Source organism: Mustela putorius, unplaced genomic scaffold (assembly GCF_011764305.1).
Source record: "Mustela putorius furo isolate JIRA1106 unplaced genomic scaffold, ASM1176430v1.1 tig00003903_pilon_pilon_pilon, whole genome shotgun sequence".
Lineage (NCBI taxonomy): Eukaryota > Metazoa > Chordata > Mammalia > Carnivora > Mustelidae > Mustela > Mustela putorius.
The window spans coordinates 3,162,775-3,233,711 of record NW_025422051.1 but is presented as its reverse complement, the minus strand read 5'-3'; the positions used below and the strand labels follow the sequence as shown (position 1 = coordinate 3,233,711).

The window sequence follows — 70,937 nt, the reverse complement described above, 5'->3', positions numbered from 1 at the left end:
AAAAGAGCCCCCATCACTGTGTCTTCTGACCCCCCACTACAGCCTGTCATTGTATCTGCCAATGTCTTTTGATTGACTGATTTTTAAAGATGTATTGATTTATTAGTGAGGGGGGGGAGAGAGCATAAGCACAGTGCAGAGGGGCAGAGGGAGAGGGACAGAGAATCTTAAGCAGACTTCAGGCTGAGTGTGGAGCCCAATGCTCCATCTCATGACCCTGAGATCATGACCTGAGCCAAAACCGAGTTGAAGCTTAACCACCTGTGCTACCCAGGTACCCCAAAGAGTCTTTTTATTTATTAGCCACTAGCAGAGTATGAACTCCTTGAGGATGCATCACGTTTTTTTTTTCTCTTCAGTTGAATCATTATGTCAGCTAAATCTCCTCCCTTTAACCACAAGTTCTGTGTCTCTGACCAGTTGAAGCCTCAGTCAAGTCTGCTGACCCCACATTAGCCCCTCTCATGGTATCTGTTGGTCCTCCATTAGCCAACAGTAGGTTCTTTGACACCCATGAGGCCCCAGCAGTGTATCTGCAGATCCTACTCCGCTACCTTCCCTCTGTCTGCTGATCCCCAATTAGCCACAAGAGCTGAGACTTCCATGAGCTTCCAGGATGGTATCTGCTGATTCCCCATTAGCCTCAACTTGCTGATCACCTTTTAGCCATCAGTACAGTGTCTTTGACCCTCTTAAGTTACAATCAAGAGCCACTAGTACAGTGTCAGAATGCATCGGTGCCCCAGCTGAGTGCGTGTTGACCATACATTCGAGTTCATCACTGCGTATGCTAACATTAGAGTAGCCTCAGCCCTGTGACTGTTCATTAATCTTTGCCTCATGCTTCTCAGTCTTGGCATCTGCTGCTGACCCTGAATTAGTGTCATCACTATCCACTTATATTGGTCACAAAAAGTGTTTTTGATCATAAAAAAATCAGCTCTTAGCATTAGTCACTCTGCTGATTAGCCATGGAGCACCACTAAAGTGATAACGTCTCTATCTCAGCATCAGTTCATTTATTAGACCCATCCCTGTGGATGCTGGTCCCTCATTCCCTAGTGCTGTGTATTGGCCTCGTGAGCCTCATCAGAATGGCTGGGACTCATTAGAGCCTACCCTACATTAGAGCCCTTCCTGGTTCAGACGATCCTGTATTAGCCACTAGGACAGGGTCTTTGATGCCCAGTAGTCCCCCGTAGCTATGCCTGCTGGTGCTATATCAGCTCCCACAACTGTCTGTTGAATTCCCACTAGTCCTAAGTATAGTGTCTTTGATCTCTGTGATTATTCCCCACAGTTTATGATGACCCTGTATTAGAACCAGCCATTGTTCCCTGATCTCTGTATGCTGGTTTGTTGGCTATTGTTTCAATCCTTGCAATTGTTCCTTGGACTCTGGTGGTTCCCCAATCCCTCGGACTGCTGCTTTATTTTTCTGTTCCTTGTACTTCAGAACTTACTCCTTGGTCTTTTTCTTTTTTCTTTCTTCCTTTTTTTTTTCTTGCTGTGGTCTGATCCTTAGGGTCTATCCCCTGTTGCTCTGGCTGTTTTGCAGTCCCTCTGATTATTTTCCAAATATACAAGGACTATTTTTGTGGTCTCTCCAGATGTTTGATGATCCTGCTGTTCCTCCGGTCCAGGCACTGTCCCCCTCCAGCTGTTGCCTTTTTTCTCTGGCTATTCCTTCAGCCTGAGACTGTTCCCGTATCTCTGGCTGTCTCCTAGGTATTTCTGGCTATTGCATAACATTTAGGAATGACTTCCTGTGGCCATTCTAGAGTTTCTATGTCTATCCTCTAACTCCAAGGACAGTTCTCTGTCCCTCTGGCTGTTTGATAGTTTCTTTGACTGGTTCACATCACTGCAGTGACTGTTCCCCGTGTCCTGGAATATTTTCTCAGCCACAGACTGTTCCTGCTGCTTCTGGTTGTTCTCCAATGCCTGGGATAATTTACCAAACCCTCCCAGTTGTTACCTCAATCTTAGGTATATTCACACCTGATTATTTTCTGGTTTATCCAACTGTTTCTCAAAACCAAGGACCATTGTAGCCACTGGATGTGGCTGGGAGTATCTGACAACGAAGAGTGTCAGGCTGCAGAGGAATCACCTTCCTTCCACGTAGTTCCCTTTAGTTACGGCCGCCGTGGAGAACTTACCTTACAGGGAGGCTTCCTAGTTCAGAGTCCTTGTGTGGCTCCTGGCAGGCTATCTGTAGTCCTGGTGTCACCACATTTCCTCCAATACCCTTCCAGAAAATCCACTAAAGTAAGTAAAGGGAGTTACCCTCCACCTCAGCATTCCATGCATCTGGGTGTGAATCTCTGCTTGGGAGAGACGGATGGCAGAGAGGAAGCACGTGAGGGTGTCAGCCCTGTGAGGTGTGCAGCACGGGGTGGGGGGAGGGGAGTCCAGCTCAATGGGTGGCCCTTCCCTCCACTAAGTCTCAGTAATTCCCCTAAAAAATGGACCTCACAATCCACACCCAGAATCCTGAAGTCCGTGCTAGGGTGGGAGGATGATGGATGGGTGTATTTTTTCAGGTCAAAACACAAAACACATAATAATAACTTCCTGTGTAACATTAATAGCAGTGATTTCATTTCTAGACAGGTAATGTAGTATAATGAAGAACACAAATGCTGGTGCCAAATCTGTATTCAAATCCTGTCCCTTAATGGCTTCTTAGATATAACATCAAAAGCAGACACTGTAAAACAAACAGATAAATTCAATTTCATCAAAATTAACTTTTGTTCTGCAAACAGTACTGTCAAGAAGGTAAAAAGTAAACCCACAGAATGGGAGGAAATATTTACAAATCACATATCCTTTATTTTTATCCTTTATCTGGAACATGTAAATAACTTTTATGACTCAATAATAAAAACATAAATAACACAACTTGAAAATGGGCAAAGGATCTGAGTAGCAATTTCTCCAATTGAGCTATAGAAATGGTCTAAGCACAAGAAAAACTGCTCAACATCATTAGGCATCAGGACGTGGGGATCAAAACCACAATGAAAAAAAAATACCACAATGAGATAACACTTCACACCTACTAGTATGGCTAGAAGAAAAAGTGTAGACAGCAACAAGTATTGGTGAGGATGTGGAAAAATTGAACCCATTTTACATTGCTGGTAGATCATAAAGTGGGGCAGCCATTTTGGAAAACAGTTTGCAAGTGTCTCAGAAACGTTAAACAGAGTTACCATACGATTCAGGAATTGCAATGCTGGGTATCCATCCAAGAGAAATGAAAACCTGTCCATAGAAAAGCCTATACGCAAATGTTCACAGCAGCATTATTCATCATCACCCCAAAGTGGAAACAACACAAATGTCCTTTGACGGATGAATGGCTAATCAAAATACAGTATAGCTTTACTGTGGAATGTTCTTCAGTAATCAAAAGGAATGATGTACTGATACTGCTACAACACAGATGAAGTTTGAAAATATTACTTGAAAGAAGCTAGTCACAAAAGATCACATATGGTATGACTCCATTTATATGGAATGTCCAGAATAGGCAAAACTGTGGAGTTAGAAAGTAACTTAGTGGTTGTCTATGGCTGGGGTGGGAGGAAGGGGGAGCAGTGGGGAGTAGACTGCTAATGGGTACAGGGTCTCCTTTTTGGGATGATGAAACTATTCTAAAATTCTACTGTGATGGTTGCACAACTTTGTGAATATGCTAAAATGAACTTAATTGTCACATTAAATGGATAAAATTTATTGTATGTGATTTACACCTCAGCAATGTTTTAAAAAGAAAAAGATTATAAAAATAAAAGATTTTAACTGGGTCAGTATTTTAAAATTTGAGTCCTTGTGATTTTTTTTAATGAAAAAAGTTTTCATTAGTGTCTGCTTACGGTTTTGCCTAAGAAATCTTACCTTTTCCTTGTCCTACCTGTGTGGCCTTGGAGAAATCATATTATCTCTCTATGCCTCGGTTTTTACATCTGGAAAATGGGGATTAAAAATAATGCCTAACTCACAGGAACAGGGTGAATATTAAATGAAGTCATATATGCATGAAGTGCTTAAAACAATGCCAGACACCTAGTCAGCTCTCTTTATTACTTATTATTATGAGTGGTAACAGTAAATATAATTTATAACTTTGTAGTGATGAATCCTAGTAAATTACTTATAATATTACAAATAATATTTTATTAGGAATGATACTTTATAATATTAGAAATAATGTATAATACGAGGAGTAATAATTTCATGCACGCTGGTACCTTTAATTTAACTCATGATTTTGATGGTCTTTCCCCTAACATTACAAATATTAAAGTGCTCATTTGTAACGCCTTTTTTCAGAGAATGATGCTCATACACTAATTTCTGGTGTGTAAATACCCACACTGGCAAATACCAACATTTTCAAAGACTTCTGAGGACAGCCATCGCCCCCAGTGATAATGTTCCTGTTACGATTTCCAAGTAAGGTCACATTCTAAGGTACTGGGAATTGGGGCGTCACTCTACCTTTTTGGAGGACATAATTCAACCCACAACCGTTAGTTCCCCTTTAGGCAATCCCTATTGTAGACAAATCCCCATGTTTAGAAATCTCAGCTGTTGGCAGAGATTGCACACGACAAATCCCCAAGCCATTGGTAAATACCTTGGAAAGTCCCCCCTTTGTGGCATAACCCCTCTTTCATAAATACCCAACTGGCGAATACTTTATTAGGTTCCTGTTGCTATGTAACAAATTACCCCAAACTGAGCAGCAGAACAACATCCGTTTATTAACTCACAGTTCTGTAGGTCCAAAGTTCAGGAGCGCTTGGCTGAATTCTCTGTTTAGTGGTCTCACGAAACCGAAGCTGACCACACTGAGCTCCTACCTGGAGGCTCACAGGAAGAACCCATTTCCAACCTTATTCACGTTATCAGCAGAATATTCAGAGTCTTGGCGCTGTGGTGCTGAGGCTTCCATTTCCTTGCTCAGCCGGGGCTCGTTCCCTGCCCTTAGAGGCCAGTTGCGTGCCTCCCCACTTGGGCCTCTTTGTCTTCGAAGCCAATAGGATGTGCCAAACGTTTCTCATGCTTTCTGTTTCTCTGATGTCTCTTCTGCCACCAGCGGGAGAAAACTGCATTTTTGAAGGGCTCCTGTGCTTAATGAGATTAGGCTCACCTGGGTAATCTCCCTATTTTTTTTATAAGGTTTTATTTATTTATTTGTAAGAGAGAGAGAGAGAGTGAGAGCGAGCACAGGCAGACAGAAGGGCAGGCAGAGGCAGAGGGAGAAGCAGGCTCCTTGCAGAGCAAGGAGCCCGATGTGGGACTTGATCCCAGGACGCTGGGATCATGACCTGAGCCGAAGGCAGCTGCTTAACCAACTGAGCCACCCAGGCGTCCCTCCCTATTTTTTTTTAAAGATTTTATTTATTTATTTGACAGGCAGAGATCACAAGTACGTGGAGAGGCAGGCAGAGAGAGAGGAGGAAGAAGGTTCTCTGCTGAGCAGAGAGCCCGATGCGGGGCTTGATCCCAGGACCCTGGGATCGTGACCTGAGCTGAAGGCAGAGGCTTTAACCCACTGAGCCACCCAGGTGCCCCTAATCTCCCTATTTTATGGTCAACCGATTAACCTCAATTTCATTGGCAAGATCCCTTTTGCTACTTAATGTAATACAATCACGGAGTTACAGGGCTTCATATTCACAGGTTTCCTCACTCACATTCAAGGGGAGGAGTTTACGTAAGGGTGATAAGGATATTGAGGGTCAGTCTTGGAATTCTGCCTACTGTAGCCACTTTTGTGCTATCTATTTATTCATGAACGTCCCACTGGCTTATCTCCATTTATGGTTCTTTATGGTATATCTCCCCTTCCATAAATACGTACCCATTGGCAAATCTTTCATCCATTAACCTCTTGGGGGAAAAAAAACCTGCTGCATTCAAAAATATCTGTTAAGATATCTCTGTTCACGACCCCTCTTGACAAATCCCCCCACTGAGAAATAAAAACCATTGACATATCACCCGTAGGTGTCTGACATTGAGAAACCTTATTCATGAACACCCGTTGGCATATTTCTTTTCTTTTTAAGATTTTATTTATTTATTTGAGAGACAGAGATCACTAGTAGGCAGAGAGGCAGGCGGAGAGAGAGGGGGAAGCAGGTTCCCCACCAAGCAGAGAGCCCGATGTGGGACTTGATTGATCCCAGGACCCTGAGATCATGACCCGAGCCAAAGGCAGAGGCTTTAACCCACTGAGCCACCCAGGCGCCCCTCTTTTTTCTTTCTTTCTTTCTTTCTTTATTTTTTTTTTTAAGAGAGAAAAAGAGAGAAGTGGAGGAGGGGCAGCGGGAGAGGGAGAGAGAATCTAAAGCAGGCTCCATACCCAGTGCAGAGCCCAGCAAGGGGGCTCTGTCTCCCAAATCTGAGATTATGACCCGAGCTGAAATCAAGAGTTGGATGCCTAACCAACTGAGCCACCCAGGAGCCCTTTCTTTTTTTTTTTTTTTTTTGTTTTTTTTAAAGTTTTGTTTTTATTTTTATTTTATTTTTATTTTTTTAAAGACTTTTTATTTATTCATTTGGCAGGCAGAGATCACAAGTAGGCAGAAAGGCAGGCAGAGAGAGAGAGAGGAGGAAGCAGGCTCCCTGCCGAGCAGAGAGCCCGATGCAGGGCTCGATCCCAGGACCCTGGGATATGACCTGAGCTGAAGGCAGAGGCTTTAACCCACTGAGCCACCCAGGCGCCCCTAAAGTTTTGTTTTTATTTAAGTAATTTCTATACCCAACATGGGGCTTGAACTCATGACCGTGAGATCAAGAGTCCCATGCTCTTCCCACTGAGCCAGCCAGCCATCCCCACTGGAATATTCCTTATTATAATAACTGTTTATTTTTTATTTGTTTATTTACTTGAAACACATAGGTTGTATTTATTAAAATTGAAATTATAAAAAAACTAAAGAATAATATAAACACCAATGATATTTTGCACATAACAAACTAATAAATCTATATATAACCCCTGTTTTAAAAATCTCTATTGGAGCACCTGGTAGCTCAGTTGGTTAAGGATCCGACTCTTGATTTCAGCTCAGGTCATGTTCTCAGGGTCATAAATTCGAGCCCCGTGTTGGGCTCTGTCTGGGTGTGGAGCCTGCTTAAGATTCTCTCTCTCCCTCTGCCTCTGCCCCTCTCCTCCCCTTGCACACACTGTCTCTCTCAAAAAAAATCTCTTTTTTGATAACCATCACAATACATACTCCATTGTTGCTTGCCTTTGAAAAAAATCTGTATTCTTAAATATCCACCTGATTGTATAACTCGTTTATGACTTTAATGACAAATTGCCTTATCTTTCTTTTTTTTAAATTTTTTATTTATTTGACAGAGATACAGCAAAAGAGGGAATACAAACAGGGGGAATGGGAGAGGGAGAAGCAGGCTTCCCGCTGAACAGGGAGCCTGATGTGGGGCTCGATCCCAGGACTCTGGGATCATGACCTGAGCTGAAGGCAGACGCTTTACACCTGAGCCACCCAGGCGCCCCTTGCTTTATTTTTCAAACATCTGCCTATTGGCATATGCTCTATTGCTCAGCTGGTTTTACAACTATCCAATCACAATACTCCTGTTGACATATACTACATTAGCCTATACAACACCTATTGCACAGGGACATCTGGGTGGCTCAGCCGGTTAAGTGTCTGCTTTTGGCTCGGGTCATGATCCCAGGGTCCTGGGATCGAGCCCTGCATCGGGATCCCTGTTCACTAGGGAGTCTGCTTCTCCTTCTGCCCCTCCCCCTGCTTGTGCATTCACATGCTCTCTCTCTGTCAAATAAATAAATAAAAATCTTTAAAAACAAACAAAAAACACAATACCTATTGTATATCTCCCCATTCACGCACGCCTATCAATGTATCCCTGATTGGTAGGTCCACATTTATCAGGATCTATATTCATAAATACTGCACCCAACCCGTAAAACTCCACTGATGATCACTGGTGAAAAATCTCTTTGTTCCTAAATCCTCATTAAGCAGATCTCTCATTGACAACCCAGTTTACAGATCTGATTTGTAAATGCCTGCCTATCACTTCTCGGCCCTTTGGCTAAGATCAAGTGTAGTAAATGCCTGCCCACTGGAATTTTTTACATTGAAAATCTCAGTTGAATATATTCACAAATTTTCACATACTGGAGAATATTTCTTAGTGACAACCTACATTAATATATCTCCTCTTTCTTAAATACTTCCCCATATATCCCACACTGATGAGCACTTAATAGATACAAATTCCACGTTCACTGATACAAGTTCATTGGCATATTGTCTCAAACCCAGATTACAGTATTCCCTATTCATAACAATCACACTAACTCAAGTATATCTCATACTGGTGACCTCCACTGACAAAACGTCACATTTATAAATTTTCTTCCATGACTTATTTCAGCCAGGATGGAGTCACAGAGACCAGATTTCCCTTAGGCCTGGAACAAACAAACAAACAAAACAGACAAAATGCATGGAAAAAACAACGACAACAACAATCCACAGTTTTCAAGGCACTGGGTATCAGGCAATGAACAACAGTGATCCCCGAGGAAAGGGAAACAAATAAAGTGAGCGTCTGATTGTTCTAGCATACTTCCTTGAGAGACATCCCAGGGCATCGCACAGAGAGGGGGAACTGAGGAAAAGCCTGGTGAATTCTCCCTGACTTGAGAAGGAACTGAGAGTCTAAGGAGGAGAAGGCAGCTAGGATTCATAGGACAAACCACCAGAAGGGAGAAAACTGCAGAGAGAAGCACCAAGTGATCCCTCTAGGGTCCTCTTTGAGTGTTCAATAAAGTATTGATCAGCACACGTGGGTGAGGGAACTGAGGTCAGTGAGAGAGCCATCTAAAAGGATAAGAGGAAATGGTGCCATTCATGGCTTGTAATAGTGCCGTAATCACCAACCAGACTGGAAAAATAAGGCACTGCATAAACAATTCCAGAAGCTCTTGCCCCAGTAGTGGGGAATAATTGGCCGTAGGTTGACCTCTGCTCCAGATACACCTAAAAATTATATGAGGAAGACCTTATATAAGGATAAAACTTTCCATGGAACTTACTTGTGTCCCAGAACAAAACTCAAAATAGTTTATAAAAAATGTACAAGTATCCAGTCAGCCAAGTAAAATCCACAATGGCATTCAGTCAACAATCAATAAGTACACAAAGAGGTAGGAAACCAGCACATGTAGTGAGACTAATCAAGCAATCGATCAACTCACCCAGAGCGGACATACATGTTAGAATTAACAAATAAGGATATTAAATAATTATTATAAATTTATTGCACAGTGGCTTCTCTCCCCAGCTCTTTGGTGGTGGCCACCTAAACAAGATGACGAAGGGGACTTCATCATTTGGAAAGCATTGTAGTAAGACACACACATTGTTCTGCGCTGTGGCTTGAGGGCCTACCACATTCGGAAGCTGACCTGTGGCAAATGTGGTTATCCTGCCAAGAGGAAGGGAAAGTGTAACTGCAGTGCCAAAGCTAAAAGGTGAAATACCACTGGGACCAGTTGGTCAAATGATGGACCTAAAAATTGTATGCTGCAGACTCTGGCGTGGATTCCATGAGGGAACAATGTGCAGCATCGAGTTCATCTTAAGGATTTCAACCATTAATCACACAGTAAGAGTTTGGACTTATTTAATGAATGAATGAACAAATGTATTGCATATCCTCAGAAAGTTAGTAGAGACATGGAAAAAATGTAGAGAGAGACCCAGTACAGGATTTCCACTTCTGGGAAAACGGAGTAGATGCCTTTTTCCCTGTCTCTCCCCTGGAGTACAAAAAGCCCCTGGAAGTAATATTCATAAAAGCAAACGTAAGATGACTCTGAAAGGTAGGAGGAAGAATGCAGACTAACGAGGGATCAGAACCCAAAAAAGAGCACACTGGTGAGTTCTATGGATTTTTTTCTTCATGCATTTGAGACTGCAACCTAGCAACCTAGAAATGCCAATGGACCCAAACAAGACAAATGACCGTAACCGAAGCCTTCTTTCTTTTGTCAAAGAACCAGGAAATGGGCAGCCCCAAGAGATAGTAAACTTTTAGAAAATTGTTACATTATTGAATCAAAACAGTGTAGAAAAAGATGTGACCTAATTCCCACCTCCACCAACAGATGCCAAGCGAGGAGCTTATGTTTTCACCCTCTAGATGCTGTGAATTCATGCCAAACCCCTGCCAAGGTGGTCTCAGAAAAGACTGATTACAGAGCTAGCACTTTTGTCTTGACCGGGTTGTAACAAGCCTTCCCCTATGTGGTGTCAGTGGAGACCATGTGGGGAGCCTCAACTTGCTCTCTCACTTGGCAGTGTCAAGTCACCTCTCTCTTTCCCCCCAGGGTCATATCACTGGAGGCCATATAGAGAGCAGAAAGGAGGCACGGCTACCCCTTCCACTCAGGGAAATATAAGTGGAGCCCTACCTGTGAGCGGAACTCCAAGCCCTACCCAACAGTAGCAAGGAGCCTCCCCTCTCTGTTATCAACAGAGGCCAAGTGGGGAAGCTAGACTCCTTCCCATACCTGGCATTAGCAAACTAGCACCCTCCACTCATTTTCCCTGCTGGAATGGTATCAGAAAAAGCCAGTTTAAAAAGAAGGCTCACAACCTCAACCACAGCAACTTCTTCCTAGAAGCTTCACCAAAGGCAAGGGAAGTAAAGGCAAAAATGAACTATTGGGACTTCATCAAGATCAAAACCTTTTGCACAACAAAGGAAACAGTCCACAAAATTAAAAGACAACTGACAGCATGGGCAAGTTAGTTGCAAATGACAGATAAAGGGCTAGTATCCAAAATCTATAAAGTGCTTATCAAACTCAACACCCAAGGAACAAATAATCCAATCAAGAAACGGGCAGAGGACATGAACAGACACTTCTGCAAAGACAACATCCAGATAGCCAACAGACACATGAAAAAGTGCTCCACATCACTCGGCATCAGGAGATACAAATCAAAACCACAGTGAGATACCACCTCACACCAGTCAGAATGGCTAAAATTAACAAGTCAGGAAACAACAGATGTTGGTGAGGACGTGGAGAAAGGGGAACCCTCCTACACTGTTGGTGAGAATGCAAGCTGGTGCAGTCACTCTGGAAAACAGCATGGAGGTTCCTTGAAAAGTTGAAACTAGAGCTACCCTATGACCCAGCAATTGCAGTACTGGGTATTTACCCCAAAGATACAAATGTAGTGATCCAAAGGGGGCACCTGCTCCCCAATGTTTATAGCAGCAATGTCCACAATAGTCAAACTATGGAAAGAACCTAGATGTCCATCAACAGAAGAATGGATATATATACATATACATATACATATACATATACATATGTATATAATGGAATACTATGCAGCCATCAAAAACCCCCCAAATCTTGCCATTTGCAATGGCGTGAATGAAACTAGAGGGTGTTGTGCTAAGCAAAGCAAGTCAATCAGAGAAAGACAATTATCATATGATCTCACTTATTTGAGGAATTTGAGAAGCAAGACAGAGGACCATAGGGGAAGGGTGGGAAAAATGAAACAAGACGAAACCCAAGAGGGAGACAGACCATAAAGACTCTTAATCTCAGGAAACAAACTGAGGGTTGTTGGAGGGGAGGGGGGTGAGAGGGATGGGGTGTCTGGGTGATGGACCCTAGGGAGGTTATGTGCTATGGTGAGTGCTGTGAATTGTGTAAGACTGGTGATTCACAGACCTGTACCCCTGAAACAAATAATACATTATGTGTTAATTTAAAAAATACAAAATAAATATATTCACTAATTCAAAAAATTTTTAAAAATAAAAAGAAGGCTTAAGTAAGAACCAGAGATTCATAACATACATAAAATGTTCAGCTTTCAATTGGAAATCACTTGTCATACCAAGAACCAGGAATATATCAAACTGAATGAAAAAAAAATCAATACATGTGAACACAAAGATGACAAATTACCTGACACTATCTTTCAAAGATTTTAAGCAGCTGTAATAAAAATGGTTCCTTTTCCTTGGTGCTCCCTGCAGAGATGGCAGCTGTCTCCTACTTGGTATCATGGCCGCCCTCAGAACCCTCGTGAAGCCTAAGATCATTAGAAAGAGGACCAAGAAGTAAGTTCATCCGGGACCAGTCAGACTGATAGGTCAAAATTAAGCACAACTGCTGAAAACCCAGAGGTATTGACAATAGGGTGAGCAGAAGAATCAAAGGCCCAACCTTGATGCCCAACATCAGTTACAGAAGCAACAAGAAAACAGAGCACACACTGCCCAGTGGCTTCCGGAAGTTCCTAGTCTATGTCAGGTGCTGCTGATGTGCAGCAAATCTTTCTGCGCCCAGGCTGCTCACAATGTCTCCTCCAAGAACGGCCGAGCCACTGTAGAAAGAGCAGCCCAGCTGTCCATCCGTGTCACCAATCCCAATGCCAGGCTGCGAAGTGAAGAAAATGAACAGACAACTCATGTTCATGTCATATTTGTGTTAATAAAACCATAAAACTAAAAAAATGCTTTAGTGAACAAAAAGGACGCTTGAAACCAGGGCATCTGGGTGGTTCAGTCGTTAAGCATTTGCCTTCAGCTCAGGTCATGATCCCGGGGTCCTGGGATTGAGCCCCGTGTTGGGCTCCCTGCTCCATGCAGGAAGCCTGCTTCTCCCTCTCCCACTCCCCCTGCTTGTGGTCCCTCTCTCTGTGTCTCTCTCTGTCAAATAAATAAATAAATAAATAAATCTATCTTAAAAAAAAAAAGAAAAAGAACACTTGAAACAAATGAAAAAATAGCCTCTCAGCAAAAAAATGGAAAGTCTCATCAAAGATACAGAAATATACATATATAAACCACATGGAAATTTAGAACTGAAAAATACAATAGCCAGGAATGAAGACCTCAAAAGACAAGCTCACTGGGGGAACCAATGAAGGAATCAGGGAGCTGGAAGATAGGAGACTAGAAACTACCCCATCTCAGCAACAGAGAGGAAATAGAATTTTTTAAATGAACAGATCCTCAGGGGACTCGTGAGACAATCACGCAGTATTTAATGATCCTGTCATCCGAGTCCTGGAAGAGAGGAAAACTAGGGCATGACTAAAGAACTACCCAAATAAATAACTGCCAAAAATTTCCTAAATTTGGTATGAGGTAAATTTATAGTTTCAAGAATCTGAGTGTTAATCCGAGAATGTCTTTATTCTTCCTTCATTTTTATTTTTAAATTTTTATTTATTTTTTAAAAGTTTTTTTTATTTTTAAGTTATCTCTACACCCAACATAGGGCTTAAACTCACAACCCCAAGATCAAAGGTCCCATGCTCTACCGACTGAGCCAGCCAGGCACCTCTCTTCCTTCATTTTAAAAACATTTATTTTAATTTGGAAAAGAACCCTTAACAGGAGAGATGCAAAATTTTAAATGTACAATACCTTATTGTTGATTATAGGGTTAATGTGTACATAGTTCACCTCTACTACTATACTATGATGTGTAATGTTGGCATTATGGTTAAGATTATACTATTATATATATTATATATACTGGTGGTCAAATATATTGAGTAATTGAGCTAAAGGCTTTATTTTCCCCCCGATGGAAAATGGCTTGAAGAACTGGACTTCAGTAACCATTAGCTAATTTCTATGATAAATAGTTCATCACAAGTTCAGGTAAATATATTTTGCTGTGAAAGAGCATTGACCAAAGGTTGGGGGGTGGCCTGTATGGTAAATAATTAAAGCTTATTCAAAGAGAAGTCTTGCCTTTGCCTTCAGCTTCTGGAAAATAATCTTTAGGCCCTTGGAATGTCGTGCCTGATAGGAATGTCTTTGTTTACCTGGGGGTCTCATGCCTTCCAGATAGTAACTAGGTGATTTAGGGTGAGGGTCAGAGCCATATGAACAACATAATGAAGTGTGGGGGCTTTGTTGCATGAAGCTTGGCCTCCTGAGGGCTGGAAACCGAAATCAGCCATGTGAGCAGTCAACCATGCCTACATGATGGAGCCCATTGAAGGCTTGAGTACTGGTTGGCAGTACTCCATGCTGTTTTCACTTATCAAGGCCAGGAGAATAATGTCTCCATGGGGAGAGGACAACTGGAAGCTCTTCCTTCCAACTGGAAGCTTACCTTCCAGGACTGTGCTCCATTCCCTTCTTCCCTTGACTGATTTTAATGTCTATCCTCCAGCTGTAATAAAACGTAACTGTGAGTATTAACAGCTTTCGGTGAGTTCTGAGAATCCAGCTAGTGAATTATTGAAACAGAGAGGGTGGTCTTAGAGACCCTTGAACTTGCTGTTGCTGTCATAAGTGAGGGCAGTCTTGTGTGGGGGCTCTTTCCTCTAACTTCTGCACAAGATAAACATAAACATCAACTGAGTTTCTATATACTAGTAATTTAAAGGGGTGCCTGGCTGGCTCAGTCAGTTGAGCATGCAACTCTTGATCTCAGGGATGTGAGTTCAAGTCCCATGTTGGGTGTAGAGAAGCTACTTTAAAAAAAGAAATTTAAGTTAAAAACAACAACAACAACAACCCAATATCACACAATAAAGTAGAAACAAGAAGACATGAAGTAAAAAAGCATGAAAAATATGAAAAACTTAGGGAATAATTTGTCAGAAGATGTGAAAGACCTGTGTACCTTTGGCTAATGTCATCATCCCAGGGTTCTGGGATCAAGTCCTTGCTCAGGGGGGAGACTGCTTCTTTTTCTTCTTCTTCTTCTTTTTTTTTAAAGATCTTATTTATTTATTTGACAGAGAGAGATCACAAGTAGGCAGAGAGACAGGCAGAGAGAGAAGGGGAAGCAGGCCCTTGAGACCAGGGCCTGAGCCAAAGGCAGAGGCTTTAACCCACTAAGCCACCCAGATGCCCCAAGTCCTTGCTGAGGGGGGAGACTGTTTCTGCCTCTGCCTGCTGCTCCCCCTGCTTGTGCTCTCTCTCTGTCTCTCTGACAAATGAATAAAGTCTTTAAAAACAAAACAAAACAAAACCCCAAAATGACAAATGTAATAAAATGTAACAACATTAAAGAATACTTAAGGAAATCAAGAGATTAGGGGCGCTTGGGTGGCTCAGTGGGTTAAAGTCTCTGCCTTCGGCTCAGGTCATGATCCCAGAGTCCTGGGATTGAGCCCCACTTCGGGCTCTCTGCTCAGCAGGGAACCTGCCTCCTCCTCTCTCTCTGCCTGCCTCTCTGCCTACTTGTGATCTCTGTCTGTCAAATAAATAAATAAATAAATCTTTTAAAAAATTGAGAGAGATACCTATTTATGAGTCAGAAAACAGTGTTGTTAAGATTTCAATTATCCCCAAATTGATCTATAGATTCAAATTAATCCAAATCAAAACCACAGCAGCTTTGTTGTTGTTATTGAAATGGACAAACTTACTCTACAATTCATATGGAAATGTAAAGGAGCTAGAACAGGCAAAACAAACTCTGAAAAAGAAAACTTTATTGAGGTATAATTTACATTCCATTATTTAAATTGTACAGTTCAAGGACTTTTTTCAAAACAAAAGTTTATTCTTAAATGTCCAACAGGCTCCAAGACAAGAACAGTTCAGTCTAGCTGTAGGGGCTACAGATGGTACGGCAGGGAATGCAGGTGTTCAAAAAGGAATGGAATTAAGGATCACCTCAATGACCTTCATTAAATTTACCCAGTCATGAAAGCATCACCACAATCAAGTTCTAGGACATCTATATCACCCCAGTAAGATTCCTGTACTAATTTACAGTTAATGACCATTCCCATTTTCACCCCCAGACAACCACTAGTCTACAGATCTTTATAGATTTTTCCGGAAATTCCATAGAAATACAATATACAAATACGATCCTTGATCTTTTGTGTCTTGCTTCTTTCACTTAGCGTAGTATTTTTGAGGTTCACCCATGTTGTAGTGTTTATTAGTGTTTGTTTCCTTTTATTGTTGAATGCATCATATTTTGTGTATCGTTTGCCAGTTGATGAACATTTGGATTGTCTCTACTCTTTGCCTGGTATAAATAATGCTGTTATGAACTGGTGCAAGTGTTTGCGTGAACACATTACGTATCTTTTGGGCAGATCCTAGCAGTGACATCGCTGGGTCCTATGGTAAACTTATGATGAACTTTTAAGGAAAATGACACTTTTCTTAAGTGGTTATACCACTTTAATGCATTTACACCAGAAATGTATGAAAGTTCCTAACTCTCCATGTATTTGCCAACATTTGTTATGATAGTCTTTATTATAACCATTTTAGTGCATGCAAAGGGGTATCTTATTGTGGTTTTCATGAGAATTTCCCTAATAACCAATGATGTTGGGCATTTCTTTATGTGCTTAAGGTCTCTTTAAATCTTTGGCCCATTTTTAAAATGGGTTGTTTGTCTTTTTTTTTTTAATCAAGTTGTAGGAGTTTTTTATATATCCTGCATACAAGTCCTTTATCAGACATAGAACTTACAAATGTTTTCTCCCAGTCTGTTTTGTCTTTTCATTTCCTCGGTGGTGTCTTTTGAAGGACAAACTTTTCGGTTTTGGGTTTGCTGAAGTCCAGTTTATTATTTTTTTCCTTATGGAGCATGTTATTTGTGTCCTATCTAAGAATTTCTTGTCTAAAACAAGGTCACAGAGACTTGTCTCCTGTTTTCTACTAAAACCTTTATAGTTTTAGCTTTTATATTTATGTCTGTGGTCCATTTTGAGTTGTTAGGATGGTGTGAAGCAAGATTTAAATTTATCTTTTTGCATGTGAATATCTAATTATCCCTCCACCAAATGTTGAAAGGGTTTTCTTTCCCCATTGAATTGCTTTCGCTCTTTTGTGGAAAAAAAATAAAGTAGAAACAAGATGTTTACAGTAAGCATGAGGGTTTATTACTGGACTCTATTCTGTTCTGTTGATCTATCCCCATGCCAGTACCGTACTATCTCAATTACTGTAGCTTTATAATAATTTTTAAATTGGTCAACAAATGTCCTCCCTCTTTGTTCTTTGGCAGATTCCTTTTTGCTATTCTTTTTTTTTTTTTAAAGATTTTATTTATTTATTTGACAGAGAGAGGTCACAAGTAGGCAGAGAGGCAGGCAGAGAGAGAGAAGCAGGCTCCCCGCCGAGCAGAGGGCCTGATGCGGGGCTCGATCCCAGGACCCTAAGATCATGACCCGAGCCGAAGGCAGAGGCTTAACCCACTGAGCCACCCAGGTGCCCCAACCTATTTGCTATTCTTGATCCTTTCTACATCTCTCTATATTTTGAAGATTAGTTTATCAGTTTTGGAGAGAAGAAAGCCTGCTCAAAGTTTGATAAAATCGTATTGAATCTGCAGATCATGTGACTTTTCTTCCTCAGCTTATTAATATCATTACATTGAATAATTTTTGAATGTTGATGCAGCCTTGCATCATGGAATAAACCTCACTTGGTCATTATGTATAATTCTTTTATATGTTGTTAGGTTCAATTTGCTAATATTTTGTTGAGGATTTTTACATCTGTATTCATGAGGAATACTGCTCTGTAGTTTGTTATTGTTGTTATGTGTTTATGTGGTGGTATAGCTCAAGTATCAGGGTAATACTGGCCTCACAGACTTGGGGATTGTTCTTTCTTCCTCTATTTTTTGAACGATTTTATGGAGCTTCGATATTATTCTCCTATAAATGTTTAATGCAATTAACCTGTTAAGCCATCTGGCTTTAGGCTATTTTGTGTGGGAAGATTTAAACTTAGTATTTGCTTACTGTGAAGCATGTGAGAACCACGCCTGGGTCTCAGATCTCAGATATCATTAACTGTCTTGGGAGCTGCTATGGTGGAATTGGAAGAAATAAAAATTATAATCACATGGAGATATCACTAGATACTAACATTATGGAGACTATATAAGCTAAAGAAAAAAAAGATGGAAAATACCAAGTGTTAGCAAGAACCTGGAGCAACTAGAACTCATCTACTGCACTGGTGAGAGTGTATATTAGTACAGCCCCGTTAGAAAACTAGTTTTATAAACTAAAGCTGAGCATATGGATACTGTACAATTTGGTGGTTCAAAGCCTGGAAATATGCCTAACAGAGATTCATAAATATGGTCACTAATAAATGGGTACTAAAATATTTATAGCACCACTATTTCCAATAGCCCAAGGCTGCAGACAACCCAAATGTCCACCAACAGTGGAACAGATATACTGTGGTATACTACAATTCACACAATGGAATATATCGTGACCATGAGAATGAATGAATGATCTACAAGGGTATTTAATAAAGTGGATGAACCCTTACTTTACAATGTGAAGGAAACATAGACACTAAAGAGTATATTATTAAAATATGAAATATATTTAATTATTTGACTCAATTTACATAAAATACCAAACAGACAAAACTGATCGATGCTGTTAGAAGTCAGATAGTGTTTATCTTGGGAGTTGAGGGGACGAGGCCTGAAGGGAGAACAGGGAATGCTTCTGGTGTGTTGGGCATGTTGTGTTTCTTGATCTGAGTGTGTGCAGTTTGTAAGAATCCATTGGGCTGTTTGCTTACGATAGCTGCATTTTCTGTCTGCATTATATGTTAATAAAAAGGTTTAAAAATCAGGTAAATTTGCATGTTAGAAAGCCCCTTTTCTTATGAGTATCATAAAAACCATTTAAGGGAAAATGAGAACGTGTCTTTAGATCAGTGTTTTAAAAAAAGCAGTGCTTTTTCTAGAGAAGTCTTCTAGCTGTTCAACTATAATTGTATCTCAGACTAAACAAATACAGTGCAACATGACTTTATCCCATAGCAATCAACACAATTCTGCTCTTCATGTGCTTGTAGAAAATGAATGTATCTTACCAAATTGAAAGAAAAACAAAATCACAATGTTATGTCTTGAAACCCAATTAATCAACCACTCCTTTTAAACAGGAAACCTAAAGAAAGCAGAAGCTTTCAGTAGATGAGGCCAGAAGTCCAGTGTGTCGTGGCTCAGTGTCATTGTTTTAGGGTCAGTTACTAAGGGGATGAGAAGTCTGTGGTCTGTGGGCTACATGAAAGCTAGCTTTTGGTGTACAGGTCAGAAAGTATGCATACCTTTTTTGGATGTGAATCACCTGTGGCCACAGCATGGAAGTAATGAGGGAATAAACTGCCACCTTTAGATGTCTGTAAGGTTTAATAACTATATTCCTGTAACACTGGCTACAGCTATGCCTAATTTGCCAATATATAAAGTCATTAGAATTCCATTTCGTTTTTTAAATATATACTCTGGAGAAGGGAAGAGAAAGAACAGTGCCTCGTGGCCATCTTTTCTGGGTCTTAAATGTCAATAATCACAAAAACTTCTGGCTTCTCCTCACAGATCTGTCTTCCCAGTAGGTTTTTGCCTTGACTTTGGTGCTCCAAGGGAGTTTGGACAATGAACACTTTTCTCCCCACCCGAGACATTAGAAAACAAGGTGGCTGGTATTAAGCACTTCTGCATCCCAGGATATGAAGAACCAATCAGTGCTGAATTTATACAATCCAAAAAGTGAAACATAGGAGATTACAAGTCATCTCCTGGGGTCTGTCTTTCTACTGTTTGCAGGAGCTTGAGGGTCTCCAAAGGACTATGGCCCAAATCCCTTATCAAATTGTTTCCCTCTGCATATAATTGCACATCAACTGGTGGTGCCAGTGTTTCTATTTCCAATTGGCTGAAGGACACTTGGCTTTGTTTGCCTTCTGTTCCCTTAAGCTGTGGGCCATCATGCCCACTCCCCCGCCCCAACCCCACACCCCTGATCACAGCATCTGGCACTCCTCTTCCCTACTCTGAGACCTCTGATGTATCCCCAGGTCTGAGTCCCAGCTGAAGGCCTTTTCAGTCGGTGGCTTTATACTTTTTCTCCACTGTGAGTTTTCTGGTGCTTAATGAGATTCGATCTGTCGGTGAAGGCCTTCTGACATTCTGTACAGGCATAGGGTTTCTTTCCAGTATGAATAATCTGATGCATGCTTAACGTTGCTTTCTGGATGAAGGCTTTCCCGCATTTACCGCATGCATAGTGTCTCTCTCCAGTATGAGATTTCTGATGGATAGTGAGGCGGGACTTCCAAGTGAAGGTTTTTCCGCAGTCGCTACATTTATAGGGTTTCTCTCTAGTGTGGATTTTCTGGTGTGTTATCAGATTGGACCTGTCAGTGAAGGCCTTTCCACATTCGGCGCATATATTGGGTTTCTCCCCTGTGTGAATCTTCTGATGCACACGAAGCTGTGACTTCTTAGTAAAGCACTTTCCACAGTCACTGCACTCGTAAGGCTTCTCCCCGGTGTGGATTCTATGATGTGCAATGAAGTGGGATTTCTGGATGAAGGCCTTCCCGCATTCAGGACAAACGTAGGGTTTCTCTCCTGTGTGGATTCTCTGATGCACACTTAGTGTCGATTTCTGGATGAAGGCTTTCCCACATTCGCTGCATTCATAGTGTCTCTCTCCGATATGAGATTTCTGATGTATTTTGAGGCGTGACTTCCATATGAAGGCTTTTCCACAGCCGTTGCATTTATAGGGTTTCTCTCCAGTGTGCATTTTCTGGTGTTTAATGAGATTTGACTGGTCGCTGAAAGCCTTGCCACATTCAGCACACGTATAGGGTTTCTCTCCAGTATGAGTTTTCTGATGTGTAGTGAGGTTTGTCCTGTGTGTGAAGACCTTTCCACATTCTGTACATATATAGGGTTTTTCCCCTGTGTGAATTCTTTGATGCACGTGGAGCTGTGACTTCTTAGTGAACGACTTTCCGCACTCGCTGCATTCGTAAGGCTTCTCACCGGTATGGATTCTCTGATGTGTGTTGAAGTGGGATTTCTGGATGAAGGCCTTCCCGCATTCAGGGCATACGTAGGGTTTCTCTCCTGTGTGGATTCTCTGATGCATTCTGAGTGCTGACTTTCTGGTGAAGGCTTTCCCACATTCGCTGCACGCGTAGTGTTTCTCTCCCGTATGAGTTTTCTGATGTATGGTAAGGTCTGAATTCTGGGAGAAGCCTCTTCCACACTCACGGCATTCGTATGGTTTTTCTCCCGTATGGATTCTCATGTGTCTAAAGAGATAGGATCTGTGGAAAAAGGCTTTTCCGCATTCACTGCATTTATAGGGTTTCTGCCCAGTATGAATTTTCTGATGTGTAATGAGGTTCGACTTGAGAGTAAAGGCCTTCTCACATTGAGTACATATATAGGGTTTGTCTCCGGTATAAGCACTTTGAGGTACATTAATTGGTGGCTTCTGCCTGAGGGCTTTGTGGCTTTTATGACATTCATGGGATTTTTCCTCAGCATGAATTCTCTGATGCTCAGAGAGATGGGGCTTTTGGGGGAAGCTCTTTACACACTCAGTACATACAGGCAGTTGCTCCCCAGTCTGAATTGTCTGATGGTGGATGAGAGTTTGTTTGTTGCCAAGATGTTTTCCACGTTGATTAATGTCACAGGAATTTGCCCCTGTACTCACAGTCTCAGCAGACGAAGAGCTAGGGGCAAAATTATTATCATTTCCAAAAATCTTATCAAGCTTCTTTGTTGCATTGCTTTTATTATGATTGTGTAAGTTTAAAGTATGCTTCAGACTCTTTCCAAATGGGTCATAGTTACGGAGACTTTTAATTGAAGGAACAAGCTTGGTACTCACATGGATTATTTTTTCAATATTCTTACATTCATAGCCCCTCTCCTTAATCAACACTTTCACATGACTTAAAGGGTGATTCTGGCTCTCCCGATATCTCTCTAGCTGGCTGTTGTTTTGCCACAATTCTTCTAAAATGGAACACAATGGATCTTCTCCTATGGGTTGACCAAATTTCTCACAGTGCAATGAAACTTTCCCAGCAATTCTCTGGTGTTGCTTCCCCCCAATATCTTCATCTAAAAAGAAAAAGAAAAAAGTAAAAATGACACGAAGGACAATTAGCAGAGGGTAGGGGGTACATGTAGTTCAGATGAGGTGAACACAGAAATGGAAGGGCGCCTGGGTGGCTCAGTGGGTTAAGCCGCTGCCTTCGGCTCAGGTCATGATCTCAGGGTCCTGGGATCGAGTCCCGCATCGGGCTCTCTGCTCAGCAGGAAGCCTGCTTCCCTCTCTCTCTCTCTGCCTGCCTCTCCATCTACTTGTGATTTCTCTCTGTCAAATAAATAAATAAAATCTTTAAAAAAAAAAAAAAGAAATGGAAGAGTCCATATGACAATCATGTAAATAGTAATAGTGTAGTCATATAAAATTCTTCTAAAGTGCTTACTACATACGAAATAATTATATACCATTTATAATGCGCCAGGCCCCATTCCCAGTGCTTCACACATAATAGCTCATTTAATCCTCACTAAACCTTAAAAGGCGGCCATCATTACCAACCATGTTTCACAGATGAGAAAACAGCAGCACAGAGGTTATGCGTCTTGCTGAAATCAAATTGCTAAATAAATGAGAGATATGGGATTTGAATCCTGGGGATTCATATCCACTATGGAGGAGGTCTGGACAGTGAGTCTAACCAGAAGAAGAAACCCAAGTCTGTTAAGGGGAATCCTGGCAGGGGAAAGAGAGTTCAGATTATATGTCTTCATTACTTATCAGCTCTAAACTGTTCTAATCTCTTTGCCTTCTCTCGCTTTTCCCTCTGAACCATAGGAGCACCAGCATAAACTTTATGTGCCTCAAAGACACATTCTTCTACATCTATTGGAAACACCGTGCCAACATCAGCCATCTAAATAGTAAATAGATCCCGCGCTCCAACTCTCGGCCAGCTGCAAGTTTTCCTTGGTCCCAGGGATCGATGCTTTCAACAAGTGTCAAATAGGCCAGGGAAAGCCACCTAAGGCAGAAACTGCAAGCTATCCACCAAAAAAAGATTTGCATTTGCCTCTTCTTTTATAGTACTAGAAGGTAGCTGGGCAACCCATTTACCAGCCTTCCTTTGTCTTCACCAGTGAAGTATGAGTAGAAATGACATGTGCAGCTGCCAGGCTGGGACTTAAGACAGTGGGCAACACTCTTCCCCTCTCTCCTTCCCACTGGACTCAACAATGACCCAACATTCACCACACAGCTGACAACGATGCCCTAGGAGATGTCAGAGCAGGGACTTGGAACGTGGTCCCCGAATAGCCTGCTGCGATCAGAGTTGACTTGCTGAACAAATCCATTCATCTCAGACTTTTTAAAAAAATATATTTTTATTTTATTCATTTGACAGACAGAGATCATAAGTAGGTAGAAAGGCAGGCAGAAAGAGAGAGAGAGGAGGAAGCAGGCTCCCCGCTGAGCAGAGAGCCCGATGCAGGGCTAGATCCCAGGACCCTGAGATCATGACCCGAGCCGAAGGCAGAGGCTTTAACCCACTGAGCCACCCAGGCGCCCCTCATCTCAGACTTCTTATACAAAACACGTTATACATTGACACTGAGCTTGTTGTTTTGCTCCTCCGCATATTTAAAATGTTAGCTCTGATTTTAGGACACTTCTCCGGAGGTTATATCTGCTATGAATTTACAAATCAGACATGGTACCACTCACACCGATACTGAATTTGGCATGGTTTTCTTTCAGAACACAAAGACTGAAATTGTTAACATTTCATGCAACTGTCGTCCCTTTCCAAACATAATCTATGGTCCTTGGAATTCCCCTGAACCGACGCTTGAAACCTCCTTCTGAAAGACAGCAAGAGATTCTCCTCTGCCGATCTCCCCAAATTCAATGAATTTAAGTTTGCCAAATAGTTCCCATGCTTTGCTTCAGAAAAATGGAAGAATAAAGGTGCTGGGAACCAACTTATTGCCTCTCAACTCTAAGTTCATGCCTCTTTGCCTGCTCTACAAAGACGGATCTGAGTCTCTTTAAATATCTGTCACAGTGTTGAGCTTTCTCTGGAACACCGGTGGCGGTGGGGCGGCTTTCCAGCAAGTTCCACGAGCATGGCACCTCAGTTACTCTTCTTCCGTGCTCTGGGCCATGGCTGGGCCCCTCAACAAGGTCTAGATTCTTCCCTGGGAAGCAGGGGAGGCTCTTTGGTGGGTGGCCCATTGCAGCCCTAGAGGCACTGGCTGTTCCTTTTATCTGTGGTTCCTTTATTCTTTAGATTTCTCTTTACTTCTACTAGCTAATCTCTTGTCATTTCTGTCTCACCAGAGCTAACGATTCTTTCTTTTTTAAGATTTTATTTATTTATTGACAGAGAGAGACACAGGGAGAGAGGGAACACAAGCAGGGGCAGAGGGAGAGGGAGATACAGGCTTCCTGCTGAGCAGGGAGCCCGATGCAGGGCTCCATCCCAGGACCCTGGGATCATTGACCTGAACTGAAGGCAGAGGCTTAACGACTGAGCCACCCAGGAGCCCCAATAATTCTTTATGTTCTGCTTTCCCTGTTCAAATTTGTACATAGTTTCTCTCTTCTGATCAGCCCCTGAATTGTACAGCAAGAAACAGGCTCTTCATTCTGAGAACTTTCTAAAAACATGGAGGTAAAGGCCTCAGTTACCCAACAGTCTAAAATCTATGCTTTTTTTTTCTGAATTCCTGTGGAAAGAAAGGTGAGGAAAAAGAAAGAGCCATCTATCTTGGACTAAGTGAGCCATTTCACAGAACACCAACATCTGATCACCAGGTGCAAACGTGTCATCTGAAGGGAGAGGGCACAGAATAAAGAGTCAGATTCATGGAACACTGACAAATGTGGGAGACATCAAGAAGATGTCAGAAATGCACAGCAAATGAAACAATCAACAAAATGAAAAAGCAGCAAACGCGAGGCGAGAAGATCTTTGCAAGTCATGTATCTGATCAGGAGTTAATATCCAAATGCTATAAAAAGCTCATACAACTCAATGGCACAAAGCAAGCAAGCCAATTTAAAAAATGGGTAGAGGAACTGAATAGACAGTTTTCCAAAGAAGACACCCAAAGGGTCACTGAAAGTGAACTAATAGAAAGAATGGAATCAGTGAATTCAATCAGGCATAAAATCATCATAATTCAGGCATAAGAAAACACGGAGCCGGTTTTAGGTGGTATCACTAGGAACTGGGAAGATGGGCTGAGAACTGAAAATGGTATTTGCAAAAATGGAAAAGCACTAGGAACTGTAGGGTGACTAAAAAAAAAGGCTGAAAGATTTAAGAAGCACTGACAGAATGTGACAGAATTTGGAAGGTGGGAAGGTGATGTGTGAGATGATGACTCTAATTTCTGACCTACTGAGGGTCAAGAGAAACATCTCATGGGAACTTTCTGGGTAGCTAAATCTAGTACTAAAATACCAGTGAAAACCAGACTGGAGATGTCAAAAGCAGAGTCATCAGAATTTAATACGGATGAATGTGTCCATGTATATGAAGAAAAGACTGGTGAACAGTGGACAGGGCCCTTAGAGCAACCTCATGGCTGGGGGGTATGAGGAAGATGACAAGGCTGGAAAAAGAGGCAAGTAATAAAATATTATGCAGCCGTTTGAAGGAATGAAGCCAGATGAACACACTGTAATATGGACAGACCTTATGGATGAGTGAAAAAAAAGGAACGAACGGAATTAAGACCTGGGGCACAATATAATTTATATGTACTAAAAATAAACTCATAAACCCATACTTCCAGCTTTTAACAGATACCACACAAATTCACAGATAAACACAGTAGCTCCGTTGCCCCTGGAACGAACATGCGGAATTGGAATAAAAGGGAAGAAATGTTAAAATGTCTGAATGTGCAGGGAAAGAATCTAAGAGAAAGGGGGTGGGAGTGGAGTAGGAAGAAAAAACAGATCTTAGATAAGATAAGGTGGTTGGTATGTGATCCAGGATACAGAGATGAGAGACAGCTCTCTCGTCAAAATGCCAAGCAATGAAGACAATGGCTATTTGCAAGAATTGTACTTGGAGAAACTGTTCAGGTATCAAAGGAGCTTCCATGAACTATCTCCAATAAACTATAGAAGTTTAGAACTTTTGGGGCGCCTGGGTGGCTCAGTTGATTAAGCATCTGTTTTTGGCTCAAGACACGGTCCTGGGGTCCTTGGGATAAGCCCGGCATCCGGCTCCTTACTCAGTGGGGAGCCTGCTTCTCTCTGTCTCTCTGTCTCTCTGTCTGCTGCTTCCCTCTCCCCTGCTTATGTGTTTCTCTTGCTCTTTCAGTGGAATAAATAAATAAAATCCCAAGAAAAAAAAGGCAGTTTAGATCTTGCAGGCAGGTTATCTTCACAGCCTCTCAAAGCTATCAGCCTCTTCGAAAAAAAAATGAGATTTGCTTCCATGTCCCCCATCTGCCTGAGTCCCACTCACTCACCTGACCAGCTCTGATGTGGGGTTTCCCCCTCCATTGTCCATGGCCCCTCTCCTTGCTCCAACTTGAAGATGACCTCTGGTTTGGGAACCTGGCACCCTGTTAACAGGACATAGTACAGGATAGGGTCCAGCTGATTGGATTCCAGGGGACCTTCAATGACATTTCCATTTGCTCTCCAGAAAAGTAAGCACATTTCATTGGCAACAGAGTAATAATGAGTGCTGAAAAGGGACTGAAGAGTCCTGGACAGATCAAAGATGACCCCATCACACACTCAAGATGTTCCAGAACACCCAGCAGCTGAGAATGGAAATAGCCACACTCAGGCGCCTGGCAGGCACACAGGGCAGCTGTGCTTACCCACTGAGCGCAGGTGGCTGTAATTCTCCAGCGTCACATCCCGGTACAAGCGTCTCTGAGCAGGGTCCAAGTGCTGCCACTCTTCCTTGCTGAAGTCCACAGTCACATCCTCAAATGACACGGAGACCTGTAACAGCACAGTCCTGTTCAAGGCAACAGGGTCAGCAGGGGGCGGTGGGCGGTGGGGGGAGGGTTGGAAGGAAGGCAAATAGGAAGTCGTTTTTTCATGATGTTTTACCGTAATGTACCACATAGGGCTTTCGCTCAGTACCTGGTTTTGTATTTCATTCTGAGAGAAAAACACTTATTGAAGTAGCTTGACATTCATTGCGTATGTAGTACGTTCATTTGTTTATATAGTCAGTCATAATTTTGCAAACATGAGGATTAAAATAGGCTCTCTTTAAGTCCTCTAGTTAATGTGGGTACTACCTACATTTACTGATTGATCATGTGCCAGACCATGGCAATAGAGAATTGAATAAAATAGAAATCGAATAACAAGAAACACATAGGGGAAAAGGTGAAGCAATAGAGCCTTTAAAGACAATACAGAAAATTCATCCCCAGGTTTTGGCACAAAACAAAACAAAACAAACAGGAAAAAGATGATATAGACAAGTATCTTTATGATCACAGATTAGGAAAATAATTCTCAAACAAGATGCAAAAAAAAAAATTAACCATAATGAAAAAGATTGACATCTGGCTACCATAAATTTTAAAGCTTCTATTCATTTAAAAGGTAGTGTTATAAGAGAAGAAAAGGAAAGCCACCGAATAGAAGATATCTGCAACACCTATTACTGTCAAAGGGTTTATATCTAGAGGACGTAAAGAACTCTTACAAGCCAATAAGAAGATCACGGAGTAGAAAAGTGGGCAAAGCATTTGAACAGGCATTTTACAAAAGGGGAAATTCAAGGTTTCAGTAAACATGAAAAGGGCTTAACCTTAGTAACCAGGGAATGCAAATTTAAACCACAGTGAGGGGCATCTGGGTGGCTCAGTTGTTTGGGCATCTGCCTTCTGCTCAGGTCATGATCCTGGGGTCCTGGGATGGAGCCTTGCATCGGGCTCCCTGCTCAGCCGGGAGCCTGCTTCCCTCTCTCCTGCTCCCTGTGCTTGTGCGCTCTCTCTCTGTCAAATAAATAAATAAAATCTAAAAAAAAAAAAAAAAAAAAAAACCCTTAGTGAGATACCACTATAAAATCCCTAGAATGTCCTCAATGAAAAAGACTGATAGTATGAAGTGTTGAGGAGAATGTGGTGTGATAAGAACTCTCATATTTCTGATGGTGATCTAAATTGGTGCAACTTTGCTGGAAAGCATTTTATCTTTATTGGGTAATGTTAAAGCATGCATACTCGAGAACACAGTGATTCCACTCGTGGCAATATGCCCAACCAGAATATGTGTACATGTGCAAAGGGAGGCATGGCCAAGAATATTTACAGCAGCATTATTCAAAATGTGTGTAATATTTCATGATAAAAAGTTAAAAATTAATAGTAATGAAAAAAAGCAGTGTTCAACATAATAGTAAGAGTATCTATTCTCTGTGTGAAAAATATTAAGAATTTTTTTGGGGGGGTGCCTGGGTGGTTCAGTGGTTGAGCCTCTGCCTTCAGCTCAGGTCGTGATCTTAGGGTCCTGGGATCGAGCTCAGCATGCGGCTCTCTGTTCAGTGGGAGCCTGCTTCTCCCTCTCTCTCTCTGCCTACTTGTGATCTCTCTCTCTGTGTCAAATAAATAAATAAAAACTTATAAAAAAGGATATTTTCGGGGATGCCTGGGTGGCTCAGTTGGTTGAGTGACTGATGCTTTTTTTTTTAAGATTTTCTTTATAAAAACAAAGATTTTATTTATTTATTTATCTGACAGAGAGAGAGAGAGAGACAGCAAAAGAGGAAACACGGGCAGGGGGAGTGGGAGAGCAAGAAGCAGGCTTTCTCCATGTGGGGCTCGATCCCAGGATCCTGGGACCGTGACCTGAACCAAAGGCAGATGCTTGATGACTGAGCCACCCAGGAGCTCCGAGTGACCGATTCTTTTTTTTTTTTTTTTAAAGATTTTATTTATTTATTTGAGAGAGAGAGAGATCACAAGTAGGCAGAGAGGCAGGCAGAGAGAGAGGAAGGGAAGCAGGCTCCCTGCTGAGCAGAGAGCCCGATGCGGGACCCGATCCCACGATCCTGAGATCATGACCTGAGCCGAAGGCAGTGGCTTAACCCACTGAGCCACACAGGCGCCCTGACCGATTCTTGGTTTTGGCTCAGGTCATGATCTTGGGGTCATGGCTTGTATCAGGCTCTGCATTCAGTGCCAAGTCTGTTTGAGATTCTTTCTCTCCCTCTCTCTCTGCCCTTCCTCCCACTTGTGCTCCCTCTCTCTAAATAAACCAATAAAAAAAACTTTAAAAAAGAATATCTTCTTAGTGCCTTTTATTTGCATAATCCCTAAGCATATTACACCCCCCAGACCCTTGTGCCACACACACACACACACACACACACACACACACACGACCCAAGACCAGTTTTCTGGCTAGGGAGATCTGGGGAGTTGGGGGAGAGAACCATGTGAATGTATTACCTATTCAAAAATTAAGTTAAAAATCACCAATGGGACCAAAGTGGAATAGACATAATTCTCTCTATTTCTCCTGCTGAGTACAGCTAAAATCCCAGGACATTATATATAAAACAAAGATAAGGGTACTCTGTAAGTTGGAGAGACGGAGGCAAACTTGCCATGGTTGTCGGAACCTGAGGAATGCCACAGTGGTGATTTCCTCATTTTCTTTTTGCCCCACATATCTTGGACTAGGTGCTAGAGAAACTGGCAACCTAGAATGCCAACTGGCATAGACTGAAAACAGCCCCAGGAAAGCCTGCTTTCATGAGTTCAAGTACCAGGGAAAAGGCAATGTAGCAAGAGAGAAAAACTTCAATGATACTGCCCTGTTCCAGCCAAGTATCACGGAAAAGAACTGTGCTCCTACTCCCATTCTCATCAGCAAAGGCTGAATGGGGAGCCTAGATTTTCATCCCAGCCTGGGGGTAACGAGACCCCTTGCCCATAGTATCACTTTAGGCCACGTGGGGCCCTTGGACTTCCAACCCCACTTGACAACAAGGTGTCGTCTGCCTTCCCTCCAAGGTGGTGTCAGACGTTGTGTGCAGGAAGGCCTGAAATCCTACCCTTGCCCACTAGCAACAAGGTGCTTGTCTCCTTCTGGGGTGTCAAAGGAGGTCAACTGGGGAACCTCAACTTTACATCCACCTGGCAATAAGCATTTTTCAGAATCCTCTTCAGAAGAAGAAGATTCTTCCTTTCTAGCAGAACAGTGTCAGAGGAGACCTGTTAAACATAGCATTTAAATAAAATCTAGACTGTCATAGTTCCCAAAATATCCAGGACATAACTGAAAAATCAGGCATCATGAGAAGAAGCAGAAAAATCGCGACTGAAATGAGAAAAGACAATCAAGAGATACCAACATTGAGATAACACAGATGTTAGAACTATCTGACAAGAATTTTAGAGCAGCTATCATAGAAATGTTTCAACATACTCAAAAGAAATTTGAGAATAGAAAGTCTTAGCCAAGAAAGAAAAGATACAAAGACAAACTGAATGGAAATTTTAGAACCTAAAAATACATTGACAAAATTTAAAACTCCACTGGGTTCAACAGGAGAATAGAGAGGACAGAGGAAAGAATCTGAGAACTTGACAATGGAACAATGGAAATGATCCAATATGAACAGAAAGGAAAATTGGCTGGAAAAAAAAATGAACAGAGCCTCAGGGACCTGTGAGACAGTAATAGAAGATCTGGCATTTGTGTCATCAGAGTCCCAGAAGGAGAGGAGAACAAGTGTGGGGCTGAAAAAATATTTGAAGAAACTGGCTGACAATTTCCCAAATTTAACAAAAATTATCAACTTACAAGTTTCAAGAAGCTGAGGAAAACCCCTAGAGGAAAAGCCAAAGAAATCTATACCAAGACACTTTACAATCAGACTTAAGAAAACTAAAGACAAAGAAAAAAAATCTTAAAATTAGCTAGAGAGAAACCACAACTTACTTATGGGCAGAAAACAAAGTGACAACAGATTTCTCATCAGAAACCATGAAGGAGGGGCACCTGGGTGGCTCAGTGGGTTAAAGCCTGTACCTTTGGCTCAGGGTCATGATCCCAGGGTCCTGGGATCAAGCCCCACATGGGGCTCTCTGCTCAGCAGGGGGCCTGTTTCCTCCTCTCTCTCTGCCTGCCTCTCTGACTCCTTGTGATCTCTGTCTGTAAAATAAATAAATAAAATCTTTAAAAAAAAGAAAAAGAAAGAAACCATGAAGGAGAGATGCAAATGGCACAACATTTTTCTTCCCAAATATTTATTTATTTATTTATATTGGTGGGGGGGGCAGAGAGAGAGAGAATCCTCAGGCAGACTCCCCACTGAATGCAGAGCCTGATGCAGGGCTTGATCCCAGGACCCTGAGATCATGACCTGAGCCAAAATCAAGCATCAGCTGCCTAACTGACTGAGCCACCGAGGTACACTGGCACAACATTTTTAAGTACTCAAAGAAAAGATCTGTCGACCCTGCCATATCTGGCAAAACTACCCCTAAGAAATGAAGTAGTAACAGGCATGTAGGTGGCTCAGTCATTTAAGCGGCTGACTCTTGATTTCGGCTCGGGTCATGATGTCAGGGTAATGAAATCGAGCCATGCATTGGGCTCCGTGCTGGGCATAGAGCCTGCTTAAGGATTCTCTCTTTCCCTCTCCCTCTGCCTCAGCCCCCTTCCCTGCTCCCCCACCCCCCAATAAAAAGAAATGAACTGGTAATGGCCAATAAATACATGACAAGGTGCTCAGCGTCATTAATGATCAGGGAAATACAAATCAAAACGATGATGAGATACTACCTCACACCCACTAGGATGGCTGGAATCAAGACGTCAGAAAATAGCAAGTGTTGGTGAGAACGTGGAGAAATTGGAACCTTCATATATTGCCGGGGGAGTGTAAAATGGTGCAGCTGCTTCGGGAAACAATCTGGCAGCTCCCCAAATGACTGCATATAGCTACCATTTGACCCAGCAATTTCATTCCTAGGTACATGCATCCTCAAGAGAAATGAAAATATACAGCCGTGGGGGCGCCTGGGTGGCTCAGTGGGTTAAAGCCTCTGCCTTTGGCTCAGGTCATGATCCCAGGGTCCTGGAATCGAGCCCCGCATCGGGTTCTCTGCTCAACAGGGAGCCTGTTTCCTCCTCTCTCTCTGCCTGCCTCTGCCTACTTGTGATCTCTGTGTGTCAAATAAATAAATAAAATCTTAAAAAAAAAAAGAAATATATGGCTGCATAAAAACACATACACATATGTCGAGAGCAGCATTACTCATAAGAGTTAAAAGGTGGATATCACGCCGGCGTACGTCAGTTGACAAAGGGATCAACAAAACACAATACATCTATACAATGGCATATTATTCAGCCATAAAAAGGAATAAAATAATGGACACATGTTACAACAGGTACATGTCCAATGTGCTAGACTTCTTCCCTATCTGTATCTACGTACAAACTAACCCACCTATAGAGACTGGAGACTTCCTACTTTATTCTTCAAGTTATATATAACCTATTACTACCATTATTTATTTTGCTACTCAAATTGTCCCAGATTTGACCAGAGGGAGTTCCTTGAAACATTATGCTATGTGAAAGAAGCCAGACACAAAGATCACAGAATATATGAGTCCATTCATGTGAACTGTCCAGAAGAGTGAAGTCTATAGAGACAGAAAGTGTATGAGTGGTTGCTGGGGTTGGGGGAGGCAGGGAACGGGGGTGGAGGGGTGGGGAGGAGTGACGGCTGCAGGAAATGGGGCTTCTTTTTGAGGTGATGAAATTGTTGTGAAATGGATTGTGTGAAGCTGTAATTAAGAAAGAAATGAAAAGGAAACCAAGATATTCTCAGGTGAAGGAAAATCTGTGGCCAGCAGACCTACCCTAAGTGAATGGCCAATGCAAGTTCTGTGAACAGAAAGGAGGTAATAAGAGAAGGAATCTCGGAGCATCAGGAAGGAAGATAAAATGGAAAAAGTAAAAATACAAGTAAACACAATAAACATTCCTCCTCCTCTCGGGTTTTCTAAATTACATTTGCAGGTCAAAGCAAGACGTTTACCTTGTCTACTGTGGATTTCCATGTATGTAGGGGAAATATTTAAGACAACTGTATTATAATATAATCTGGTAAGGGTAAAGGGATTTAAAGGTAACTGAGTCTTCTATGCTTCATTCTAACTGGTAACATGTCAATGCCAGTGACTTATTTGGTGATGGAATTGTTCTGTACCTGTATTATTGCACAAGAATCAATACATGGGGGTGCCTGGGTAACTCAGTTGGTTGGGCGACTGCCTTCGGCTCAGGTCATGATCCTGGAGTCCAGGGATCGAGTCCCGCATTGGGCTCCCCGCTCAGCAGGGAGTCTGCCTCTCCCCCTGACCTTCCCCCCTCATGCTCTCTCTCCCTCTCTTTCTTCCAAATAAGTAAGTAAGTAAGTAAATAAATAAATAAATAAAATCTTTAAAAAGGAAGAATCAGTACATGAATGGCAGAGAACTACACACACACACTGTAGCAATGTCAGTTTCCTGTTTGTGATACTCAGTGATGCAGGATGTAACCACTGGCAGAAACTGCGTGAAGGGTTACATGAGACCTCTCTCCATCTTTGCAACTTCCAGTAAATCTATAATTATTTCAAAAATAAAAAGTTTTAACAAGCTACCAATATTATCCTCAGAAGGACTGGAGTAGTGAGCACACCAGAAAATATCAGAATGCATTCATTTCTTTCCTCCCTGCCTACCTACAAACCTATCTACCTATTATATGGGCTGGTGACTTCCTACTTTATTCAGTGGGTTATAATCTATTGCTATCATTTTTTATTTTGCTACTCAAATTGTCCAATTTGGCCACAGGGCGTTCCCTCCAGGTGGCTCCTGTGTCATTTTGACATGGCCTCATCTTTTAAGCACTCTATTACTTTTCAGTACAATGAGTTCTTTCACGATCATTTTGTACTCTCTGCTCTAAACCTGGAATCAGTCATTTCTCCAAGAAGCTCTGGTTCCCATTAGTGATGAATGACAAGTCAAGGTGTGCTCATTGTGCCTGGCGTGTAATTGTATTTTCAGCAGTCAGAGCGAGGGCTCTTCTTCCTTGGAATGCCTACTAATCAATGCGGAAGAAATGATGGGATTAGAAAAACGTCATTAGGGAAACAGCAGAGTAATTAATTGTTAGAGGCAAGAATTGTCACTGGATGCATGAGAAATAGGATATTTACATAGCCTCAAAGCATCTCCCCACAAAATAGTTATTACACAGGGAAAGACAGTCACGTTACAGAACCTGACAGACACTGTCTCAGTCATAGTGAACAAAGTTAATATTATCAATGAAATCTAAATTGATATTGAATGCCTACTGACACGAAGCACTGAGAAGAACACAGCACTGTTTCTGTGATACTCCTGAGCGAAAAAAGGAATGACCTAAATCTGATTATGAGGAAGCAAGAAACAAATCCAAGTTGAGGGACATTCTTCCAAACGGTCCATGTCCTGAAAGCCAAGGAAAGGCTGAGGCACTCTTCCGGATCCAAGACTAAAAGGACATGCCAAGGAAATGTAATAAATGAACCTGGATTGGATCCTGGGCCAGGGGAAAATGCTATAAAGGCCCTTCTTGTGACAGCTGGGGAAACTGTATATTATACGTTCCAGATTAGATAATTAGGTAATACATGCTATGTTAGCCCCTTATCAATGTGAAATGTCTTCTTTCCGAAAACTGTACTGTGGTTACGGAAGACAATGTCCTTGTTCTTAAGAGATTCGCCTTGAAGTATTTAGGGGTAAATACTAAAAACCGTGTCTGCAAATTCCTCTCGAGCAGTTCAGAAAATAAAGTTTTAAATATAGGTGTGTGTATACACATAGACACGAACTTACAAACACACAGGCATACATCAAGAACGGAATGAAAGCAAATGTGGCAAAATGTTAACGGGTTATTTTGGATGCAGGGGTACATAGTTTTTTGTGCTGTTCCAGTAATTTCTCTTCCATTTTTAAAATTATTTCAGAAGAATCAAAAGTTAAAAACAAAAAACCAAAGCTTTGAAACTCCTCGTGGAAAATTTAGGCCTCGGGTGAGGATTTCCTAAAGGACAGAGAATATGCGTTGTTGGGTATCAAAGAAAAAACCTAATGATTTGACTCTTTGGAAGTGAAGAAGCTTTATTTGCCGAAAGCCCCTCTGGCCTCTGGGAGCCCAGGTTGGCCTCCCCTTGCTGGCGAATGATCAGGGGCACCAAGCGTGCAGGAACTCACAGTACCTTCTCCAGCACCAGTAGCTTCTGGAGGCAGCAACACAAACTCTGGGCCGAGCCCAGCACTTGGAGCATCGCCCCCGCCCCAACCAAGCCAGCACTCCTGAGCACAGCCCTGAGGGTTGCTGAGAGGAGGACCTTCACTTGAGCCCCCAGGAACACACCCACCTGTACCACCTTCATCACCCAAGGGCAGTCAACGAGGGGGAACCCTGGGGTCAGGCTTGCGGGAAGCTCTCATTCTTCCCGCCCATCCTCTGGAGCAGCTTGCCAGCTACCCCGAGGGCAGAGGGGCAGGTGTGTGGCCAACACGGGGAGGGGGGGCCCTCAGGAGGCGGGACATGCGTGGCTATTCACCAATCAGTGTTCAAGAATGAAAATACTCTCTCATTTGGCACTGTTCAACATTTTAACAACTCCAGTGGCCCAAGCTAGTGGACAAAAGACCATCCTCAGTCAGTCCCTCCCTCCTTGGGAGTCATGAAGGCCCAGGCCCCGTCTGCAGGAAAAGTGTACAAAGCCCATGACAGGCATAAGATAAATATACACAAAGTATACTGCCCACAGATGCCCGTCTTTGCTCCCCTTCCCCACAAAAATAGCAGCTTTGGGAGGGGGATTTTGGCGCCAGAAATCTGGGGAGAAAGTTGCTAACACAGACTCGCCCAGATTTCAGCCTCACCCGCCACCTATGAAAGGGTTTGATTTCCTGTCCCATTTATACCAGGCAGGATGGCACGCCTACCACCACCAGGACCCCTGCAAGGACTTCCTCATCTGAGGTGAGGATCCCCACTCTAGCTCCTCGCGGCTCTCCTGTCTCCCTTCGGGATCATCTGAGCCACACACTACAGGCTCTCATCCCGGGGGCCCTGCTGGGCTGCCAGGACTGACTACTCACTGTCCGTTGTGTTTCCTGGCCCTCAGCTTCCGCCCTTCCCGCAGCCGGCTTAGGTCTCCATACCCCCACTTCTGGACTTGCCTCACTCCTGTCGCTGAACACTTCCACATCCCCTCCTGTGATATGACCCGGCCCTCCAATACCCTGTCCCAGCCTAGCAGAAGGGCTTCCGTGGTGCTTATGGGGCTGGCTGAAAGTGCGCAGCGAGTTCTTGGCTCCCTGGGCCCTCACCAGAGGCCAAAGACCCAGCCTCTGTGTGTGTTTGCCTTTGGCTGGGGTTGCTTTGATCTTCCCGGCTCCCTCTGGCCGTTCCCTGTTCCCTTGGACTGTTCTCATACCCCTCCAGGGCTCCCTCTGGGTTTCCCCTGCTTCCCCTGCCCACTCCTGTCTCTTCTCCCTGCTGCTCCCTCTGCTGGTCCTTATTCCCTCAGCGTCAGTCCTCATCGGACTGCCTTGGTCCCTCTGTTTACTGTTCCCTCTAAATGTTGCTTGCTCCTTCTGAGTGCCCTTTGGTCTCTTTCCGAATCGTCCCTGGGTTCCTCTAACTGTCCCATGCCTCCTGTTTCTTCTTCCTTCTGATGCTCCCTGGTGCCTCTGACTGTCCTGTGTTTCCTCTGACAGTTTTCCCTCTAGCTGACCTTAGTCTGTGGCATCATTCTTCTGATGGCGCCCTAGTCCATCTGGCTGTTCCCTGGTCCTGATGAGCTTTTCTTATTCCTTCTACTTGGCACAGACTGACTGCCCTTTGAGGCCCCTGACTGCTGTCTGGTCCCAGTTCTTCCCTGTGCCTTCAGCAAATCCAGAATGCATTTTTAATATACTCTCACTTGACACTCCTGCATCTGGTTTGGGGAGGTGGCAGGGGGCACTTTGCAGACAGCTGGTCAACCCGGCTCCTAGCCTAGACTCTTGACCACCAAAGTCTACCAGTTCTGGGTGCTCCGCCATGCTTGATTTTGGACTTTCCTTTCTCCATCACTTACATCATGTCTATTTGCTGGCTCTTCTGTTTCCTGGGTAGGGTGACCAACTGTTTCATTTGCCCAGGACTTTCCCTATTTTTGTACTGAAATCCCTGATCCCAGGAAACCCTGTCACCCTATTCCAGGGAACTCTGGCTGTTCCTCAGTCTCTCCCTGGCTTCTGCAACTGGCCCTTAACCCCGGTGCCTGTTACATGGGGCCTCTCGCTGCTAACTGGCCTCAGGAATGCCTACTATGCCTTCCTGCTATTCTCTAGTCCCTCTAGCTGTTCTCTGGTCCATCAAGCTGCTCTCCAACACCAGATAAGCTTTTAATGGCCACTTTGTGGTTTCTAGTCCCCTGGTTAGCCCCGGGGACCTCCAGGAGACACCCTGTGCCCAGTACAGCTTTGCTGTTCCCTCTGGCTGTTCCTGGACCCAGAGACTTCCTTGTTCCGTGTGGCTCCTGATGTCCTCAGCCTGGGAGGCCTTTCCCTGTCTTTCCACCTGTCCCATGGGCCTGTCCCCTCCCCACCCTTCCCCGTTTATAGCCTCGGCAGCTGGTCCCTGCTCCTCTGGCTGCTATCCACTCCCTTCCCATTCTTTCCTATTTTTTTCTGTTCCCTGGAGCCTCTACCTTTCCCTATCCCCTTGGATTCTTCCCTAAGCCCTGGTGCCTTGTGAAGCTGCTTGTCCCACAGGCTCTTGCCCAGAATGCCAAACCTATCTACTTTTTTTAAAAAGATTTTTTTAAAAAGATTTTATTTATTTATTTGACAGACAGAGATCACAAGAAGGCAGAGAGGCAGGCAGAGAGAGAGGAGGAAGCAGGCTCCCTGCTGAGCAGAGAGCCCAATGCAGGGGGCTTGATCCCAGGACCCTGGGATCATGACCTGAGCTGAAGGCAGAGGCGTTAACCCACTGAGCCACCCAGGTGCCCCTCTACTTTTTCCATTTTAGCCAAATTTTGTTTTCCCATCCCTCTGGATGGTCTCTGCTCCTCTGGCTGCTATCTACCTTCTGGTCCCTCCTCCTATTTTGCGATCCCTCTTATTGTTCTTGGACCTGCTGGCTTTTCCCTGCTCTCTACTTCTCCAGTCCCCATGACTATTTGTTGGTCTCTCCGCTGCCCCTGGCTTCTGGGCTTCTGTTTCCCGTTTCCTCTGTTCCACTGCACTCTCATCTGTCCCCTGGGTCCCTTGGCTATCCTCCATCTCCAGGGAGAACACCAGGGTCCCTTCAGCTGTTCCTCATCCCTCTTTCTCTTACTGACCCTTCTGCCTATTTTCCAGGTTCAGCCACTATTTCCTGGTCCCGCTGGCTGTTCCCTACACTCTTATTGGTTCTTTGGCATATCTGCCCATTCCCTGCTTCCTGACGTCTAACGAAAAAAAACAAAAAACCCAACAAATAAATAAGTGAATAAATAACATTCAACAGTGTCTTGGTCATTTCCATCTCTTCTTGAAAAGGGTCAGAGGTCTGTGGTTAGGAAGGAAGGGATGAATGGAGAAATGTACCCTGTAGAGCCCAGAATCTTTCATCTAGAAATTCCCACACACTGGCTGGGCAAGAGGCCACCTGCGGAAAGACTGGGGAGGAGTACTTTGTTGTGGGCCCAAACTGTGGGTCTGTGATTGATAGGATGGAGCCTATACATTTCCCTGGGTGGAAGGAAGGGCACTATGGTTAGGCGGCAATTTGTTTACCATTCGACAACTTCATACCTTTGACCCAAATATAATTTCAGTGATGTGAGCAAAAGATTCAAGTGCAGGAATTTTCCCACAGTAGTGTTGGTCACAACAGAAAATCTGGAACACCCTAAATACACATACAGCGGATTGGTTAAATTAATTCAAGTTTATCCAAAGGACATAATGCTATGTGTTATGCAGACAGGAAGATAAAATATTTAATGCCCAGAAAATCATGTTAAGCTGACAAATGAAAAAGGAGGCAACCAAATACTGTGATTCCATTTTTAAACTTAAGCTACAGGATGTATCCGTGTCTGGTATGCGTGCACAGACACAGTCCTGAACATACACCCACATACATGCACGCATGTGCGTACAAAGGAAAAATGAACTGAAAGGAAATGTAGCTGAATGTTAACAATGGTTAACTTTGGGTGATGCTGGAATTACAAGTAATGTTTCATTCTCTTCTATTTGTTTACCTGTGTTTCTAACATTTTATCGTGGTATAATGAAATTATGAAACAATAAAAATCAAAATAATTTTTTAAAGTTTAATATCCTAGTGACCACGAGACCCTGAGCCTCTGTGACCAGAAGCCTGTCCCAGAAGCCTGTCCAAGAGGTGACAGCACCCACAGGAAGATCTGAAACAAGGAGCTGTTGGGCAGGGTCTGGCTTTCTCATCTCCTTCCCCTGTTTACAGATTCTCAAGGGGAACATTTATTTTTCTTTTTATTTTTTTTAAATTATTTATTTGAGAGAGAAAGAGAAGGAACATAAGTGGGGTGGGGGGTGGAGGGGCAGATGGAGAGGGAGAAGCAGACACAGGGCTCGATCCCAGGACCTGGACATCATGACTTGAGCTAAAGGCAGGCGCCCAACAGACTGAGCCACCCAGATGCTCAAAGGGAAACTGTAGTGGGCAACTTGGTCTTGGCTGTGGTGTGGTGAGGGTGGAGGACCCATTCAGGAGACCTGGTTCCAGTCTAACACTGTTACTCAAAATCCAAGGGGCCTGGGTAAGTCATGTCCATTCTCGGGCCATTTTACACCTTTGAAAGGAAGAGGAAGAACTAGAAGGACGCTGGATCCTGTTGTTGTCCTATTACCCTGCCATCTTCTCAGTTCCAGAGAAAAGGGTTTTTTCTGCCTTAGATCAGGATAGAGGAGAAATCAGCAAATCCCCTGAGACAAGGGAGAAAGGAGGCTGGGGGAGGGGGACTGATCAGCTGAGCATCTACGGAGAGCCAGTGGAGAGCGCAGGGTCTGTGCTGTGGGTCAGGGGCAGTGTCTTCCTTGCTAGGACCCCGGATGTGGGGTGACCCTCCCCTCCCACCTTCCCTCCATCACATGACCACTGAAACACACAGGGCTCTGGATGTGGGACACCAGCTACGTGGTACTCACACAGCTGGAGGACGGTGACCTGGTATCCTGGAGTCTTGGAATCAGCCACTTCTGTGACCCACCTGCCCCCTCCTTGTGGCCCTGGGGACAAGTCAGGGCTGCCTCCTCACTGGGTGAATTCCAGCCCCTGGAGTCCTCTCCCTCCTCACCTCACACAGGCTGCCATGTCCCTCTGCAGCCAGGACCGAGGACCATTGGGGAGAACTCTGGTTGGCTGGCATGTTCCCGCTGGGCCTCAGCTCTCCGGGCTCTCTTGCCGATGACTCTGCTCTTCCCAGGAGCTCGAAGCCGGGTGGGCAGCCGGGGACCCAATCAGAGCTGCTGGGGTCTGGCCTGGGGGCTCCGCAGAGACTCCAAGAAATGCTGAAAAGCCAGTGTCCACGTGGTCAGTCATTCACCATTCTCCCCACAATTGCCTCCTGGGGGCACCGAGGGGGCAGCTCTCTGTGCTGGATACTGTGAAAATGTTCAGTAAAACCAATACCAAGTGTTAGCATATAATATGAAAAAAAAAATACTCGTAAGACTTAGTATAAAATGAATGAGGGCTTGAATTCCAGATCTTCTAGCTAGAATCTGGGGGAAGTCACTTCAGTCTGAGTTTCTTTATCTTACAGCTGAGGATGAAAACATCTGTTCTCATAGGGTCATTAGAATTAAATGGTATATTAAATACCTCCAAAGCACTCATTCCTACTTGGCACCTGGAACATACTCCATTGATATTAAATATTATTATTATTACAAGGGCAAAGCAGGTACCTCTTTTAATTTTCAAACTCATCCTATGAACTAGGTATTCTAGTAGTATTATTCCCATTTATCATCACATAGAGATGTTCAGAGATATTAACAAAGGGGGAAGGACAGGGACTCAAACCCAGGTATGTCTGGCTCCAAGGTACATTTTCTTAAATACTAAGCCATATGGTATTCTGTACATGGGAGGTCACAAAAAACATTATTTCCATTTCCTGCTGCCCTTAAAGTGCTCTGGCTAGAGGTGATCATGCCACAAGTGCATAAACTGAGCTTCTGGATAATTTGGTGTCTGCTCTGGGCAACTGAGAGAGCCCACCTTCTTCTGCCATATATGAAAACATAAACTCATTGCCTCCCTCCCCCAACTCCCATCCGGGCACTGACAACCAGCATGTCTGTACAGGCTCCTAAATCCGTAACCCACACTGCGTGACAAAATCGTGTCCCAGATGGTATCATCCACTGGTTTTCATAGGTTCCCCCAAATAATCATCAACACAGGCAATACACCCTCAATAGCAAAACCAACTCAATGACTTTTGGAGACCAAACCTGACCTCTTATAGGACCCCATAACTCACAGCCCATATGGAGAATTAGTGACTCCCATAAAATCTTTAGTAATAGTCTATCACATACTAACTCACACAGTCCCGCATTTACCGATATCCACAGGTCTCAATCAATGACTCGTAAAAGGCCACCAGACTGACCCCCCAAAACTTGTAATCCCAGGCTTACAAGCAATCATTTGCCACCTCAGGGTCCAATCAATAACTTTCGTGGGCTAATCAATGGCTTCAGATACATATATCTCCAACTCTTTTTTAAAAAGATTTTATTTATTCTTTTATTTACTTGACCAGAGAGAGAGAGAACAAGCAAGGGGAGTGGGAGACAGAGAGAGAGGGAGAAGCAGACTCCCCACTAAGCAGGGAGTCAGATGCGGGACTTGATCCCAGGACCCTGAGATCATAATCTGAGCTGAAGGCAGACACTTAACCAACTGAGCCACCCAAGCACCCCTATATCTCCAACTCTTATAAAACCTCAAGAATTTCCCAAGACTGTCACTCACTGCCCCATTGTGAATCACATATATAGGCTTTAGATTATCTAATACTATTGGACCCTATCTCATTGATCCTTCCCCAAGGAAATCCCCCCAATCCTTGACTCCCAGAGGAACCAAATCAGCCCCAAACCTGATGTGGCATTGAATTTAGAGGATAAAAAGAAAACCCAAGGGGCGCCTGGGTGGCTCAGTGGGTTAAGCCTCTGCCTTCGGCTCAGGTCATGATCTCAGGGTCCTGGGATAGAGCCCCACATCGGGCTCTCTGCTCAGCGGGGAGCCTGCTTCCCCCTATCTCTTGGCCTACCTGTGATCTCTCTCTGTCATATAAATAAATAAAATCTTTAAAAAAAAAAACGAAAAAAAAGAAAGAAAATCTAAAATACTTCCAGGCAGAAACGATGTGTTATTTACAATGGAAAGGGCTCACAATGGCAACTAGACTTATTGTTTGCAATGACAGGAATCATATTAGAAGAAAATATCTACAAATTACTGAGAGAAAGGGGCTGATATCCTAGAATTTTAAATGAATCCTAGCTTGATACTATTCTTCTGTCAGAGCAAAAGACAAATTTAGACATAAAAACATTTATAACATTAAATGCCACCATTCCTAGCTCAGAAGACCACTCAAAGGAAGAGTCTAAGCAATTATAAGTTGAATAGTTAACAGGAACCTCAAAAACCAGAGGAAAGCAGTCTTGAAAAATGATTCTTGTAATATATAGTTATATCTGAATAAAGAAAAATAATGTAACTAGGCATATGGAATAAGATTACTATTAATTGGAAAATTTACAATAGCCTGGAAAAATCTACTGAGTAAAATGACGAAGAGAAGGCAAATCACGCACCTCTATTCCTAGATCCAAATGTGATTACAACATTACTGGATCTAGTAATAGAGAAAAGACAGACAATTATATTTGTAAGGAAGGTGAAGGCAACTACTAGCAGAAATTGATGTAAGTAATCAAAATCCCAAACTATCAGAATTCCTAGATAATATGAACCCAGAGGGGAATGAGAAATGTGACCAAACCAGCAAAAATAGGAAAAGAGTAGAAATACCAACCAAGTCAAATAAATAGTTAGCATAAAATAATAGAAGGCACGAAATTTAATAGGTTATAAATCAACTAAATTGAATCAGCTGACTCCTGCCATAAAAGACAAAGACAATGGGACTGGTTCACAAAACAAAACACAGGTGCCACATATGTAAAACAAAAAGACAAAGATGTGAAATGAAGCGTTGGACAGAAACATGCCATTGCTGTTTATCATTCTTTCTGTTATAGTTGGTCGCTATGTTTAAGTTAGGAAAACTCAGGGTCATAAAGATGTTCAATGTTTTCTTCTAAATTTGGACTGTTCTTTTACATTTAGATTTATAGCTTTCTTGGGAAGGATTCTGGTGTGTGGTATGTGCTAGGGTCGAGATTCATTTCTTCCAGGGCAGCTGGGGGGCTCAGTCAGTTAGTGTCTGCCTTTGGCTCAGGTCATGATCCTAGGGTCCTAGGGTCCTGGGGTCCTGGGATCAAGCCCCAGATCAGGTCAGGCTCCCTGCTCAGTGGAGAGTCTACTTCTCCTTCTTCCTTTGTCCTCCCCCTGCTTATGCATGCTCTCTGTCAAATAAATAAATAAAATCTTTTTTGAAAAAAATATTCTTTTCTTCCATATGGGTATCAAGGAGATCCAACATGGCTTATTGAAAAGACTGTCCTTTCTCCACTGCTCTGCAGCATTGCTTTGTGACCATCTAGGTAGAGGTCCATTCCTGACTCTGTGTTTTGACTGGTCTACTTGTCTATATGTGGACCACTACTATCATATCTTAATTAATGTGCTTCATATCAAGTTCTGATATCTGGTAGAATAAAAGGATATTAAATTGGACTACACTAAAATGAAAGACCTTGGCTCATCAGAAGACAAAATTAAGAGTGAAAAGGCAAATCCCACAGTGGGAGAAGATGATCGTAATACTGGTATCTGACAAACAATTCATATCTCAAATATATCAAGATTCCTAGAAATCAATAGGAGTAACAGGAAAAACTCAAAGGGAACAGGCACTTCCCAGAGAAGATATGCCAAGTGGCAAATAAGCATAGGAAAAGATACTCAACTTTAGTTATCAAGGATACATAGATTAAACGGCAATCAGATACTTCTTCATAACCACCAGAAATGGCTGAAAATGGAAAAGATGGAAAATAACCAAGAGAGCTGGTGAGGATATGAGTGATGGGAACTCATAAATTGTTTCCGAGGAGCATACAGTAGCACAAACACTTTGTAAAACTGTTTGGTGTTATCTATGAAAGCTGAACACAGGGGCGCCTGGGTGGCTCAGCAGGGTAAGCATCTGCCTTCAGCTCAGGTCCTGGGATCGAGACCCGCCTGGGGCTCCCTGCTCAGTGGGGAGCCTGCTTTTCCCTCTCCTTCTACCCCTCCCCCTGCTCATGTGCTCTCTCTCTCTCAAATAAATAACATCTTAAAAAAGAGAGAGAGAGCTGAACCCAAGTAATAGTCTATGACCCAGCTCTTCCACTCCTAGGAATGTACTCAGGAGAAAGGCGAACATATTTTGATTGAAAGACAAGATGATGTTCAGAGTGGCTTTATTCAAAACTGAAAATTATCCAAATGCCCATCAATATCAGAATGGATAAACAAGTTGTCCTATAATCATACAAGATAGTACTCTACAGTAACAAGAATGAACAGATTACTATGCATGACAGACAAGAATCTCATCTTATGAATATTCCACTGGCCAAAGAAGCCAGACCCAAAAGAGCAATGAATCAATACCGTAGGATTATGTTTATATAAATTTCAAAAACACGTAAAACTAATCTATGCTGTTAGAAGTCAGGCTGTTGGTACCCCTTGGGAGGAGGTTAGTGATTGGAAAGGAACACAAGGGGGGTATTTCTTGGGTGTAGCGATGTTCTATTTCTAAATCTAGGTGGTGGTTGTGCATGTTCACGCAGTCTGTTAAAAAATCATCAAGCTAAATGTATAATCTGTGCAGTTTCCTGTATTATGTCATAATTAAATAAAGATTTTTTTTAAAAATATACACCAGGCAAATGTAAGAAAATGAAAGCATACCTAGAAATATAATTACTGAGGAGGAAATTAAATCCAAACTGTTCCGTAGATTAACAATGGGGTTCATTTTTAATAAAATATACAATAAAGAAGTACATAAACTTTTGCATAAATTTTTAGGGCCATTCAGTATGTACAAATAAAACCAGCACAAATGCATGAAACCACATGAAGTCTTCAAAATCATAATTATGGGGATTTCCTCTTCAGAAGATGGAGTAGTTTACCTATTCTTTCTGCTAAATACAACTAATACAACTAAATACAACTAAAAAGTGTGGATATTATACATAAAATATAGGGAGAAGGGTGCCTGAGAGGCTCAGTCAGTTAAGCGTCTGCCTTTGGTTCAGGTCATGATCTGAGGGTCCATGAATCAAGCCCCACATCGGGCTCCCTGCTCAGTGAGGAGTCTGTTTCTCCCTCTGCCTCTCCCACTGGCTTGTTCTCTCTCTCTCTCTCTCTCTCTCTCTCTCACTCATACTCTCTCTCTCAGATAAATAAATAAAATCTTTTAAAAAAATATAGGAAGATGTGAAAAGGTGGAGTGAAGAGGCCAGACTGACTAGGGATCCTGGCAGTGAGTTCTCCTGGTTTTCTTTTAGCCTCATCCAGCCTACACTTGGTGCTGGAGAAGCCAGCAACCTAGAACTAGAGGCCAATGGGTACAGACACAAACTGCCCCCAGAAAAGCCTGTTCTCTCTAGTCAAAGGACCAGGAAAGAGGCAGACTACCAAGACAGAAAACTTTTAGACAACAATGGCTCCACTCAGGCCAAACACCACAAAAACACTGGGATCCCACCACCATTACTGACAGCAAAGGGAGAGGGAAAGAGAATCCCAAGCAGACTCCCTGCCGAGTGCAGAGCCCAATACCCGGCTCAGTCATGACCCTGAGACCATGACCCCAGCCAAAATCCAGAGTCCGACGCCCAACTGACTGAGCCACCCAGGCGCCCCATCTGACAAGGATTTTAGAGCAGCCATCATAAACACACTTCATTGGGCAATTAGGAAAAATGCTTAACACAGATGAGACAACAGAATCTCAGCAAAGAAATACAGGCATACCTCATTTTATTGTGCTTCCCAGATATTGAAGTTTTGACAGATTGAAGGTTTATGGCAACTCTGTCAAGCAAGTCTGTCGGCGCCATTTTTCTAAATGCAGCTGCTCTCACTTCATGTCTCTGTGTCACATTTTGGTAATACTTTGTAATATTTCAAACTTTTTCATTATTATTATATTTATTATGGTGACCTGTTGTCAGTGATCTTTGATGTTACCATCATAATCGTTTGGGGGCACCACAAGCCATATCCACATCACTAGTCCCAACAACCTCTTAAACCAAAGCCTAATCCAGATCGAGGACCTAACTCTCTTCAGTTCTCTGAAGGCTGGGAGAGGTGAGGAAACTGCAGAAAAAAAGTCTGAAGCGAGCAGAGATTGGTTTAGGACTTTTTATATTTTTTTTTTTTAAGATTTATTTATTTATTTATTTGACAGAGAGAAATCACAAGTAGATGGAGAGGCAGGCAGAGAGAGAGGAGGAAGCAGGCTCCCTGCTGAGCAGAGAGCCCGATGCGGGACTCGATCCCAGGACCCTGAGATCATGACCTGAGCCGAAGGCAGCGGCTTAACCACTGAGCCACCCAGGCGCCCGGTTTAGGACTTTTTAAAAAAGGTTTTATTTATTCATTTGAGAGAGAGAGAGAACAAGCACAGTGGAAGGCAGAGGGAGAAGTAGGCTCCCCACTGAGCAGGGAGTTGGATGCAGGGGCCAGATTCCAAGACCCTCGGATCATGACCTAAGCCAAAGGCAGACGCTTAATGGACAGAGCCCCATAGGTGCCCTATTGGTTCATGAATTTTAGGGAAAGAAGCGTCTCCATAACATAAAAGTGTAAGGTGAAGCAGCAGGTGCTGGTATGGAAGCTGAAGCTAATTATCCAGAAGATTCAGCTAAGATAATTACTGAAGGTGGTTACGTTAAACAACAAATTTTCAACATAGACGAAACAGCCTTCTATTGGAAGAAGATGCCACTAGGAACAGAAGGAAATGGCTCAACACTTTTCAAGTGCTGAAAGAAAAGAATCATTAGCCTAGAATCCTATACCCATAGAAAATATCCTTCCGGAATCAAAGCACTGTTAAGGCATCTTCAGATGAAGGAAAACTAAGAATTTGTTACCAAGAGACCTACCATAAAAGAATAGCTACAGGAAGTTCTCTAACCAGAAAGGCAATAATAGAAGTACAAATCTTGGAACACCAGCCAGAAAGAACATGGGAAGAGGGAAAATATAGGTAAATATAATATGCTTTCCTTCTCCTAAGTTTTCTAAATTATGTTTGACGGTTGAAGTGAAAATTCTAACACCATCTAATGTGGTGCTCAATGCAGGTAAAGAAAATATTTAAGACAATTATATTATAAATAGAGGAGGATAAAGGGACATGAGGTAAGTAAGGTTTCCACACTTCCCTGGAACTAGTCAAATGATACCAGTGGACTCTGATAAGTTGTGTATATATTACATGAGACACACAATATCAGGTCAAAAAAAGCTATATAAAGAGAACCTCCTGAAAACACTAGATAAGCAAAGCGGCATTCTTTAAAATGTCCAAATATTCCAAAGAGGCCCCCCCCCAAAAAAAAAGGAGAGAGAGAAAGAGAGAAAAAAACAAAAACAGAGAAAACACAAAATACGGGGCACCTGAGTGGCTCAGTGGGTTAAAGCCTCTGCCTTCGGCTCAGGTCATGATCTCAGGGTCCTGGGATCAAGCCCCACATCGGGCTCTCTGCTCGGCAGGGAGCCTGCTTCCTCCTCTCTCTCTGTCTGCCTCTCTGCCTACTTGTGATCCGTCTGTCAGATAAATAAAATAAAATCTTAAAAAAAAAGAAAACACAAAATACAACAGACTTAAACCTTAATGTATAAATAATTACATAAAATGTAAATGGCATAAATGCACCAAATGTAGACAGAAATTAGCAGATTCTATTTCAAAAATCATGACCCAGCTATATACTGTCTACAAGAAATGTGCTTCAAACATAATGATACATGTAGGTCAGAAGTAAAAGGATGGAAAAGATGTATCATGGAAACATTGATTAAAAGGAAGCAAGAGTAGATTTATTAATTTTGGATAGCGTAGATTTCAGAGTAACGAAAATTACCAGGGACGGACAGGGACATTACATAATGATAAAAGGGTCAGTCCACCAAGAAGACATAGCAATTTTAAATGTGTATGCACCATGCAATAGAATTGCAAAATATATGAAGAAAATCTTGATAAAACTGAAAGGAGAAATAGGCAAAATCACAATTACAGCTGGAGACTTCATTACCCTTCGTTTAACAACTGAAAGAAAAACTGGACAGAAAATCAGTGAGGTTATAAAAGAATTCATGAACATCATTAGCCAACAGGATCTCAGTGACATTTATAGAACTTTCCACTCAACAGTAACAGAATACACATTCTTTTTAAGTACCCGCAGAAAATATCCTAGACCATGTAACCAATCTCAACAAATGTAAAAGAATTAAAATCAAACACAGTATGTTCTCTGTCCACAGTGGAATGAAACAAGTAATCAAAACAAAGAGGTAACAGGAAAATCCCCAAACACTTAGGAACTAGACAACATGCTTCTAAATAATACACAGCTCAATGAGCAAATCTCTAGGGAAATTAAAAAAAAATACACTGAATAAAAATTAAAATACAACATATCAAAATGTGTAGGATACAGTCTTGGGCATCTCCTCATTTAATTCCCCTTTGACCATATAAGAATGGACCTTGAGGTGCTTGGGTGGCTCAGATGGTTGAGTCTCTGTCTTTGGCTCAGGTCATGATCTCCAGGTCTGGGGATTGAGTTCCACACCCCCATCATGTTGGGCTCCCGGCTCAGTGGGGAGTCTGCTTCTCCCTCTGTCTCTCCCCCCTCCCTTGTACTCTCTCTGTCTCTCTCTCTACCTCTTTCTCAAATAAATTAAAAAAATCTTTAAAAAAATGGACCCTGGGCCTGGAACATAAGACCAAGAGCCCACACAGCCTGTGTTGGGCTACCGCCTTGTGTGGGAATATCTTTCCCTATTTTGAACTCAGTGTGTGCTGTTCTGTTCTACGCAAGTTTGTATGTCAATGGCTCTTCCGCATGCCCTTAGTTTTCAGTATTTCAGACTCCATGGGGGAGTGGGTGGGGTTCTTCCACTGCAATATGAGAGGGGTGTGAATAGTATCTTAGTTTAGTTCAATTTAGATTTCTTTGCTAAGTAATGGAGTGAAGGATCTTTTCCTATGCTTACTTGCCATTTGGCTGCCAGGTGACCCACTAGCTATGAGGAGAGGATGTGTACTAGGATGTCTACTCTAGGCAAGTAAATCATTCAGTGTTTCATTGGACTGTGTTTTCCTTGGTGACTCTGATACCAAGACACAGCAGGCAAAAGTGTTTGGAGTCCTCCCCTGAGATTTGATAACCAATGCACAAGACTCTGCTCCATAGACTACAGCAGTGCTACAAGGAAAATTTATGGCACTAAACATTTATAAGTGAAAGAGAGAAAGCCTCATATCAATAATCTAAACTCTCATCTCAAGAAATTAGAAAAGGAGGGGCACCTGGCTGGCTCAGTCAGTGGAGCATGCGACTCTTGATCTCAGAGTCATAAGTTTGAGCCCCACATTGGGTGTAGAGATTACTTAAAAATAAAATCTTAAAAAAAAAAGAAATTACAAAGGAACAAAATAAACCCAAAGCTAGCACAAGAAAGGAGACAATGAAGTAGGAGCAGAAATCAATGAAACTGAAAACAGAAAAACAACAGAAAAAAAAACAACACTGAAACAGAGGGCTGGTTTTCCAAAAAGAATAATAAAATTAAACAAACCTTTAGCAATACTGACAAAGAAAAAATCAGAGACACAAATGATTAATATCAAGAATGATACAGGGGATAACACCACAGACCCTGCAGACATCAAAAGAACAATAAAGGAATACAATAATAAATTTGACAACTTAGAGGACATGGACCAATTCCTCAAAAAGTACAAACCACCACAACTCTTCCAATACAGAAGAGTTCATTTGGATAGCCTCATAACTATTAAGGAAAAGCAATTTTCAAGTTAAAAAACAACTCTTGAAATATAAATCTCTAGGCCAAATGGTTTTACTGGAGACTTCAACCAACTTTTCAAGAAGAATTAACACCAATGGCACATTATGTCTCCCAGGAAATAGAAAACGGAATTCTTCCTAATTCATTCCCTAAAGCCTGATACCAAAAGTAGACAAAGAGTACAATAAATATGTCATTGACATGCTCATGTTTTCCTACTAGTTTATATGTAGTTTGCATAGCAAATTTTGCACATTTTGTCATCACCTGTATTTGAAAATAGTATTTTCTTGATGAATAAGTCTATTGCCTAAGCCAAAAAAGTATAAAAAACCTACAGACCAATATCCTTCAAAAGCACAGATGCAAGAATTCTTTTTTTTTTTAAAGATTTCATTTATTTATTGGAGAGAGAGAGGGTGAGAGAGAGAGCATAAGAGGGGAGAGGGTCCGAGGGAGAAGCAGACTCCCCGCTGAGCAGGGAGCCTGATGTGGGGCTCAATCCGGGGACTCCAGGATCATGACCCAAGCTGAAGGCAGTCATTTAACCAACTGAGCCACCCAGGCACCCCATAGATGCAAGAATTCTTAACAAAATATTAGCAAATGTAAGAAGAAAGAAGAAAAAAATCACATGATCATATCGACTGATGCAGAAAAAGTTTTTGACAAAATCTGACACCCATTCATGATTTTAAAAAACCAACCTCTTAGAAAACCTGGAATAAAGGTTAACTTTGCCAACTTGCTAAAAATAAGATCTACCAAAAAAACTATAACTAACATCATACTTAATAGTGAGAGACTGAATGAATGTTTGCCCCCTAATATCAGGAACAACACAAGGATGTTAACTCTCACCACTCTTATTCAATACAGTAATGAAAATTCTTGCCAGTACAATGAGGCAAGAAAAAAGAACAAAAGGCATAGAAATTGAAGAGGAAGAAATAAAACTGACCCTACTTGCAGGTAACATGATGGTCCAGATAAAAAATCCCTAGGACCCTACACAAAAACTTCTAGAAGAAGGGGATCCTGGGTGGCTCAGTAGATTAAACGTTTGCCTTCAGCTCAGGTCATGATCCCTGATCCCACAGAAGGGATCACATGGAAGTCTTGAGTGAAATGGAATCAGGGTCCTGGGATGGAGCCTCATATGGGACACTCAGCAGGGACTCTGCTTTCTCTCTCCCTCTGTCCCTCCCCCCACCCATGCTCACTCCTGCTCTCTCAAATAAATAAATAGGGGTTATGGACATTGGGGAGGGTATGTGCTTTGGTGAGTGCTGTGAAGTGTGTAAACCTGGTGATTCACAGACCTGTACCCCTGGGGATAAAAATATATGTTTATATAAAAAATAAAAAATTAAAAAATTATTTAAAAAATAAATAAATAAAATCTTCAAAAAAATCTTCTAGAAGTAATAAGTGACTTCAGCAAGGTTATGGGACACAAAACAACACACAAAAACACTGTATTTTTATATACTACAAATGAACATAATGAAACAAATTAAAAACACAATACTTTACATCACTCAGAAAGTGAAATATTTAGGTGTAAATGTAACAAAACATACACAGGCCTTGCCTGCTAAAAACTAGAGAATGTTGATGAAAGAAGTCAACAAAGATCTAAATAAATGGAGACAGATACTGTGCTTATGGACAGGTAGCCTCGATGCAGTAAAAATACCAATTCTTCACAAGTTGATTTACAGACTTAATATAATTCCTATTAAAATCTCAACAAGAATTTTTTGTAGAGGGGCACCTGGGTGGCTCGGTGGGTTAAAGCCTCTGCCCTCAGCTCGGGTCATGATCCCAGGGTCCTGGGATGGAGCCCTGCATCGGGCTCTCTGCTCAGCGGGGAGCCTGCTTCCTCCTCTCTCTCTGCCTGCCTCTGTGACTACTTATGATCTCTATCAAATAAATAAATAAAATCTTTAAAAAAAAGAATTTTTTGTAGATATAGGCACAGTTATTCTTAAATTTACGTGGAAGAATAAAGGATCTACACTAGCTAAAAACAATTCTGACAAGGAATAAAATGGGAGAAATCAATATACCTGTTTTCTCAAGCTTTTTAATTTAACTACAGGAATCAAGACAATGTGGTACTAAAGAAGGGATGGAAACATAGAGCAATGAAACAGAAGAGAGGGCCCAGAAATAGCCCCACAAAAGTATAGCCAACTGGGGTGCCTGGCTGGCTCAGTGGTTTAAGCCTCTGCCTTCAGCTTGGGTCATGATCTCAGGATCCTGGGATCGAGCCCCACATTGGGATCTCTGCTCAGTGGGGAGCCTGATTCCCCCCTCTCTCTCTGCCTACTTGTGATCTCTATCAAATAAATAAATAAAATCTTTAAAAAAAAGTATAGCCAACTAACTTTTTTTTTTTTAACAAAGGTACAAAAACTGTTCAATGAATGAAGGAAAGTCTTTTCAACAATGGTGCTGGAGCAATCAGATCATTCACAAGGAAAAAAACAAAATGAATCTCAATCTAAGTGTCACACTTCGTAAAAAATAAACCCAAAATGGATCATAGATTCAAATGTAAAATATAAAACTATAAAACTGTTAGAAGACCATGTGGGAGGGCGCCTGGGTGGCTCAGTGGGTTAAGCCTCTGCCTTCGGTTCAGGTCATGGTCTCAGGGTCCTGGAATCAAGCCCCGCATCAGGCTCTCTGCTCGGCACGGAGTCTGCTCCCCCCCCCCGTCTGCCTCTATGCCTACTTGTGATCTCTCTCTCTGTGTCAAATAAATAAATAAAATCTTTAAAAAAAAAAAGGACCATGTGGGAGAAAATCATCAGGACTTAGGGCTTAGTAAAAGTTGTTAGATATGACACCAAAAACATGATCAGTAAAAGAAAAAAAATACATATATTTGCCTTCAACAGGTTAAAAACTGTAGCTCTGCAAAAACACTGTCAGGAGGATGAAATGAAAAGCTACAGAGTGTTAGAAAGTATCTGACAAAGACTCATAAGTATAATATAAAGAACTCTGAAGAAACAAACAATCCAATTAGAAAATGGGCAAAAGACATGAAGAGACATTTCACCAAAGAGGGAAAATAAGTACATGAGAATATGTTCACCATCCGTAGACAAACATATTCTAGAATTTATACAGAAAGGCACAGCCCCTAGAATAGCTAAGGCAGTCTTAACAAACAATGAGGTGGGAGTGAACAAAATAATTTAATTAAGCATTATGCGCAGCTCTGCGAGAATATAAAATCCCCAGCAAACATAAACTACCAAAATTAATCCCCCCAAAGCAGAAACCTGTTAAGACCAATAATCAGAGAAAAGAAAATAATTGAAATTTACCATTTTAAAGATTTTTATTTATTTGAGAGAGAGAGAGTGCGCACAAGCATGAGTGGGGGGAGGGGCAGAGGGCAAGACACAAGCTAACTCCCTGCTGAGCGAGGAGCCCTATGCAGGGCTTGATGGTACAACCCTGAGATCACGGCCTAAGCCAAAATCAAGAGCCAGACTGTTAACTGATTGAACCAGCTAGGGCTCGCACAGTCAACTGATTTTAGATAAGCGTTGCAATATAATTCCATGGGGAAAGAAAAGTTTATGACATCAAAAGCACAAGAAACAAAAGGAAAAAAAATAGATAAACTGGACTGTATCAAAATCACAGACTTTTGTGCTATAAAGTCAACCACCAAGACAGTGAAAAGATAACCACAAAATGGGACAAAATACATGCAAATCACATATCTGACAAGGGACTTCTATCCAGAACATATCAAGAACACTTAAAACTCAATAATAAAAAATCAAATCACTGGGATTCCTGGGTGGCTCAGTTGGTTAAGCAGCTGCCTTCGGCTCAGGTCATGATCCCAGCGTCCTGGGATCAAGTCCCACATCGGGCTCCTTGCTCGGCAGGGAGCCTGCTTCTCCCTCTGTCTCTGCCTGCCATTCTGTCTGCCTGTGCTCGCTCTCCCTCCCTCTCTCTCTCTGACAAATAAATAAAATCTTTAAAAACAACAACAACAACAACAACAACAAATCACTCAATTAATAATAGGCAAAGGATTTGAATTGATCCAAACATTCAGTCCATTGCACACATGAAAAGATATTCAATATCAGTAGTCATTAGAGAAATAGAAGTCGAAACCACAATGAGATAGCACTTCCCACCCACTAGGATGGCTAGAATAAAAAAAGACAGTAACAAGTGTTGGCGGAGCTGTGACTAATTGGAACCTACATGCATTCCTGGTGGGATGTAAAATGGCACAGCCATTTTGAAAAACGGTTTGGCAGTTCTTCCAAGTGTTAAACATAGAGGTACCATATGATCTAGCAATTTCACTCCCCAGAGAATGAAAATAGATGTTCACACAAAAATGCGGACGCAAATGTTCACAGCAGCATTATTCATTGTAGTTAAAAGTGGCAACAACCCAAACGTCCCTCAGCTGATGAATGGGAAAACAAAATGTGGTATATCCTCACAAAAGAATATTATTCAGTAATAAAAAAGGAATGAAGTACCAATACATGCTGTCACACACATGAATGAATCTTGAAAACATTATGGTAAATGTGAGAAGAGAGTCACAAAAGACCACCTGTTGTATGACCCCATTTATATGAAAAGCCCAGAACAGCTCAATCTACAGAGACAGAAAGGGGTTGCCTGCAGCAGGGTGATACAGAATAGGAATGAGGAATGAGTACCACGTTTCTTTTTGAGGTTATAGAATATTCTAAAATTAGATTGTGGTGGTGGTTGCACAACTCTATGAATATACTTAAAACCACCAAACTGTAAGCTTTGAATGGATAGTTTACCGTAAGTTTATAGCAGATGAATTATATCAATAAATCTGTTAGAAAAAAGAAAAGATCATGTAGCTAGTAAGTGGCCATGCAGGATTTCAAACCCAGTCTCTTGGCAAGGGGAAAGTACTCAATAAATGGTTGTTGAATGTATGAATAAATGAATGAGCAAATAAATGAATGAATGAATGAGCACCTTTCACTTTCAAATTAGCAACAAAATAGGGATAACCTCTATCAAGTAACATTCAACATTGTTCTGAAAGTGCTAGCTAATGCAAGAGAAGATGAGGTATCAGAATAAATATTTGGAAGAAAAAGAGAGTATCATTGTTAACTGGATAATCTAGCTAGGAAAACTATGAGACTATAAAAATCAACTAGAATTCACATGAGAATCTGATCATTGCACTGGATAAGAAATTTTTTAAAAAAGAAAATAAAAATTGATAGATCTTTTCTTCCTTTGGAAACAGAAAAAGTATGTTTTTCACCATGGTGACAAAAATAAAGGTAAAATATTAAAGAATGCAATTTTTAAAATAAAAAGGTGCTGGGTGGGTCGCCTGGGTGGCTCAGTGGGTTGAACCTCTGCCTTCGGCTCAGGCCATGATCTTAGGGTCCCAGGATCGAGCCCCACATTGGGCTCTCTGCTCTGGGGGGACCTGCTCTCCCTTCTCTCTCTGCCTGCCTCTCTGCCTACTGGTGATCTCTCTCTCTCTCTCTGTCAAATAAACAAAATCTTTTAAAAAAAGGTGCTGGGTCTATAAGAAGAAAACAACAGGCGCTCCTGGGGGCCTCAGTTGAGCCTCTGGCTCTTGGTTTCGATTCAGGTCATGATCTCATGAGATCGAGCCCTTAGTCAGGCTGCTCGCTCAGTGGGGAATCTGCTCGAGATTCTCTCCCTCTGCCCTTCCTCTAACTCTCATGCACTCTCTCCCTCTCTCTCTCTCAAATAAATAAATAAATCTTTAAAAAAGAAAACTACAAAATACATAGTTTTAATGGCTGTTTTGAAACAAAATAAGATGGTTTTAACATTCACATGGAAGAATAAATGCTAAAGAATATTAAACAAGGGTGCCTGGATGGTTCAGTTGGTTACGCATCTGCCTATGACTCGGGTCATGATCTCGGGGTCCTGGGATCCAGCCCCGTGTCAGGCACGGGGGGAGGGAGTCTGGTTCCCCCTTCCCTCTGACATGTCCCCCACTCGTGTTCTCTACCTTTCTCTCCCTCTCAAATAAATAAATAGAATCTTTTAAAAAAATTAAAGAAAACAACCAAAAAATTAAGAAAAGGAACAGTGAAGAGGCTAGCATTATTTGATATTAAAATTATTTCTAAAAGTCAATACACTTTTTTAAAGGGGAGTAGAAAACATATATCAGAAGGAAAGAGCTCAGATATAGAGCAATATGCATTTGGAAATTTATGTGACAAAAGTGGCATGCAGTTGAATTAGAAAAGTGTATTCATGTAATGATTGGTGCCAGCAAATACACTATCCAAATGGGAAATACAAACTTCAATCTCATCTCACACCATACACCAGAGTAAATTCCAGCTGGACTGAAATTTAATTTTAAAAAGATTAGGGGCACCTGGGTGGCTCAGTGGGTTAAGCCTCTGCCTTCAGCTCAGGTCAGGATCTCAGCGTCCTCGAATTGAGTCCCGAGTCAGGCTCTCTGCTCAACGGGGAGCCTGCTTCTCCCTCTCTCTGCCTGCCTCCCTACCTACTTGTGATCTCTCTCTGTCAAATAAATAAATAAACAAGTAATCTTTAAAAATTAAAACAATACAAATGTTAAACTTCAGGCATATATTTGTTTAAGCATGAAGTGGAGAGAACTCACTAAGCAACAGAAGATACTCAGAACCTGAAAAGGAAAAAGACCGATATCTCTGATTGGATGATTATTTTTTCTAATTATATGTGAAAACATCTTTCAAAAATCAAGATATAGAGACAGATAAAAGGGAAAAGATCACAATAAATGACAGGAGGTTAATATTCACAAATTAAAAAGACAAACCACCTAAAGGGAAAAAACAGCAAAGGACATGAAAACTTTAAAAAACCCATTCAAAGGTATTCAACCATCAGTTGCCAGGAAAATGCATATCAAAATAAAACAAGATACTAGATACCATTTACTTTACCAAAGTAAAAACAGATACCATTCTGTCTGGCCCTCAGAATGGGGAAAATTTAAAAAGCAGCAAAATTCAGTGTGGGAGAGGATGTTAGAATGAGCTCTTTTATTTTTTCAATTTTTTTCTACTTTTAAAGATTTTATCTATTTATTAGAGAGAGCGCAAGCACAAGCGGGGAGGGGGTGGTCTAGGATGGGGGAAGAGGCAGAGGGAGACAGAGAAGCAGACTCTTCCCCCTAGTGTGGAGCCCGAATCAGGGATGTGACCCCGAGATCAAGACCCCAGGCCAAGACAGATGCTCAACAGACTGAGCCACCCAGGCGCCCCCGGAGTGAGCCCTTTTATATGTTGTTGGTGGGAGTACCAGTTTTACAAAAGGTTTGGGAAATAATTTAAAGTTCAATACATACCATCCACTTTAAGGAACATCCATTTCTGCACTCAGACGACAGTCTCTGAGTGAAATCAGTAACAAAAATTTCAACTTTCTGGAAAATCAGAATCTCATATCTAAATAACTATGGGATCAGAAAGGAAACCACAACAGAAATTAGAAAACATTTGAAGTAAACTGGAGTGAAAATGTTATGTATCAAAATTTGTTACATGGAGCTAAAGTGTTCTTAGAGAAAAATTCATGAACTTATTACAGCTTATATTATAAAAGAAAAGTGACTGAATATTAATGAGATAAGCATTCAACTTAGGAATTAAAAGAAGAAAAGAAGAAAAGAGGGAGCCTGAGTGGCTCAGTAGGTTAAGCCTTTGGCTTCAGCTCAGGTCATGATTGCTGCATCCTGGGATGGAGCCCAGCACTGGGGTCCTTGCTCAGTGGGGAGTCTGCTTCTCTCTTTCCACTCCCCCTGCTGTGCTCTCTCTCTCTCTGTCAAGTGAATAAATAAAACCTTAAGAATAAAAGAAAAAACCAAAAGAAGAGAAATAATGAAATCAAGGGGAGAAATTAATGATGCAGAAAACAAAAATACAGGAGGTCCAACAAAGTCAAAGTAAGGTTTTGAGACAATTTCATCTTGGTTTAAGACCACCCATCGCTGAGGCAGCAGATCTGATTCCATTGGCCTTCCACCAATCAGTACCAAATAAATGCGTGACTGATGCCACAGAAACGTTGACCGTCCACTCAATAAACCCCACCATGCACCTCACAGACCATGCAAGTCACCCTATGGTCCGAATCATTCATTCACTGATCCTTCAATACTCACCGCACAAACTCTCCACCATTCACTCCTCAGACCACCCATTACTTCCCAAACACCCTCACCACTCACCTACTGAAGTCCAATCGTTCATCTTGCAGGCCCCTATCACTTACTCCACTAATACCCAATCACCCCACAGACACCCATAACTTACCCCACGGGTCCAATCACTTACACCGCAAGACCCCATCAGTGACTTCTGAGAATCCTCACCACTCTCCCCCACAGTGTCCTCATTGCTCACCCTATAGACCCCCAGGACCCTCATCACTCAACCTGCAGACTACGCATTTTATTTTCCCCACTGACCCCATCAGTCACCCCAAATCCGTGTCACTCACTCCACGCCCCTCCTACTTAATGGACTTCAGAGAAGCCTCATCACTCACCCTACGGAGTAGCATCACTGAGTGCGAAATCCATGTCACCACACCCCCATAATCATGTCAGTGCTTCCATGGCCCAACTCTGCCGCCTCTGTTAAACTCACGTCCCGGAACCCTAAGTGTGGAAACTACCTCTGAGGGACCCTTCCGTGTCTGGACTTGACCGTGCACATGCTCAGTGTCAGCCTGGGAGCGGCCGGCCGGCCGCAGTCCCACAGGGGTGCCCTCGCGCCGTGTTAGCGCGTGTGCGTGGCGGTGGAGAGGCGGGCTTTCAAATGTTCTTTAGTGACTGTCAGGCAGCTAACATGGCTGGCCCCTCGGGAGTGTCTCTACGGGCGTCGCCATCTTGGAAGGGTGCTCATTTCGGCCGCGGAGCGGGCGGGCCCCGGCCGGATCTGGCCCGGCGGTGTCTCCCGGGAGCCGACCCGGCCGGAGCGCGGGCTGTGCAGCCGGCACTTCTCCCGCTCGCGCCACCTTCTCCGCTGTGGCCGCCCGGACGCAGGCCCCGGCGCTCGCCTTTCCTGGCGCTCAGGAGCCCCGCCCTCGGGCCGCATCCCCGGGGAGCCGCGGCTTCTTCACGCGCCGCTAGGCCACCCTCTCACCCCCCAACTCGCGTCCTGCCACCGGGTCCCCGCTAGAAAGACCCCTCCAAGCCGCGGGTCCACAGCCTGGCCCGCCCCCGCCCCGGCCTCCGCCCCAGCTCCCCTTCTAGAGCAAACGGGACGGCCCCTGGCGGGCGCGGGTGGCTCGCGGCGGCGGCGGGGCCCAGGGCGCTGCAACGTGCCCACCTGCCGGCGCCTCTCTGTCCCCGCCTCGGCTGAGGGCATCGCCGGGCTCCTCGACTGTCACCGACCCTGGGTGGTTGCCACGGGCGGGTGGGGGGGGGGAAACAGTACGTGTCAGATTTAGGCCAGGAAGCGGAAGTCGCCCGCAGCGAGAGTTTAACCACTCTGGGCGCGGGGAGCTCGGGCGATTTAGCGCTGGGGACCAAGGATCCGTGGAGCGACGAACTGGGGGGCCCCAAGATACCAGTGGTGGGGCATTTCATCCTTTTTTTTTTTTTTTTTAATCAAGTGATCAGCCTTCCTGGTGTCCTTATGAAAGCCTTCAGGCTAAAAGTTCCAAAGATCCAAGTTTTGATGGCTTTCCATTAGTGTTTGGTTTCAAGTGCTAACTTGTAAGTTTTTCCCCCTTTTAACCCATGAATTATTTAGAAGTCCATTGTCCAACTTGGCAAAACTTCTTTGGGACTCCTAGGGCAAGGGAATGGGGCTTTTTTTTTTCAGGCCGCTGCGACGGGGAGAACAGCCCAGCCCAGAGTTTCCCAGAGCATGGGGAGTTTTGTCACATACTCCTCTGGAATTAATGATACCACGAAGGAAGGTAGAGGGAGTGCAGAAAAGTTTACAGTTCCTGACACCATTTTTCATTCTCCCAAACACACACAAAGTTAATCTAATATTAGTGTTTTCTCACCTAATCGCATCGTGGTCTGGGAATTTTGTCTGAATGATGCTGAGTCTTTGAAATTTGTTGAAACTTGCCTTATGGCTCAAGCACGGGCCAAGGTTTCATAAATGTTTCATCTGATTTAAAAGATTGTATTTTCCAGTTGTTGGGTTGAACATATGCGTTTGTTGGCTCAAGCTTGTTAGTCGGGCCTTAAAAATGTATTTCCTTCCTGATGATTTTCTTCTGCTTGCCCCATGAGTTCCTGAGAGTGGTGAGACATTCTCCCACTGTATTTTTAGGTCAGGTTTTCCTTGTGCTAGTCTATTTTTGCCTTCTATATTTTGAAGTTTAATATTATTAAATTCAGGTGAGGGTAGTTGGTTGTCAAATACATACAGCCAAATCAGTTTCCCAAAAGATTGTAACATGCCTACTGCCAGCAGCAAAATAGGAGTTCATTGAGGCAAATCTTTTCAGCACTAGATGTTGATGCTTTCATGTTTGCCAGTGCGATGGCCAGTACTGTTTAATCGCTTTAATTTGCATTTTCTGACTACTTCTGCAACAGAGGATCTTTTTCTGTTTGTTGACCCCTTGGATTTTTCTCTTCTGCAGATCTTCATATCCTTTGTCCAATTTACTTTGGAGTGATTTGTCTTTTCTTATCGATTTGTAGAAGCTCTTTGTGCATTACGGATAGCAACCCTTCGTGAGTTGCACCACAGTATTTCCCCCTAACTCTTATTCTTCTTTGCATTTTATCGGTGTCCTTCAATATGTAATTAGAAAGACGCATTCTCTCAATTGAAATGTCTAAGCTTTCTTTCCTGGCCTCTGTATTTCCTGTCTTGCATGGTCCTCCTCCCCCATTCCACATCCGCCCCAAAAAAGAGTCTTAACATTTATTTCATTTTTATTGCTTTAATTTTTTAAATCTAGTTGGAATTTACTGTGACGTATGGTATGAGGCTAAGGTCAAGGTTTGTTCTTCCTGTATCAAATAGGGAGAAAGCTTCCATTTTAGAAATCTGCAATTATCTCATAACCGAGCAGAAAAAGGCTTCTAATTTGTAGACGGGTAAGGAGGAGGCAAGCCGAGATAAGCATAATCTGTGAGAGAGGAACTGCTTTAGCAGGAGAAGGCCAATAGGATCTGAAGGGAAAGCGCCTACTGTGGCCGGTTGATTCCCTCCCAGGGGAGGCTGAGAAGAGAGGGCCCATTCCACAATCTTTTGTGTGTCTCAGACTTGGGGACAAGCCGAGTTCAGGAGGCTGCAGGAAAGAGAGAGACTCGACTGCCGTTTGGTAACAAGCATTTTGTTCTGAAACAAAGTCAGTGTTTATGAGGCAAGGACTGGGAATTTGGAAGGTCTGCGTCTGTCCTTGTCATACGTAAAGAACAGGAGCATCCACGAGTCCTGTCTAAGTCAGGGAGGAAAGGGGAGTTCTTAGCAGTAAGCAGTTTTCCAGAACATGAAAGAATAAGGGGATTTCTCAGCCTTCACTGTTTACCAGGATCACAGGGCTCAGGTAAAATTCAACAGGGCCACGTGGCACTGTTTATGAAACACACTGCCTTGTATCCCCTGAATTAAATATCACTTTGTTCATACAAGGTCACACATATTTTTTGCCTGACCTGAACTCTTTCTTGATTGTGTCTCTGCAATCTGATTTCAAAAGAGGTTTTTTTTTTTTTTTTAAGATTTTATTTATTTATTTGACAGAGAGAAATCACAAGTAGTCGGAGAGGCAGGCAGAGAGAGAGAGGGAAGCAGGCTCCCTGCTGAGCAGAGAGCCTGATGTGGGACTCGATCCCAGGACCTTGAGATCATGACCTGAGCCAAAGGCAGCAGCTTAACCCCCTGAGCCACCCAGACACCCCAAAGGAGTTCTTTTCTTGCAAATTTATTTTTCTTATTTATTTATTTATTTGACAGAGATCACAAGTAGGCAGAGAGGTAGGCAGAGAGAGAGAGAGAGAGAGAGAGAGGAAAGGAAGCTCTCTGCTGAGCAGAGAGCCCAATGGGCGACCTGAGCCAAAGGCAGAGGCTTTAACCCACTGAGCCACCTAGGCGCTCACAAATTTATTTTTCTAACAACTCCCTGAAGTTTAAAAGGAAGTTTCAAAATGAACACTACCCCCTCCCCTAAACCCCAACAAAACAAAACTTTTGGGATTCTGATTGGAATTATATTACCCTAATATAATAGTTTGGGAAGAGTCAATGCTTTTCGTTACAATAAGCCTTTGTATCTAGAGATTTCATGAGTCTCCACTTGATTATGTCTTATATATGGCAATGACATTTTGTCGTCTTCTTGTAAGTCCATTGTCTTTTTTGGTTAAATTCGTTCTCAGATAGTCACAATATTTTTGTTGTCAATGTTAAGGCCTGCTTGTTATTCCTATCTGCTTACTATTAGTATAGGAAGAAAATACCTATTTTTATAATTTTATCTTGTATCCAGCCCATTATCAAAACTACCTGCCAATTCTGGTAGCTTCTTAGTATATAGTGTCTCGTTTTCTAATTGTACAACCTATCAGATATAGATAATATTTTCTCATTTATCCAGTACTTGCTATGATTCTTTTTATTGTGTTAACTGTTCAGTACAGTAGCCACTAAGCTCATGTGACTATTTAAATTTAAATTTATTAAGAAACAGGCTCTTAAAGAAAAAAAGAAACAGACTCTTTTTTTTTTTTTTTTTTTTTTTTTTTTTAAAGATTTTATTTATTTATTTGACAGAGAGAAATCACAAGTACACTGAGAGGCAGAGAGAGAGAGAGAGAAGGAAGCAGGCTCCCTGCTGAGCAGAGAGCCCGATGCGGGACTCGATCCCAGGACTCTGAGATCATGACCTGAGCCGAAGGCAGCGGCTTAACCCACTGAGCCACCCAGGCGCCCCAGACTCTTTTTTTTTTAAAGATTTTATTATTTATTTGACAGAGAGAGAGAGCACAGCAGGGGGAGCAGCAGGCAGAGGGAGATGTAGGCTCCCTGCTGAGCAAAGAGCCTGATGTGGGGCTTGATCCCAGGAGAGCAGGATCATGACCCAAGCTGAAGGCAGATGCTTAACCGACTGAGCCACCCAGGTACCCTAAGTAGTTTTATTCTACTGTTATTTTGAGTTTTTACTATTAATATAATGGCTAGAATTATGTCATATACTTTTGAAATATCAATAGCATTATGTAACTTTTCTAAAGTGTTGACATCTGTTGATTGACTTATAAATATTAAACTACACTAGCATTTTTAGAATCATCTTAATGGTTATGGTGTATTTTTTTTCGTTTTCTTTTTTTAGAGAGAAAGAAAGAGCACATGCGTGGTGGGGGGTGGTGGGGAGGCAGAAGGAGACAGAGACAGCCCCAGAGGTGGGGTTCGATCTCACAACCCTGAGATCATGACCTGAGCTGAAATCAACAGTTGGATGCTTAACTGACTGAGCCACCCAGGAGCCCCTTGTTTTCTGGAGACACGTCTGGATTTGTTATGTGGATACTTCATTTAGAAATTTTCGTTCACATTTATGGAAGGTTATCTCCAATCATCTTGTTTTTTGAGCAATATATTTCCGTTTGGGCATTAAGGTTATTCTTTCATAAAATAAATTGGAAAATTTCCACCTTTCTCTAGGAGCTGGTAGAGTTTATGAAACATAGACCCCTTTCATCATGATTTCTTTAGGAAAGTGCTTCTTAACTTCCAGCTGGTTAAGGTATTTCGGTAACATTTTAATTTATTCCTGTTCTTACTGACTATTATCACAGGAAATGATCTGTGAAGGCCCTACTTTTTAAAAATGTATCCATCATTTCTCTTAGGCCAGGTGGGACAACTGAATGTCTTTTAATGTTGCAAGGACATGGGATTATATAGTCTCTTTGTAAGATATAAAGTTCTTGGTATGCCTGGCTGGCTGAGTCGGTTGATTGTCTGGCCCTTGGTTTCTGCTCAGGTCGTCATTTCAGGTCCTGGGAAACAAGCATGTGGCAAGGCTCCACTCTCTGCACAGCGTCTCTTTCAGATTCTTTTCCCCTCTCCCTCCAGCTTGCATGCACTCTCTCTCAAGTAAATAAATAAAATCTTTTTAAAACAAAGATAGGAGCGCCTGGGTGGCTCAGTCATTAAACGTCTGCCTTCAGCTCAGGCCATGATCCCAGGGTCCTGGGATGGAGCCCCGCATCGGGCTTCCTGCTCAGCGGGGAGCCTGCTTCGCCCTCTCCCTCTCCCCCTGCTTGTGTTCCCTCTCTCGCTGTCTCTCTCTCCCCGTCAAATAAATAAAGTCTTAAAAAAATAAAATTAAAAAAGATATAAAGTTCTTTTTATGTGTATTAAATATCTTATTGATTATAATTTTCATATCTTTTTTGCCTTTGTTTTTGTTAACTTGATTCATCATATTCTGAAAGAGGTATAATCTTTCACTATGAATTATGATTTTAAGGTTTTGTTTCATCTCTATTATTTTTGCTCATTCTATTTGTGTTTTTGTAAAGGTTTATACATATTATATCTTCACCAAAGGTAGACTTTATTATTATGTAATATCTCTTTTTATCTGTTGAATGCTTTTAGCCATCAAATTTAACTTGATAATTATATCATCAGACCTGCTTTCATTCTGCTTGCATTTACCTGATATGTATCCTTTGCTATTGTTAAATTTTGCCTCTTTTAGTAAACAACACAGAATTCTTGTTCTGTTTTGTTTTTTTAAAAATATTTTATCCATCTACCTGTCAGAAAGAGAGCATGTGCCCAGGCAGCAGGCAGAGGGAGAGGGAGAAACAGGCTCCCCACTGAGCAGGGAGCCCAATTCAAGACTCAATCCCAGGGTCCTGGGATCATGAGCTGAAGGCAGATGCTCAACCGACTGAGCCACCCAGGCATCCAAGAACTCTTGTTTTTTAAACCCAATTCCCCAGTCTCTTACTGCGTTTGTTAATGATATGCCTGATTTTGTGTCTTCTATTCAGAAGGACTGTCTCTGTTGTTGCTCATTCTTTTTCCATTTCCTTACGTTTGCTGTCTCTGTCAAGTTTCTGTTCAATCTCCTTTTCCCTTTCTTAGTAATTTGGATGTTCAACTGTGCTTATCAATCTACTGTTATTACTCTTCCACTATGAACATGATTCAGATTTTCTCTATTGGTAGATTGAACACACACATTATCTGCATTTACCCCTAATTTCTCAGGAACATGAAACATTTAGAACGTTTTCACTTCCAGGTACCTGAGTAGCTCAGTCGGTTAAGTGTCTGGCTTCAGCTCAGGTCATGAGCCCAGGGTCCCTGGGATCAGGTCCGACATTGGGCTCCCTGCTCAGTGAGGAGTCAGCTTCTCCCTCTGTCCCTCCCTCTGTACTCGCTTTCTCTCTCTCTCTCTCAAAAAAAAAAATATTTAGAATGATTTTCTTTTTTTTTTTAAGATTTTATTTATTTATTTGGCAGAGAAAAAGAGAGAGCACAAGCAGGGGACTCTATCCTTTTGAAGACAGAGACCTTGGACAATGAGACAGTATTTTCAAAACGGACCATGTGCATGAGGACTGAAGCCCCAGCTCCCAACCAGCACTGAGGTCCCAGTCATGTGATGAAATCATCTCAGACCGTTCGACCCCGCCTTAGCTGTCTCTGACATCATATGGAGAAGAAACAAGCCCTCCCCACTATGCCCTCCCCAAGTTCGAGACCCAGATAATGATGAGCGATAAAATGGTTATTATTCTAAGCCACTATGTTTTGGTGTGGTTTATTTACACAGCAATAGATAGAGGAAATGTCCATGAGTCTCAAAAGACGTGTGGGTGAGGACAAGTTACCAACAGCCACAGGAACTGTATGATATAGTTATTTGAATGGGAAAAAGCAGAAAGAAGTAACTGGCATTTGACAAACCTGAGAACAGGAGAATGCCAAAACAATCATCTGGTATGGTAGGCCAGCATGAATTTAGCAGCGGAAACAGGCAGGTGTTTTGCTCCATGCAGTGAGAAGCAAGTGCAAAGGGTCTGTGGTAAGGTCTGAGTGGGGTGGAGCAACCTAATTCCTGTGAACTCTTTTTTTTTTAAGATTTTATTTATTTATTTGACAGAGAGAGCACAATCAGGGGCAGTGACAGAGGGAGAGGGAGATGCAGACTCCCCACTGAGCAAGGAGCCCAATATGGGGCTCTATCCCAGGACCCTGGGATCATGACCCGAACCGAGGGTGGATGCTTAACCGACTAAGACACCCAGGTGCCCCAAACAAAGATATTCTTAACAGGCAGGATATTCCAAGGTCTTAGAAGTTGTGTCCCAGGAGCTGTTCAAGGGCCAAAACTTTCTTAGGAAAGTGTGAGGTTTGGATACTCCAGTGGGGCTGAATTAACCCTTTACCATACTGATCCATGGGGGTCTCTCTCCTTGCACGGGGATCTGGGGGTGGAGAGGAGAAACTGCTGGGGGTGAAATAAAAATTGAGCAGGTTAGAACAGTCGACAGTGAGTGTATTCATTTCCTACGGTGGCTTAAGACAATGAATTTCTTCTTTCGCAGTTCTGGAAGCAAGAACTCTGAATTGGCATCTCTAGGCTAAAATCATGGTGTCAGCAGAGCTCAGCTCCCTCCCGAGGCTGCAGGCATTCCTTGGCTTGTGGCTGTATCACTTCAATCTGCTTCTGTGGTCACATTATCATCTCCTCTTCTGCCCATGTCATCTCTGCCTCTCTCTTGTAAGAGCACTTATGATGGCCTTTAAGGCCCATCTGGATAATCCAAGGTGATCGCTCTATCTTCGAGACCCCTAATTTAACGCCTTATCTTAAGACCGTCATACCTGTAAAGTCTTTTTTTTTTGGTCAAATAATGTAACATTCACTGTTCCAGGAGTTAACATGAGGATATCTTCGGGGAGCTGTTATTCAACCTACCACAGTCCACCCTCTAGTCCCCAAATATCGATGTCCATCCCACATACAAAATACATTCACGCTACCCCAACACCCTTAAAAGGGCCAACACATGACAGTGTCAACTCAAGTCCAAAATTTCATCTAAAGATCATCAGCTCAGAAGTATTAAATCTCATCATTTGAATCAAGGATGAATGCTTTCTTTTAGTATGCCATCCTGGAACAAAATTTTGCTCAATCTGTGCACTTGTAAAACAAGAAAACAAATTAAAACCACCTCCCCAAATACAATGGTGGGACAGGCATAGGATAAATGTCATAGACATTCCTATTTCCAAAGAGAGAGAAAAATAGAAGGAAAATAGAAAGCCTTTGTCACTGAGCCATTTTGCAATCCAGGAGGGCAGAGACGGTCATCAGACTTTAAGTCTGGGAAATAATCGTTCATAGCTTGAGGCCCTACCCCACCCCAAACTCCACTCATTCATGCTTTTTCTGGAAGGGTAATGCACGTTCAAAGCTGAGGAGTTTCAGAAGCCTGTTTCTTGTTTCAGGAATCTGCCAGCCTTCATTTCATTCCATCCTATCTTTGTCCCTTTCAGTCCACACTGGCAGTATTTCCGATGACGTAACGGTCTCAAAAACCTTGTGGGTCCCCTCTCTATGTCACAGGGATTCACGCCATTGGAGAAAAGGTGCCTCAACACGTGCTTCCCTCATTAATCCCATCTCTACTCCTGGCTTCCGCTGTGAAGGTGGAGGGGATCACTGAGTCAAAGGCTTGATCTCTTCGGTAATAGCAAAAGGTTATCTGGCCACACTCTTGGCACCATCTCCAGAACGTGCTTTCCTGACAGTGAATCTCCTAATTTTAGTGCCTTCTGCAATCTGGATAGGCTGAGATCTTCCCAAATCCTCAAGCGTTGGTGCCTTTTTTGCTCAGCAGTTCTTCCTTCAGTTTCTCCTGTTTCCTCCCACTTTTTCCTATTAGCAGCAAGGAGAAACCAGGCTACACCTTCAACACTTTGCTTAAAAAATTTCCACAGTGGGTGCCTGGGTGGCTCAGTGGGTTAAAGCCTCTGCCTTCAGCTCAGTTCGTGATCTCGGGGTCCTGGGATCGAGTCCCGCATCGGGCTCTCTGCTCTGCAGGGAGCCTGCTTCTTTCTCTCTCTGCCTGCCTCTCTGCTTACTTGTGATCTCTCTCTCTGTCAAATAAATAAATAAAATCTTTTTTTTTTAAATCTGTCTTTTAAAAAAAGAAGTTCTGCTTTCCCTATCACTGTAGAAACAATTAAGCTACGTTCCCTGTTTAGATATAATGAGGATCGCTTTTCCTCCAGTTTCCAGCAAGATGTCCCACATTTCCTTCTGAACCCTCATGCGCAACACTTGAAGGCTCATATTTATGCCAACATTTTGTTGAATGTCTATATCTATATAATCGTCTATCTTCTCTAAGACAAAATAGGCTTTTCTACCATGTTCCTTACCTCTGAGCCCTCACCAGCAGCACCTTCTGCATCTGGATTTCTATTTCTAGGCAATCTAGGCTTTTTTTTTTTTTTCCTGTCCTGTTCCTTACCATCCTTCCAGCCTCCACCTATTACCCAGTTACCCTATTCTGAAGTCACTTTCACATTTTTTGAGATTTCTTATAGTAGCACCATTCTTCCAGCACCAAAGCCTGTTTCCTATGGCAGCTAGGACAGATGACCACAAACTGTGTGACTTAAAACAAAAGATATTTATTCTCTTACAGTTCTGGAGGCCAGAAGTCCCAAATCAGTATTTCTGGGCCAAGATCAAGGTGCTGGCAGGATCATGCTCCCTCTGTGAGTTCTAAGGGAGAATTCATTCCTTGCTTTTTCCAGCCTCTGGTGGCTGCTGGCATTCCTTGGCTTGTAGCCCCATCACTCCAATATCTGCCTACATATCACATTTCTTTCTTCTCTTCTATTTGTGGGATCTCCCTTTGCCTCCCTTGTACAAAGACACATTCTATTGCGGTTAGGGCCACCTGGATAATTCAGAATAATCTCTTCACCTCGAATCCTTATAATCACATCTGCAAAGTCCTTTTATGGTAACACAGGTTTCAGGGATTAGGACTTGGATTTCTTTTAGGAAGAAACAATCTAGCCTACCTCAGTAAAGAAAGAGAATGCCCAGATAAAAGTAGGTGAATAGAGAGTGAAGAAGTCTTCGAAACAAGTTGCCATAATTTTTAGCACTATGCAAAAACAACAGAAGAGGGAGCTCTGACATTTAAGAAGCTACCCTGAACCCCACCTCCCTCCAAAAGTTAAGGAAAACTAATTTTGTATAAAGAAGAGCAATAAAAAACGTACAAGGAAAATCCCATACAATGTCGCTATGAGGATAAGAGGAAGAATACCACCCTAAGAGACAATGAAGGCGTGCTAGAAACCCACGGCTACAGAACAGATCAAAGCTATAGCCAGCTACTTTGCAGTCAAATTCTCTACCCCTGAGCTCTACCCCCGAGCCAGCTACTTTGAACAAGCTAAAAGATATGAAGAAAATGGTGTAAGGGGCACCTGGCTGCTTCAGTCAGTGGAGCGTGTGACTCTTGATCTTGGGGCTATGGGTTTGAGCCCTGGGTTGGGTGTAGAAATTCTTTGAAAATAAAAGCTTTAAAAAGAGAGAAAAAAATGTAAAACAGTGAAAGAAAACATAAAATTAATACTAGAAAAACTCAGAAATGACTTGATAGAAATATTTGGAATTAAAAGGAAAAATCATTTCAGAATAAAAGATTAAACTACAAGGAACACAAACCAAATAAACACAACACATAACGCTTAAGAGAAATAGAAGGTGACAAAGAGGAACATTTTTTTAAAGAAGTAAAAAGATTTGAGAACAAGTGACAAATATCAAAGTTAGAAAGAGATCTAATTCATATACCAGTACAGTCCCTGAAAAAGAAAATCATACTAAGGAAACAAAATAAATACTAAAAACTAAAATTCCATAAAACTTCTTGGAGTAATAATAATAATAATAATAATAATAAAACAACCCTACATACTGAGAGGGCATACCGGACTTTCTTCTGCTTCTGACCAAGATGGAGGAATAGGGACTAAATTTACCCTCCCAACTGAAATAACTAAAATGGTAAAATATATGAAACAACGGTCTTCAAGATGATGGACATCAACCAACAAAGAACGGTGATCCTTGTGAAAGGAGAAACAAGTGAAGTGAGCCCTGCAAATGCCTCAGCCTGGATGGTTTCCCATTACAGCACTGAGAGGGGAATCCAGGCAGAGCCTGGTGCTTCTTGCGAGTTAAGGAGATGGACCTGGGAGTCTGAGGAGACCAAGGCAGGTGGAGGTCAAGGGCAGGGTACTAGAGAAGAGAGGGCTGCATAGAGTTGAAAAGAGCTCTAGAGGTCTGCAGAGGGTCCCAGATGAGTCTTCAGCTAAGTACTCCTCAGCTCTTGTATTCACATACAAGAAACTACCCAAGGTTGGGCAAAGAACCAAGAAGGATTAGCAGGAATAAACCTGGGAATTCACAATGAGCTGGCAAGAGTTCCTGATCTCCACCAGATAGAAAAGAAAACCTCATAATTTATAGATAATTGAGTAGAGTACTTAGGAGGCTAACAGTGAGGGCAAAAATAGCCCTGGAGTGTACCTGCTTTGCCCCTGCTCAATAAAGCTTAAAAGCAAGACCCAGAAGAATCAAACT

General features: G+C 42.4%; 1 protein-coding gene, 1 long non-coding RNA gene and 2 pseudogenes across 3 annotated transcripts; 3 read left to right on the top strand and 1 right to left on the bottom strand.

Annotated features, from left to right (window-relative positions):
- Positions 1–8,095: 8,095 nt before the first annotated feature.
- Positions 8,096–8,244, top strand: LOC123388599 (annotated as a pseudogene).
- Positions 8,245–12,127: 3,883 nt separating this feature from the next.
- On the top strand, positions 12,128–12,568 carry LOC106006050 (annotated as a pseudogene).
- A 2,945-nt stretch (positions 12,569–15,513) lies between these two features.
- On the bottom strand, positions 15,514–59,729 carry ZNF41 (zinc finger protein 41). Of its 2 annotated transcripts, none has more exons than XM_045068405.1 (5): positions 59,642–59,729; positions 40,297–40,603; positions 26,750–26,876; positions 26,390–26,485; positions 15,514–21,973 (listed from the first exon to the last, which is right to left on the bottom strand). In XM_045068405.1, the coding sequence occupies exons 2-5, from the start codon at positions 40,366–40,368 to the stop codon at positions 19,941–19,943; spliced, it is 2,328 nt and encodes a 775-aa protein (XP_044924340.1). In that variant the 5' UTR covers positions 40,369–40,603; positions 59,642–59,729; the 3' UTR covers positions 15,514–19,940. The 2 variants fall into 2 exon arrangements, with proteins under 2 accessions (XP_044924340.1, XP_004755000.1); XM_004754943.3 differs by lacking the exon at positions 59,642–59,729 and adding an exon at positions 58,857–59,100.
- Positions 59,730–59,776: 47 nt separating this feature from the next.
- LOC101686657 lies at positions 59,777–65,847 on the top strand. Its single transcript, XR_199642.3, has 2 exons — positions 59,777–60,030; positions 65,774–65,847. It is a non-coding gene; the product is annotated as an uncharacterized LOC101686657 (long non-coding RNA).
- Positions 65,848–70,937: the final 5,090 nt, after the last annotated feature.

What these genes read in the sequence shown, in the direction of transcription:
- ZNF41 (XM_045068405.1), bottom strand. Translation starts at nt 40,368, where the DNA reads ATGCCAGCCAACCAGAGTTCTCCCCAATGGTCCTCGGTCCTGGCTGCA. An exon ending in GACATGGCAGCCTGTGTGAG is followed by an intron (nt 26,877 to 40,296) that starts GTGAGGAGGGAG and finishes GTGCTGTTACAG; the next exon opens with GTCTCCGTGTCATTTGAGGA. An exon ending in CCCACATCAGAGCTGGTCAG is followed by an intron (nt 21,974 to 26,389) that starts GTGAGTGAGTGG and finishes TTTTCTTTTTAG; the next exon opens with ATGAAGATATTGGGGGGAAG.